The sequence below is a fragment of the Medicago sativa genome, chromosome 1, assembly GCF_051527215.1.
Source record: "Medicago sativa cultivar Bolivia chromosome 1, Bolivia_mono, whole genome shotgun sequence".
Taxonomy (NCBI): Eukaryota; Viridiplantae; Streptophyta; class Magnoliopsida; order Fabales; family Fabaceae; genus Medicago; species Medicago sativa.
In genome coordinates this window covers 53,229,969-53,294,712 of record NC_140749.1, presented here as the reverse complement: position 1 = coordinate 53,294,712, position 64,744 = coordinate 53,229,969, and the positions used below count along the sequence as shown (strand labels likewise).

Sequence of the window (64,744 nt, the reverse complement as noted above, 5' to 3'; positions counted from 1 at the left end):
GTTTTAGTTGTGTTTGTTGTGTTTTTTATCGGATGCTAGCCTGTGATAAAAGTTTACTCCCTATGCAATGATTAGATGTTTGTAAAGTTTTTACACAAAAATTTGTGAAGAGTTACTTTACAATATCCCTAACATATAAATTAAATTCTAATGATCGAAAACAATAACCAAGCCTCCTTTATTAAGTTGAGACAATCATATGTAGTGAAATCTTGTCAGTTGTAATTAGTTAGATTAAAGTTATAGTATTGTCTTAGAGTCACTCACTATTAGGTTTTAGTTGTGTTTGTTGTGTTTTTTATCGGATGCTAGCCTGTGATAAAAGTTTACTCCCTAAGCAATAATTAGATGTTTGTAAAGTTTTCACACAAAAATTTGTGAAGAGTTACTTTACAATATCCCTAACATATAAATTAAATTCTAATGATCGAAAACAATAACCAAGCCTCCCTTATTAAGTTGAGACAGTCATATGTAGTAAAATTTTGTCAGTTGTAATTAGTTAGATTAAAGTTATAGTATTGTCCTATCCTTTTTTGGTTCAATTCATATACTTGTCGGTGTAATTTTTTTACACTGTCAATGAATTATAATTGTTAAATCTTTAAAAATATTTAATTTTCATTACAACCACTTTTAAGTCATACACACAACTCATAATTTTCTTTAGTTTGGCTCAATCTCTAGCACTATTGAACTAGTTTCAACTAATTTACTTTCTTTACTTAGTGTTCTCTATGCTTGTCCAAATCAATGAAGATGATATTCTGCCATTTCTTTGTTAGAATTTTGATTATTTTAATTATTTATTTTAAAGTTAATTACCCTATTTAATTATTATATTTATGATTTTTTTTCTTATGACTTGGTCATTACACGTTTCATTCTCTAATTAGTGCTATTTTTACCGTTATGGTCAACAAGTCCTAATTACTAGGAATAATTTTGCCACGTTAATTACAACCGTTCCAAATTGTTTTCATTTTTCATATATATAAGGTGATCTGAGGTTTCTAGTGGGGAGTAGTGTTTTACTGCTATCTTCTTCTTCTTGCAAACTAGTAGCTATACCTATAAACATTTCATGGTTAACTATAAAATAAATACTAAGTTCCCTTGAGCATCCAACAAGTTGTTCCTGAGACCTTGCTAATTCACGTGCGGTGTTAGCAAGAAGTGACTGTTGTATCCTGGAGAGTACTAGCTATGAGACCTATCGCATCGGATGATCCATCCGGGGTGGCGAAATACTCTTAAGCCCAGTGCATTGCACGCCTCAGTCAAATCCGATAAGTTTTCCTATTATATATTTTTATCTATTATGAGTTAATTTATTTATACTAATATTTATCTTTGATTTATTACTTTATGATAATTCTATGTCCAATTTTTCCAACAATCTTAAGAGTATTTTGCTTGACATAGAATTGTTATTAATTTTATTTTAGATTTGGTATATGAATTATCGGTTGATGAAAATGAAATTTTGAGAATTGAAAGTAAGAATTGTTTGGTTGCTTTTCTTGATCCAATTGATCAGTGCTTGAGAGTATTGGCACCTGCATGTGTTTATGATTTTGAACCACCAGTATTCTTTTAAGTGAAGTCTTATTGCTATTTTCTCTCAATGTCTAACTTTGTTTTATTTTGGTGAATCAGAATATGTTTGTAAAACTGAGTTTTAACATTACGTGGTGAAGTAATTGCTGCACACAGAATTGACGAATAAGTCTCTGCAAATTATATTGAATAAACTTCGTCCAGGTTCTATCTACTCCATTTTTACACCTATTGTTAATTTAAGACTTATTTGCGTTAATTACGAAAATATGAATGCTTAAGATATTATATGTCAAAGAAGTCGGATAAGTCTATGTAATTAATCTCTTTGTAATTACCTTGTATACGTATTATTGTTGATCTATGGAGAAAAAGAAAAATTAAAATTAATTGTTCAGGATCTAGTTTATTTGAAATTAAAATGAGTTGCTGCATATATCTTACTTGGATTTATTGCTTTCTATGTAAAAGTGTGGCATGCTTGAATGTGGTTAGGATTTGTTTCTACTTCTTTATATTATGATATGCGATGCTTTTCTTTTTATATAAGATGATATTTTAATTATATTAATGGAGGGAATTTTGAGGAAAGTATGGTAATTAAATTAAAACTCTATGTTTTAACTTTGTCACTCTATGATTTTACTTTGTTCATATTTTGTTGACCCTCTATGATACAATTTGGCTAACCTTTCTTATATCTTGTTGAACTTTAGTTTTTACATAGCCCAGCCAATTTGTTATATCTTGTTGAACTTTAGTTTTTATTGTTTGTCACAAAATTAATGAACATTGTCGATCCCTTTGAAAAACCTTTTATACATCTTATATAGACCACAATGATATATGAGCTCAAGGCTTAATTAGTAGTGTTTAAAAGCTTACTATGCTGCAAGATGTTAACTTTTATTTATCCAAGTACATTTGAAAGAGAAGATGAGTCTTTTTCTTGAAATAATGATATTTGCAAAGTCATTTAAATGTCAAAATCCTTGGACTGCCGAAAATTGAAACATTGGATAAAATTTATGGTTTGGATTCGGATTCATATCCATTCTTTTAAGTAAAGCACTTTCTATTATAACCTGTAGTTTCTATGATCATTGTTTGGTATGTAAAATGTAAGATTTGTTTGTTTGTAATGACCGAAAAGTAGACTATCTTGGCTTAGTGTGTCATCAAAGGGAATGAATTTGTTTTGGTCATATAAATATTCATATTCTGAGAATCTGCTTTGTTGTGTGTATATTAAAACATGGTTTGAGTGTTTTTATTTGATTATGAAATATTATTTAATCATATTATTGATAGAAAAATTGAGAGAAATTCATAGAGATACATATATGATATGCAACAAGTGTAATAGAATTGATGTCGCTTTAGAAATAAAGTAGACCTGAATATATTTTTGTGGCACTTGATAAATTCAGGAGATATATATTGAGATACACCTTAAAATATTGGTGATATATTATGGATTATCCATTGTATTAAAATAATACAATGATGTTTGATTTATTTCTATGTGTGGATTTATTTTCCCCAATGTGGAGGTGTCGTCACTTGAAAAAAAAAAAAAATTCAAGCAGACTTGAATAAAATTAACACATGGATTTATATGCACCCAATGTGGGGGATGCATTTTCAAGTAGACCTGTATAATAAATCTAAATGTAGATTTTATTTTCTCCTATGTGGGGGTGTTGTTGCTTAGAATTTATTTAAGCAAACCTATGATAATATTATCATAGATGTTGATTTGGTAATATATATGAGATACTGACTGAGAGACGTCTTAGTCAATGTATTATTTGTGATGCATCAGTATACTGAGAAATATATATACATCGAAGGGGGATGGATTATGTCCAATACAAAAATTGAGAGTGATGGTAACCCAACATAGATTGTGAAAATTCGCAAGGCTATGTTCATATGGGTAAAAACAAGTCGCTTGTCAATTTGATGAGACACTATCCAATTTTATTTTGAGAGTTCATCCCTATGGTGTAGGATAGTGTATACTGCAGCGTTGAAGGGTGGGTTTATAAACTCTTAATAAATCTATAGCTCTTATATTTGAGTGGTGTGCTTGACTGTGGTGTACACTTGATAGATTTACCTATATGAGTGTTGGAGGTGGGGCCGCCTTTATGAAAGCTTGGACAGACTTTCTAGAGCCACTCATGAAATCCAGGCATAGGTGCAAGGCCAAAATGCACCACACCGCGTTGAACAACTTTGGACGAGAGATCAATGTGAGTGATGAGGTCACTGATTCACATACGGAATAAGGTTCACAGAGGTCATAATCTCACCGACATTCTAGTGGGTCAAATTTCATTTGCTCTATGTGCTAGTTCATAGTCCAAAAGACACTAGTGCTTATGCATTGGTTTTTCACGCTCTTGGGAACACCTAAACTTTAAAATAAATAATTGTGGGGGATTGTTAGAATTTTGATTATTTTAATTATTTATTTTAAAGTTAATTACCCTATTTAATTATTATATTTATGATTTTTTTCTTATGACTTGGTCATTACACGTTTCATTCTCTAATTAGTGCTATTTTTACCGTTATGGTCAACAAGTCCTAATTACTAGGAGCTAGTGTAATGACCCGTGCCAAGCACGGGGAAATAAAAACTGTTTTTTTTTATCAAATGTATAGATATTATATTATTTTATCTTAAAGTTATAAGTGGTTATAATTTAAATTTGACATGGACAAAAATACCATCTTAATTTTGTTTATTTTGTATACATTTTGAAATATCTAAACACTGCACATAACGATTAAAGTATTTGGAGTTATAGTTATACTAAGGCTTAATTGCACTTTTGGCCCCCTATCTTTTCAAAACTTGCGGTTACAGCCCCCTAACTAATTTAAATACAAAACTGCCCCCTAAGTATTGAATCTTTGGCAGTTTTGGCCCCCCAAGGCCAAAAAAAAATAAAAAAAATGACATGTGGCACCTCATTTAGGGTGCCACGTCAGCGTTGGGGGCCAAAACTGCCAAAGATTCAATACTTAGGGGGTTGTTTTGTATTTAAATTAGTTAAGGGCTGTAACCGCAAGTTTTGGCAAGATAGGGGGCCAAAAGTGCAATTAAGCCATATACTAATTATTTGTAGTTTAAGATGCTGATCATTCTTAATCTTAGCCAACGTTTGATTTTTTTATATAACAGTCAGTGTCACATGCATACACGTAGTCGGTAAATGCAAACGTTAAATTTTTTACGGGTGTGTATAAACATAGCTTGGGCTACAGAAACATCGATTGTTATTTGTTTTTAATTTTTACAAAACCAATGGTCTAATGTAAATATTGTATTTTAGGGTAACAACGATGTAAAAAAGAAAGGTTCCGCGGATTGTTAAACCTGGAAAGTGCATCAATTAAAAGTCAATGGCAGGAGGACCTGCTTATATAGAAATTGCATGTCCTGTAATGACCAGTACGTCTTACAAAGAAATTTAAAAAAACGACTTCCAAAAAATACGCAACTTTAGTTTTCTAAATTATAGCAACAACAATTCTTAAACATAACCAATGATCATACTTTTTGAAAAACTTCACGATACACAACATTTGTGGTCTCCTTGCAAACATTATTATCTTCATCCAAGATGAGCAGTTTCAAACCTTTTCTAGAAGTAACTCGAGAGACAACGACATAGAGTTGTCCATGAGTGAACACGGGCTTAGGAAGATAAACTCCCACTCGAGATAAAGATTGACCCTGACTGTTATTTAATGTCATTGCAAAACAAAGCGTCACTCGGAATAAGATTCATCCTGGGAATGAATACCCTGGTACCTGCCCTTTTTCCGGTAATTACGGTAGCAGTTATCGTGCTCTTCCCTAGATGTGTAATTGTCAGCCTCGTACCATTACACAATCCATTGGCCTGATCGATGTTTCTCATCAGCATAACTGGACATCCCACCCTTAGTTTCAACCGGTGATTTGGAATTCCATATCTCTAAATACCATTAAGAAATTCCGTTGTGAACCACTCGCTTTGGAATCAGAGCTTAAATACTCTTTCTCTTCACCTGGAATCAGTGACATCATATATTCGTTAACATGCTCAACTGAATCAAGCGTTGGTGCGAGTATTCCCCTTTCTTGAAAAAACAGTGGGTCACCAAGGTTATCATTCAAATTGGGATACACAAAGTCTATAAGCGACATCAACGAATTTGTTGTGTCCGATATGAGCAAATCTTCAGGAATTTCTACCTTCATTTTACCATTCTCATCCGAAGCGTCGTTGCCGTCTCCTATTGAGAGTATCCACTTGCCAAAATTAGCAATTTCTTCCTGCTCTGCAGGTACCGAAGATGCACCCAATCTCATATTAACAGTAAGCCTTAACACATTACAATATGCCCATATCTTTGATGAATTGATTGAGGCATCAACAATATCCCGCCTCGTTCCTTTTCAGACAACAGGCAATATCTGCCTGAAATCACCACCTAAAACTCTTGTCATTCCACCAAAAGGTCTAAACTTGTTTAGGGGATCATTCTTGGACATGATATCATGCATTGATCGATCAACTTCCTCAAAACACCATCGGTGCATCATTGGATCCTCATCCCAAATAATCAACTTAGCAGCACGCACCATGTCTTCCCTAGGACTATCCTTTTCCATCGTAAGCGAAGATGCCTCATTAATCCTAATAGGGACTGTCAGCGTCGAGTGTGCATTCTTCCACCTGGTAGGAGAAGTGCCAACGAACAATGTTTTCCCCTTTGATCTAACAGCAGCCGACAATGTTTTCCATATAAAGGTTTTTCGAGGACCACCATAACCATATAAGAAAAATAAACCACCGTCGTCAGAACCAACGGAGTCCATGATCTTGTCGTGCACACATCATTGTTCATCAGTCAGCATCAGTAACATATCAGCGTGTGTCTTTTCCAGTTCATCTTTGTTGTAATTTAGCTCATCAACGATGATCTTGTTTGTGAAAGTTGGCATGTCTGCTGCGTTTAGCCTGGGCATAGATTTGAAGTCAGTAAACGACCGTCCGTTTTCCTGAAGCAACATTTCAATTTCAATCAAACACAGGTTCTTCAAGTCATCGTCACTGATATGTATATCTGCATATTAAATGTAAAGTCACGAAATTAATATTAACACCTTTGCATGCATATGTGTGCACGTTGAAGAGAAAGAAAAAATATTAGCTTTATATGAGAATCCTTCATATTTAAACATATCAGCCTAAAAAATGTGAAAAATGCTGAATGATATCGTAGAGTTAGTAACTCTTAGTTTGTTCTTTACTATATCCCAAAAAAAGTACCTCTTAACTACTTAAACTACTCTAATCAGCCTTTACTATATCCTAAAAAACACAACCCTCGAAAACAACCTTGTCATCAAGGTTGGAAAACTACTCTAATCAGCCTTTACTATATCCTAAAAAACACAACCCTCGAAAACAACCTTGTCATCAAGGTTGGAATGTGCTAAATTTATTAATGTGTAATAGTCTTCAAATGTATCACCCTTATCCCTATATTTTGTTGAACCTTTTTTATTTATTGGTTACGCATCCATTATTGACTTCACATATTTTGATGAATCTTTAAAATATCACTTTATGATTTTTTACAAAATTTTCATGAATATGAATGATTAAAATTCTTTAATAAAATGACTCTTGTTACCTTTTTCAACAAATAGGTATTAAAATATAACATCAAAATTTGAAATTCGAATTAAAAAAATGTAATATTTAAGTAAAAAATATCCATTTTGAATTACGGTGTTTTCAAATTCAATATATTTTTTGGTGAGTTAATGTTAGTAATTAACATTAAGATGTTAAATAATAACAAATTAATGGTATTTGTACGTTAAGACTGAAGATTTTTTTGTGGTCAACTTTGAGACCGAAATTTAAAAATGATTTTTTTAACTTGGTTTAATGATTCAATACTATTTTTAATTTTGACACCAATATTAATAACATGATCTGAAAGAAAAAAACCATCACCTCACTTTTCTCAATTTGATGACAATTTGGTTATTCCCTTAAAAATTTGCAGTCAGATTGTTACATCTTGCAATCATACTCTTTTGAAAATAATCCATTCTCGTGTCGTGGAAATGGTCCACTCTTTTGAAAATAATTCATTCTCATTGAAACTAATAATATACCCTTTTGTAATCATTTTTATGCTAATCCATTCTCGTGTCGTGGAAATGGTCCACTCTTTTGAAAATAATTCATTCTCATTGAAACTAATAATATACCCTTTTGTAATCATTTTTATGCTTTAGTCAATTTTTTTTTTTTTTTGAAAAATAAGATTTCATTCGATCATCAAATGTTTTTATCCAGAATAAAATAAATGAATATACTTAGGTCCTTGATGTTATAACTAATTGTAAAATCTCATCAAAACAAAAAAAAAAGAGAAAATAACGTTGATATCGTTGCAAACGTCGATGTTTGATCTTTATAAGAGTATATAGATCACAAAATTATGAAAAAGAAAAATTAGAACATAAACCATGGAATGTCAATTAGAAAGAATGATTGTTCACAAATACAGATCATTTTTCCTTTGTACAAACATAAGAATAACTATAAAATTTCCATTACATGTATAAATTATTATTTTTTTGTACAAACATAAGACAGAACTATAAAATTTCGATTACATGTAAAAGTCTTATGCATTAAGTATTTAGAAAAATACAAACTGAAATAAGATGAAAAATGGACTATCAAACACAGTAGAAATTCAATTACATGATTTTTATAAATGATTAACACTCCTATGTGAAAACCCCTCTGCTTTTGATTGCGATTCAGCGAATTTGTGGAAATGCGATGTGTTTGATCATGATTCTTGATTTGCTACTCTATCAAAACAAAAATGAAAAATAGGTTGATTCGGAGTGTAATAGGAAAAAAAATGATAAAAGTGTGTCTTGTGAAATTAGACTGATTCGGATGTCTAATATATAGACGTATTTCGCTGGGTAATTTGGTAATGTGTCATTTTATTGAAATATGAAACATTTTTTTTTGAAGGAATGAAACATTTATTTTGGTGAATCATTTTATTAATTTTAGACGTGTTTATTAATCTGGGTACGTGAAACATATTATTTGAAAACATTTTAATCTGGGTACGCGTTTTTAATTTTTAATGCATCCTCCTTATAATATTTTTTTCTTAAATGTTTATTATTAGGTCTGCAGCCGAAAAAAAAGACATATTTTTAAGGTTTTTTTTATCCGTTTGATAAGAACAATGTTCAGGCAACTGTTAAGGTTGTTTATTTTAAAAAGTCTTACTATGATTTTAATTAAGCAAGTTTCTTCACACCATTCAATCACAATAAACTCCAAAAACTTTTTTCAGGAAACAAATAATGCTTTTTAATATGTTACTCGGTCCATGTCATAGAGATTCAAAGTGTTTCAATTAAATTCAAGTGTTCAAATTTTAATTAGTAGAATCTAGTCCAAGTCTTGAAATTTTTATAATATAAAATGTAATTTAATTATATATATTTTTAAGATTTTTTAAAAAAAGTTACGTGTAATTATTTATTAATCCAACCTAATGATACTTGATTGCATCGGATAATTGATTACAATGAAAACCGACCCATCCTGTGAACACCTGTAGGCGTGGATGTTGAAGCATGTTTGCTTAATTTTTTTTAAATAGGTATCATCATCCATAATTAATTTTTTTTATACCCATGACGATCATGAACTTATGTTTGCTTAAATTTAATTTTTTTATTGAATGATTTTTCTTTCAAACGATGAAGGAATCAAATGATTGTATTTCCTATGTTAGTGGTCATTTACTATTGATTGATTTTACTTTCCTCATCAATGGAACTCTCTTCGGTTCATTAAAAAACAATGACATGTTGAAAGTGCTCATCCCACTCTTACTTAAAAAAAGGTTATTTTTTAAGACAAAAAACAGGTATATTTTTATTTTATTTTTCAGGAGAAGGAGATGGTTTGTATGGTATAATATGAGTTAGACTACCCGTTGTACTCTCTTTTGTTATGTATTATTTTCCTTATTAAAACTTAAACATTTAAATATCCAATTGTCATTATTTATCTTTTGATAAAATATCTTTTTTAATTCTGATTTAATGCACATTAGGATTATAGAAATCAATATATACTTTTTAAATGATTTCTATAATAAAAAAAATCTATAATAAAAACAATAAAAATTGAAATTCCTGTAAATAAAAAACTATAATAATCATTTATAAGTATAGTAGAAATTTCCACAACTAATTAGTTGCCTTATTTTTAACTTTCATTTAAAATTTAAGGTGGACCACAATTTTTTTCCGTTAAATTTTAAATTAGCAACCACATAATATTAAATAAGTTATTTGTCCCAAATTTTTTATTTCATACTTTGATTGATTCTCTTGATTCCGAGAACTTGCTTGGTTTGATTTTTTTTTTTTAATGATGGTTCAATGATTTATTGTTTACCAAGAATAGTAGAAACATGAATTGAAGAATGGGAGGAGGGTCAAGATTAAATAGAAATAAAAAAATGAGACATACATATTCATTATTGAGTGATTTAAAATATTCATTGAATTTGTTTTTTGTGATTGCCTTGATTGAAGTATTTTTAATTTTCTACAATTTGTTTACATGAATAGTTGTGCAAAAGAATAATCATCACTTGAAAACTAATAAAATTCATTCATTCTAATCAAAGTGTTTAATCCAATTTCTTCCGAGTTCACACCGTATGTTGATTCTTTCATCAGATTCGTCGTTTGAGATCCACTTCTACAACAATTAAAGATCAGGTGAATAAAGATCAAGATGAATTGAACGTAGGAAAAATAGAGAGAAGTTCGTTTAATTGTTTTTTTTCCAAAAAACACAAAAAAAAAAGATTATAAAATTATGATTGAAACAAAAAAAAAGATCAAGTATAGTGGTAGAATTAACACACAAAAAAAAAGGTAGAATGGTAGAATATCAAATTATGATTGTAACAAAAAAAAGAATATAAAATTATGACTAATAATTGCATTCCATCAATGTTGTTAACATTTTGTAAAACATAAAAAAATAACATTTTTTCATAACACAAATTTTTTTTTTGAATAATTCATAACCAATTCTTATTTCCTTTATAATAACCTTATCAAGAAAATGCAATTGATATACAATGAAGTTGCAAAATCATTTCATTATCCATCATGTGTATAACAATGTATTCTTCTCACTTTTATATGATAGAAAAGATTGTTACATTTTTTTTTTGGTCAATAAGAATGTTACAATTTAAAAGTGACATTAATGATTTTAAATTAGAGAAATGATATTTTGACAACCACTTTTTGACAACTTTTGGACAACTTTTTCTTTCATACTCACATGATGTTGTTATCCTCTCTCTTCCTTTTTCTCTCTCCATTGTTTTTGACCAATAAGAAGTGAGAAAAACAAGGTTGTCAACAAAGTTGTCATCAAATGGATGTCAAAATATCATTACTCTTAAATTAATATATTCTTTTCACTTTGAGAAATGATATTTGAACATCCATTTAGTGACAACTTTCTCTCTCATACTCACATTACTTTTTACTTTATCTCTCTATTGTTATGGTTTCCGTGCCAATACCACTTTTTTCTTTGTAAAATATGGTTGTCAAATAAGTTGTCACCAAATTGGTTGTTCAAATAACACTTCTCTTTCACTTTTCACTTTTTTCTGTAAAAAAAATATATTTTGTTGAACCTTTTTTATTTATTGGTTACGCATCCATTATTGACTTCACATATTTTGATGAATCTTTAATATATCACTTTATGATTTTTTACAAAATTTTCATGAATATGAATGATTAAACTTCTTTAATAAAATGACTCTTGTTACCTTTTTCAACAAATAGGTATTAAAATATAACATCAAAATTTGAAATTCGAATTAAAAAAATGTAATATTTAAGTAAAAAATATCCATTTTGAATTACGGTGTTTTCAAATTCAATATATTTTTTGGTGAGTTAATGTTAGTAATTAACATTAAGATGTTAAATAATAACAAATTAATGGTATTTGTACGTTAAGACTGAAGATTTTTTTGTGGTCAACTTTGAGACCGAAATTTAAAAACGATTTTTTTTTAACTTGGTTTAATGATTCAATACTATTTTTAATTTTGACACCAATATTAATAACATGATCTGAAAAAAAAAACCATCACCTCACTTTTCTCAATTTGATGACAATTTGGTTATTCCCTTAAAAATTTGCAGTCAGATTGTTACATCTTGCGATCATACTCTTTTGAAAATAATCCATTCTCGTGTCGTGGAAATGGTCCACTCTTTTGAAAATAATTCATTCTCATTGAAACTAATAATATACCCTTTTGTAATCATTTTTATGCTAATCCATTCTCGTGTCGTGGAAATGGTCCACTCTTTTGAAAATAATTCATTCTCATTGAAACTAATAATATACCCTTTTGTAATCATTTTTTTTTTTTAGTCAGCTTTGGGACTGGATAGGTAATAAACTTAATTGTTTTATTGATCGTTCTACTGTAGATTCTCTCCTATATTGTAGACCATCTCGATGTTCTTCGCAAGTGTCGGATATTTATATAGCAGCGGTATTACACACCATACATTCTATTTGGTGGGCTCGGAATTCTGTTCGCTTTTCCCATGGTGCGCCTACCTTACACTCAGCTAAGGTACGTATTCATTCATATATAACAATGTCGGGTAACATCTCTACGGGTTACTGCCTTCCTTCGGACTCCAGTTTGCTTGATTCTTTCATGGTTTCTCCCCATTGCCGTAAGGTTAAGGACATTATTCCGGTGGTTTGGAAGCCTCCCACCGCCCCGTGGTTAAAAGTTAATACGGATGGCTCGGTAATTGGTGGTTATGCCGCTTGTGGGGGGCTGTTTCGGGATCACCGGGGAACGTTTCTTGGTGCATATGCTTGTAATATTGGCATGCATTCGGTCTTTTATGCAGAGGTTTTGGCCATTATTTTTGCCATTGAATTCGCTGATCGACATGGCTGGAGGAATATTTGGTTGGAGAGTGACTCCACTAGTGCTATCATGATCTTCTCAAAACCTCATCTGGTGCCCGTATTGTTACGTAACCGATGGCACAATGCTCGAAATCTTGGGGTTCAGGTGATTGCTTCGCATATTTTCCGAGAGGGTAATTGTTGTGCTGATTTTTTGTCAAATTTGGGTCACTCTGTGGTTGGCGCGGTTTGGCTTGACACTCTCCCTCATGCTATTTCGTTTGAGTTCTTTCGGGACAGATGTGGTTTACAGAACTACAGATTTCCTTAGTCTGTTTTTTTGTATGTTTCTGTTTTTGTTGTTTCTGCTGTTTTTTCTTAGGGTTTTGGCCTAGTCCCCCCTCCTTATGTAATTATTTTTCATTTTTTTAATAAAATTTCTCTGAGTTTGGCGGTAGAGGATGGAGGCGTCTCGGGGTGCCAACCTGGTTGGGATGTCGACGATGTCTCCTGATGCCTGTCCTTTCTCCTTGCTTAGCAAAAAAAAAATTTTTTTTTTTTGAAAAATAAGATTTCATTCGATCATCAAATGTTTTTATCCAGAATAAAATAAATGAATATACTTAGGTCCTTGATGTTATAACTAATTGTAAAATCTCATCAAAACAAAAAAAAAGAAGAGAAAATAACGTTGATATCGTTGCAAACGTCGATGTTTGATCTTTATAAGAGTATATAGATCACAAAATTATGAAAAAGAAAAATTAGAACATAAACCATGGAATGTCAATTAGAAAGAATGATTGTTCACAAATACAGATCATTTTTCCTTTGTACAAACATAAGAATAACTATAAAATTTCCATTACATGTATAAATTATTATTTTTTTGTACAAACATAAGACAGAACTATAAAATTTCGATTACATGTAAAAGTCTTATGCATTAAGTATTTAGAAAAATACAAACTGAAATAAGATGAAAAATGGACTATCAAACACAGTAGAAATTCAATTACATGATTTTTATAAATGATTAACACTCCTATGTGAAAACCCCTCTGCTTTTGATTGCGATTCAGCGAATTTGTGGAAATGCGATGTGTTTGATCATGATTCTTGATTTGCTACTCTATCAAAACAAAAATGAAAAATAGGTTGATTCGGAGTGTAATAGGAAAAAAAAAATGATAGAAGTGTGTCTTGTGAAATTAGACTGATTCGGATGTCTAATATATAGACGTATTTCGCTGGGTAATTTGGTAATGTGTCATTTTATTGAAATATGAAACTTTTTTTTTGAAGGAATGAAACATTTATTTTGGTGAATCATTTTATTAATTTTAGACGCGTTTATTAATCTGGGTACGTGAAACATATTATTTGAAAACATTTTAATCTGGGTACGCGTTTTTAATTTTTAATGCATCCTCCTTATAATATTTTTTTTCTTAAATGTTTATTATTAGGTCTGCAGCCGAAAAAAAAGACATATTTTTAAGGTTTTTTTTTATCCGTTTGATAAGAACAATGTTCAGGCAACTGTTAAGGTTGTTTATTTTAAAAAGTCTTAATATGATTTTAATTAAGCAAGTTTCTTCACACCATTCAATCACAATAAACTCCAAAAACTTTTTTCAGGAAACAAATAATTCAAGGATTTTAATTGTACATTGAAAACAATTTAAGAAAGTTTTTGGCTGATTGGAAACACGATTAAACATATTTATTAGTGCAAAGCAAGGAACATAATACTTTTTGTTTTATTAAGCAAGTTTCCCGTGTTTTGCCAATACACCATTCAATCACAATAAATTCCAAAAAAATAAAAATAAAAAAATTCGGTCAAAGAAAAAGGATACACATCAAAAGGAAAATTCGGTCAAAAAAATTCGGCCAAGTAACCATGATATTATTTGACCATAAAAAAAAAAAAATCAACCATCATACATCATCTATGATATTTTTTTTCCAATCAGCCAAAAAAAATATATATTAGAACTGATATATGATATTATTTTAAACAATCTCATTAAAATTCATTTTTTTACTCAATTGATACGTATTTCTATACATATATTGGTATAAAAAAAAACATATCATGTTACATATTTTTATTACTATTTTTTCTAACAAAACTATTATTATTATTGTTATTATTATTACTATTATTATTATTATTATTATTATTATTATCATCATATTACTACAAAATTAAACATAAAAATTAGTCCATGTTTTTTTAAAAGTCATACATTTAAAATTAAAAACAAAATCATATTAAATTAAATATTGTATAAAAAATTAGTGGTTATTACGAAATCTAATTAAATTATTTTAGCAAGTCCACTAAATAGAATCAACTGAAATCATATTTTTAGCAAGTCCACTAAATAGAATCAACTGAAATCATATTTTTGATATTCTTTAATGATACGTTTTCAATTCAAAATTAAATACCTCCAATTCCAATTTTTTCTGTCCTAAAACAAAGTATCCGATTTTTTTTTTTCTATTCTAAAATAAATATTGAACAATTCAACGAAATTCATTAAAAAAAATGGTGAAATCTATTTAACGGTTTTTGCGATTTTAGAGGAAAGGTCTTGAAATATTTTTTTTTAGCTATTAAGCAATTCCGATTTTTTTTTTGGTTTAAGGCTTATTTTTTTTTTTTTTTTAGGGAAGGTTCAACGTTTATTTTAGCAAGACCATTAAATAGAATCAACTGAAATCATATTTTTGATATTCTTTAATGATACGTTTTCAATTCCAATTAAATACCTCCAATTCCAATTTTTTTTATGTCCTAAAATAAATTATCCATTTTTTTTCATTCCTACACTATACTTGGCACGGGGATTATTATGATTTAACAACGGTTATTATGGGTGATTTATATTTTATAAAAATGTGACTTACATTTTTTTTTTTGTGATAAAAATATGGCTTACATTTTATATTTTTATGTTATAATTGAAAATATCATATTATATAAAACAACCTCGTTAAAATTTCATTCCTTAATATCAACTATAGAAATATATGATAATTGAAAATATCATATTATATGAAACAATCTCGTTAAAATTTCATTCCTTAATATCAACTATAAAATATATGATAATAAAACATTACATTACACGATTATACAAATAATATAATATAATAATACAATATAATTGGTCTTCCAAAAAAAAAAAATACAACATAATTCATACACATGGTTCCATATATTAATTAGAAAAATTAATACACAAAGTGACAATAATGCAAATGCTTGAGAATAGAGGAACATTAGAGTGCCACATGTCATTAGTTGAATGAAATTGAAAACAATGAAATATGGTGACACATGTCAAGAATACAATAGAAGAAAAATATTTCCATAAAGGGCCATGAAACAGGTCGTAAATTGATATTATATAGATAATTTTGCCACGTTAATTACAACCGTTCCAAATTGTTTTCATTTTTCATATATATAAGGTGATCTGAGGTTTCTAGTGGGGAGTAGTGTTTTACTGCTATCTTCTTCTTCTTGCAAACTAGTAGCTATACCTATAAACATTTCATGGTTAACTATAAAATAAATACTAAGTTCCCTTGAGCATCCAACAAGTTGTTCCTGAAACCTTGCTAATTCACGTGCGGTGTTAGCAAGAAGTGACTGTTGTATCCTGGAGAGTACTAGCTATGAGACCTATCGCATCGGATGATCCATCCGGGGTGGCGAAATACTCTTAAGCCCAGTGCATTGCACGCCTCAGTCAAATCCGATAAATTTTCCTATTATATATTTTTATCTATTATGAGTTAATTTATTTATACTAATATTTATCTTCGATTTATTACTTTATGATAATTTTATGTCCAATTTTTCCAACATTCTTCAATTGTTATAGGGAATGTTTCATTTTTTTTGTCCAATAATTTTATCTCTAAATCTATCTTCCATCGTAATACTCATTCATCATATTATTCTATTTACGTATAGTATCAACAAGTCTGCATTATGTTTGACTGAGTGGTGAGCAACCTCCACCGTGAGTGTTAGCATAATTGTAGGGATTGTTAGTGTCATTATAAAGATATACTCATTAATAGTGGAGATTGTGTAATTATATGAATAGCTTGATTATAGGAGATAATTGCTACTACTGAGTTGTATATATGACCATATTGTATCCCTGTACAAACACGATATATATAAAACACTTTCTGTAAAACCTAATTTCTGTTTTCTCTGCTAATATGGTATACAGAGCTTAGGTCACCGATCCTTGTTTTTCCTTTTCTCTGCCTGCATATCTGTTATCTGATTTCACCTCTGCTCCTTGTTTCCTCTCTTCCTGTGCGGCTTCTGTTTTTTTTGTACCTTTGCAAACTCTCAATTAATTCTGTTTTCTGTCTCCATCATTTCACCATGGAAAAAACCGAGATTCTGAAACCCATTACAACTACCTTGACCGGATCAAACTACAACCTTTGGGTTCAAGGAATGAAGAGTTTTCTGATAGGCCGCAAGCTTTGGCGTATCGTAACCGGAGATATCGTCAAGCCAATCCGAGAAGACAAAGAAACTGATACCAAATTTGCTGACCGTCTTGAGGATTGGGACAGCAAAAACCACCAGATCATCACGTGGTTGCGCAATACTTCAGTTCCGTCTATTCATATCCAATTTTCTAAGTATGATTCTGCAAAAGAAATTTGGGATTTTTTGGAAAATCGGTACCAGACCACCGGTCTTGCTCACTATTATCAGTTGTGGACTACACTTCTCAGTATTAAGCAAGAATCTGGCCAATCAGTCAATGACTTTCTTGCTCAAGTCCAACCGATTTGGCATCAAATATCTCTGGCCAAAATTAGTGAAGACCATCTTCATCTAATTCAAGTCCTTATGGCTCTTCGTCCAGAATATGAAGCTGTCAGAGCCTCACTATTGCATCGTAATCGACTTCCATCATTGGATACTGCTATTCAGGAAATCATGTTTGAAGAAACACGCCTGAATCTGGATAAAACTCCTCAATTTGATGCTGCTCTTGCAACTACTCGACCCACGCAACAGAGATCCAGCCATCAACCATGTAAGAACTGTAATCAAATTGGTCATGTGTTTGCTAATTGTCCTACTATAGAGTGCAGGTATTGTCATGGTATTGGCCATATTCTTGAGCATTGTCCCACGCGACCTCCAAAACAAAATCGTGGATCTTTCAAACCCAAGCCTGCTTCAAAGTTTGGGTCTTCCTCCATTTCTGCTGCTGCAACTGAGGGTTCCACTACCATTACTATGAGTGATATTGAGGCATTACTCATACAGGTTATCTCTTCCAACACCTCTACTGCGATGTCTGCTACTCACGGTAATTCTCAATGGTTTTTTGACTCTGCATGTTGTAATCATATGACCACCGACATTAAATCACTGCCTTCTGTAACAATTGTTTCTTCTCTACCACCAATACACACAGCCAACGGCAATACAATGAACATCACTCATACTGGTCATGTATCCACGTCCAACCTCACTCTTCCTAACACCTATTACATACCCAACTTGACCCTGAATCTTATTTCTGTTGGCCAATTGTGTGAACAAGGACTAAATGTTTATTTTTCTCCTTCTGGTGTGCAGGTACAGGATCCACAGACGAAGCAGATCATTGGGACGGGTCACAGGGTGGGTCGGTTATTTGAGCTTCAATCTCTTCATCTTCCTACGACACATGTGTCTGCAGCTACTGTGATCTCTCCCATTCATCAGTGGCATCTTCGACTCGGTCATGCTTCAGCAAATAAAATCCAGCCTTTAATTTCTCGTGGTTTGCTAGGGTCTACAAAGTTTGAGTCTTTTGATTGCTTACATTGTAAACTTGCAAAACAACCTGCATTATCGTTTAATCGTAGTGATTCAGTTTCAGACAATCCTTTTGATTTAATTCATTCAGATATTTGGGGCCCTTCTCCTGTTTCATCTTTTAATGGTTTTCGTTATTATGTCTTGTTTGTTGATGATTTTTCTCGTTATACGTGGATATATTTTTTGAAAAATCGATCTGAATTATCACAATTGTACATATCTTTTGCACGTATGATCAAAACTCAATTTTCTCGTGCTATTAAGATTCTTCGCACAGACAATGCGATGGAATATCGTGATTCTTCTTTACTTCAGTTTCTCAGTCAACAAGGCACTGTGGTTCAACGTTCATGTCCTCATACCTTTCAACAAAATGGTAGAGCTGAGCGAAAACATCGTCATATCCTTGATTCTGTTCGTGCTGCTCTTCTCTCAGCCTCGTGTCCAGAAAAATTTTGGGGGGAAGCAACTCTTAATGTTGTTTATACTATTAATCGACTCCCCACCTTAGTCCTTAAAAACTTCTCCCCATTTGAAAAATTGTTTGGTAAGTCTCCTGAATATTCCATTCTTAAACCTTTTGGTTGTGCTTGTTTTGTTCTTTTGCAGCCTCATGAGCACACAAAATTAGAACCGCGTGCTCGTTTGTGTTGCTTTCTTGGTTATGGCACGGAACATAAAGGATATTGATGTTGGGACCCCATTTCCAATAGATTACGCATTTCACGTCATGTTACTTTTTGGGAAAATACCATGTTCTCTTCTCTTTCTAAATTTCACCGTTCTATCACCACTAATTCCAATTTTTTCACTAATCCCTCAATAGAGTTATTTTTGAGTTCTGATGCAGGTAATTCTAATGAGCTCAATACCAGTCCACCCCCACCTGTTCCTACTGAACCTGCTCCGGCTGTTGATATTGTACCTATATCATCTCGTCATTCCACCAGAGTAAGAAATCCCCCTCCTTCTCTTAATGATTATCATTGTTATTCTGCTATTGCAACCATTCATGAGCCCTCTTCTTATCGTGAAGCAAGTACTAACCCCATTTGGCAGCAAGCTATGGCTGAAGAAATTCAAGCTTTAGAGAAGACACATACTTGGGATTTAGTTGATCTCCCTACGGACAAGATTCCTATTGGGTGCAAATGGGTCTATAAAATTAAGACTCGTTCTGATGGAACTGTTGAACGTCACAAAGCTCGTCTAGTGGCCAAAGGGTATACTCAAGAATATGGGATAGATTATGAAGAAACATTTGCTCCAGTAGCTCGAATGACATCTGTTCGTAGTCTCTTGGCTATCGCAGCCGTTCGTAAATGGAAGCTCTTTCAGATGGATGTCAAAAATGCCTTCCTTCATGGTGATTTGACAGAGGAAGTTTATATGCATCCTCCTCCTGGTTATCATTCTCCTCACAAGGTTTGCAAGCTTCGAAAAGCATTATATGGTTTGAAACAAGCTCCTAGGGCCTGGTTTTCCAAGTTTAGTTCTACTCTTACACATTTTGGCTTTCTCTCTAGTCCACATGATTCTGCTTTATTTACTCGACGAACTGATAGTGGTATTGTGATTCTGCTTCTTTATGTGGATGATATGATCATCACTGGAGATGATAGGTCAGGAATTTCTGCATTACAAAGTTATCTCAATCAACATTTTGAAATGAAAGACCTTGGTTCGCTTAGCTATTTTTTGGGGCTTGAAGTTTCTGAAGATCCAAAAGGCTATTATCTCTCCCAGGCCAAGTATGCCTCTGACTTGATTTCTAGAGCCGGTATCACAGATAGTAAGACTGAATCAACTCCATTGGAACTCAACTGCAAGCTCACACCACTTGATGGATCTCCTCTAGAAGATGCCACATTGTATCGACAACTTGTTGGTAGCCTTGTTTACCTCACTGTCACTCGTCCTGATATTGCATATGCTGTTCATATTGTCAGTCAATTTATGTCTGCTCCTAGATCTACTCATTTCTCTGCAGTTCTTCGAATTATCCGTTATGTTAAAGGTACTCTTTTCCATGGCTTACACTTCTCTGTTAATTCATCCTTGGTCTTATCTGGATACTCGGATGCCGATTGGGCAGGCGACCCAACAGATCGTCACTCAACAACAGGGTATTGTTTCTTCTTGGGAAGTTCTCTTCTTTCTTGGCGTAGCAAAAAGCAAACCGTTGTTTCCCGTTCAAGCACAGAATCTGAATATCGTGCTCTTGCTGATGCTACTGCTGAATTACTTTGGTTACGGTGGCTATTAACTGATATGGGAGTTACACATTCTTCTGCAACTAAGCTTCATTGTGACAATAGAAGTGCTATACAGATTTCTCATAATGATGTTTTCCACGAGCGTACAAAGCATATTGAAATCGATTGTCACCTTGTACGCCATCATGTTACTAATGGCACCATAAGCTTAATTTCTATCCCTTCTACGAACCAAACTGCTGATATCTTCACCAAAACACATCATCCATCTCGCTTCAAAGATCTCTTAAGCAAACTCCAGTTGGCATCCACCATCCCAACTAGAGTTTGAGGGAGGGTGTTAGCATAATTGTAGGGATTGTTAGTGTCATTATAAAGATATACTCATTAATAGTGGAGATTGTGTAATTATATGAATAGCTTGATTATAGGAGATAATTGCTACTACTGAGTTGTATATATGACCATATTGTATCCCTGTACAAACACGATATATATAAAACACTTTCTGTAAAACCTAATTTCTGTTTTCTCTGCTAATAGTGAGTTTAGATGTCTCCCATTGTAATTTTCGGAAACTCTAACGGTGTAAGCTTATTATCTTTTATCCCAACAGTGTCCGGAGTCGGACATATGTGATTATATGTCGGTGTCCATATCTATTTAGTGCTTCTTTATTTATTTTTTAGTATAATTCTACTATTAACTTTGTCTATTACTTTTGTGTTGACTTAGGTAAATACACATGTTCGCGTCCAGCAAGATTTAATTCTGTTCCAGAAAGGCATGCTCGTCTTTTGCAAGAACAGCGCATAGGTCTTGCATTCGAGCAGCATAAAAGGAGACTGGATGGCGGAACAAATGAACCTTTGTTCACAAGCGTTACTAAAGATTTTGTTGGTAATAATTTTGAAGCATTACCTAAACAATTAAAGTAAAACTGAAGTCCTGTAAATTTCTGACACTATACTCGTTATATTTCAGTCAATGCATCTGTTTTTCACCTGTGTAGGACTGTGCTTTATGTGATTTGTTGGAATACTGGATTTGATGTTGTATTGGTCTGCCTTTAAACAATTTCCCTTTCTTTATTTATGAATCTAATGAAATGAAGTAGGGCCTACTATTTGGTATATCCTGTCTTTTCTGACATTTAACTATGTGAATCTTAATATGATTATAAAAAAATGAATCTTAATAACCCTTATTATTGGCTTGATGGTGAAGGTAGTGGCAGTCAAGCATCAATCCGAACGTTATCAAAATGGGTGCAGATCCATTCCATTACATTAAAAGATTTTTCAAAGACATTCATGTGTAACATTATTACTTTGAAGGTCTGAATCTTGCACCATATTTGGTTTCTTGTATCATATTAGAAAAGCTTGTTTTCAATTATTGGCATATTTTATTCCCTAATGTTGGCAACTCACATACTTGGGGGGAACATCCATTTCTTCATAACGCGACTCCCGCATCGTTCACATTACACGTGCGAGGGTCTTTGGAATCTTATAAATAGAGGGAGTTGTCAAATTTAACAAACAACTAAGCTTTCAAAATCTTTAAGATCGGATTGTTTAATAACCAACAACAAATATTTTGGTTTATTGATAAGTAATTCAACATTTTTATGCTAATCGAAACATAATTATAATTGTAACATAATTATGATTTGTATTTGTCTAGATTTGAAAGTGAACATGACATTTATTATGATATCCATGTAGCATTGACATTTGATAGAAGGCGTATGTGTTCAAGGTTTCAACACCAACACATGTGATTATATTGAATTATTCCATTTAAAAAAAATTGGTGTTAGACTTCTTTGTTTCTTCTTGTGTCGTGTCCCGTTTCGGGCCAGCCTGAACGGGTAGCGGACTTTTTTGGACCGAGCTGAAATGCCCTGGTTAAATACGGGCTGGAATAATAGAGCCCGGGCCCGGCCATATACGGGCACCGGGGCTAACGCGCCAACCCGCGCATACCTTTTTTTTTTTTTTTTATCCTTTAATGATCCCATTTTCAGAAGAAAAAGAAAAAGAGAGAAAAAGAAATGAATGGTAGAAGAATTAAAACTAAGAATATGAACCAGCACCAAAGAAGAACGAGGTGCTAAATGGTACAAGACTTTTTTTTTTTTTTTGACAAAAAATGGTACAAGACTATATAGCAAAGAAAAATGAGTAATAGTATAATAGTTATTTGAAACATAAAATTTGTACACACTTATATCAAATAAACAAATCTGGTCCTGTGCTTATGTCTTTGCTTCATAGTATTTTTATTTTGTTTTTTATTCTTGAAGTTACCCAACTTTGAACCAAAGACCTAAAGGTTGAAGGCATAAAGTCCTCGACAATAACTATTGGGTCTCATGTGCATCTTTTAAGGAGTTGAAACTTTGTGCATATGCTATAACACACCACACATACATACACACCTATCACATAAAATTAGATACAACTTTATTTCTTTCAAAAAATGAGATTGGCAAATATTCAAGCTTGATCATCAATTACGAAGTCAGATTAAGGGATACAAGGTTCTTGCACTTCACAGTACATTAAAGTCCTTGATTTGAAATATTCTGCAAGCCAAACTTATTTATCTTACCGGTCTGCATTAGATAGAATTTTGTACAAAATTCTTCAGAAATCAAAGATTTTACTTGGGCATCACAAAGATAAAAAAAAAAATTGCATCTTCACAAGTCAAAATCTTAAAAACAAATGAACGTTGCAAAGACTATGATACATAAAGAGAACTAGAATGAACTCCTGTGCGAATCGAACTGAAGGAGTCTCCTCCATAACTCTAGTCAGGATAGTAAGCAACCCCTCTCTTCCGGCCCGCTGCTGTTTAGAAATTGATATTAAAGATTAAAATATGCAAAAAAAAAAAAAAAACTAGAATTCCGAAACTTGAATCAAAAGCATTGCTAAAGGCCTCGTAAACTTTGGTAACATTTGCAGAAAAAACTTGCCTGGGTTTCTTGGTAAGGTAGGTTGTGGGCAGAAGTTAAAGATGATTCAACCCTCCTAGTTTGAGCCCTCACATAGCCGTACCAATAATAAGGAGCAGGCTCACGTGGCAGACGTCTAAAGAGAAGGTCCAGTAGATTGAGTTTGAGCATGAATTCAAGCAAACAATGCTCTTCGTGTATGCTCTCTAGCAAACAAAAATATGAAAAAAATGAAATCACAAATCACTATGGGACGACATCAAGATACTAAAATAAAAATGAACAAGATGGGCTCAGTATCCCAAGTCTAGAAACAATCCCAACCAAAACATAATAGCCTATGTGCATCAACACTCAAGAGCTTGCATGTTAATAAAAACAAAAAAGAAAAACAAAATTGCATCTTCACAAGTCAAAATCTAAATTGTAAGATAGATGTAGTACATGGTTAACTTAAATTAATTCAACCAAGTGCAGAAAATACAGTGTATTAATAATTCAACATGGACAACATTGAACAAACTTCGACAAAGACAACAAAGAAAGACAATCTAGAATACAATTGGTTGATATTAAAAAGCTATGATTCGAGTTACCTATTTGCATTTGAGGTTTGATGACGATTGGGGAGACACTCGGTTGCTGGCATCGTTCCTCCAATTTCCAACAGCACAACTAGTATGAATGAACAAAAAAATTTACAAATTAAAATTGATGATGATGATCAAAATAATAACAACAAAAATTACCAGTTGTTTAATGATGTTAGAGAATCAACTAAAATCTCTCAAATACATAGTCAACTATGAGGAAAGCTCACTGCATCCTCCAAAATAAAAAGAAAATCTGCAAGTTATTATCTGCTCGGCAAGGAAATGGAATTAACAGAGATTAAGTACTAATGTATCACATGGAATGAAGGGACAAGAGCTACATTCTAAGATTGGTGCTATGGTGTCTAACAGTCAACACAAAGTCACCACATTGTATCTAGATCAAAAATCACACACAGGAATTTAAATGATTGCAAACGAATGAAGTTGCAGTTTACAAGAGAAATCACCTTCAAGAGGGATGATTGATTCTCAGCCTTTGAAAACAAAATAAGCATGCACAGAAACACACAATTATTGGAAAATTCAAACCCAGCTTAACAATAAAGGACAGACAATTAGTGTCTAGGGTTTACAAGAGAAATCACCTTCAAGAGGGATGATTGATTCTCAGCCTTTGAAAACAAAATAAGCATGCACAGAAACACACAATTATTGGAAAATTCAAACCCAGCTTAACAATAAAGGACAGACAATTAGTGTCTAGGGTTTACAAGAGAAATCACCTTCAAGAGGGATGATTGATTCTCAGCCTTTGAAAACAAAATAAGCATGCACAGAAACACACAATTATTGGAAAATTCAAACCCAGCTTAACAATAAAGGACAGACAATTAGTGTCTAGGGTTTACAAGAGAAATCACCTTCAAGAGGGATGATTGATTCTCAGCCTTTGAAAACAAAATAAGCATGCACAGAAACACACAATTATTGGAAAATTCAAACCCAGCTTAACAATAAAGGACAGACAATTAGTGTCTAGGGTTTAACTCCATCATAATTGTTGGAAAATACATCAGTAATAGATTTTCCTATGTTATTGTTCCCTTATGATATTATTTTCTAGTCAAGTCTAGAGAATTTCATTGTCATTTTTCCAATGTAACAATTTTCTAGGCTAGTCTAAGAGAACATTAATTGTATTCTCTCTATAAAAACCAGCCTTTGGCCGAGGAATAAATCATCAAAGTATTAACCTATTATCTTTCAATAATAATAACACACTTAATTTCTCAGAATCTCTCACAGCCTAAAAATCCCCAATTTAAAAGTTATGAAACCTTAATCCCCAAACTTGCACAAACTTAAATTCGAGAAGATTCAAATATTTCCACACATCTATCTTGAGCAAAGCAAGAGGTCTCGTGCGTGGGAATTGAAGATTCAACCACAGCACGGTGAAGAATGAGGGGCGGGATGGGAGAAAACGAAGAACAAAACAAACATGCAACACGATATAGGGACGAGGTCGGTGATAGAATAGATGAGTGAAAGTCGGTGATATAATTGAAGTTTGTTAATGGTTTCAAATCTCCTGGAACTTGCTTCAAAATTTCAGTAACGTTGTGTTCAAATTTTAGGGTAAAAAGACAGCTGCAGTAGGTATTTAATTTCTTTAAGGCACCAAACCTAGTGGACCTATACTAGATTACTATGATACTTGCATTGAGGTTTATGCGGATATTATCATCACAGATGATGTGCGATGACACGAATGGCATCGCAAAAGTCAAAAGAAAAATGCTATTTATATTGGCCTTTTCAAACCTGACCTTAGTAAACTTGGGCATTGTTGAGGAATAGGAGAGGTCAGATCAAACTAATAAGGATTTTATTTTTCAAAGAGGAGATATGTAAGCAATTTGACGTTTGAGGAAACACATACTCTTGAAGCTAAAGTGGTAGATATTCTAAAGGATCAATTGGAAAGCTAATAACCAGTTTACTTGACTGTGATTCATTTTGACATTCCTTAAGCAATTTATGCAGAAACCTGGAGTTTCAATTCCAATTGCAAGACAATTCATTATACTCGAAGTCTGTTTTAATTTCTTCAAATTCAGCGTGAACTTAACCTTAACTTATGTGTTCTACATCTGCACCCTCTACCCAAAAAAGTTTTATGCCACCCTCTACCCAAAAAAGTTTTATGCATGAGGACAACTACAAACATATTTTATTTGAATGGATTCAATGACAGATTGAAGAGCCATTATGACATACCTCAACATCGTCAACAACAGCAATATGATGAACAGTTGATTCAATATGATGAACAGTTGATTCATTTTCATTTTCCATATCTTCTTCTGTCACATACCCAGAATAAGAACGATCAGTTGATTCATCTTCACTTTCCATATCTTCTGTCACATCTGACCCAGAATTTTTAGAATCTTCATTTCCCATATCTCCTGTCTCATCTGGCCCATAATTTTCAAAAGAAGCAACTGCATCTGCAAAGTATGGACGAATGCCCATGACTAGTCCAAACATCTTCAAAACCTTCTCATCATTCCAGTATCTGCATGGAAAGAATCGCTTCAGAAATTATTTACCAATTTACACCACAACAATTTATGGTGGAAATATGGAAATGCCAAAACAATAAAATAGAATTTAAAAAATGGTGTTTAAACCTCATCATTATTGCAGGACCACCATTCTCTATCTCATCTAAAATAAGTTTCAAACATGGATCTTTGTTCAAGTGTCTCGTTCTCAGTTTACGCAAATTACGCCGGCCTTCAATTGGCGGATTGGTATAAATTTCAAGCATGGAAGACATTGAAGGGTCCTGTAATAGACATCACATGCATTTTAATCTAACAACAAGCAGATGTGTTACAAACATAACAAAAAAATTTTAAAAATACCTGCAGCAATGCATAACTCAGGCGCCTGGCCATGGTTTGAAAATCAAGATTCTCTGCGATCTGTTGCATAGTTGAAGCATACTTCCGATCACGAGAATTTGGGAGATCATCCTGAAGCTGTTCAGCCAATTTCTCGATATTTGGATCCTATGACATATTGACATTTTTTAAATCTCCATGATGAAATACTAATATTATATATACATTAGTAAGTAATTCAGAGTGTACATCCGACAAATGACATTCCCTAGTGAGTGAAAAATGAAAAGAGGAAGAAGACTTGGGTCAACCATATGATGAGTTCAAAAGTCATCAAATGCTTGCTTCACTTAACTTAAACTATCAATAAATCTCAGTTGTATACAAGCCTTAAAAGATTATTACAAAGATAGCAGCCATAAGCCCAAAAGAACAATACAATATGCAAAATCTTATCCAAGTTGGCAGCAACTACAAAAGGCTTACTCCACTATCATGGTATGGAAAGCTTTGAAGAAAACAGTATACAATCTTAAAATACATTTTTTGCCCCCAGTGAAAACCTCAAATAAACATTCAGAATTTGTCTTCATAAAACCTATTCCTAGAAGTATTGTCCGATCATTGGCTGCAAATCTGATGCATGACCAGGACAAAAACAAAAGCACATACTCATACAGTCCAAGCAAACAGGCTCAACATCATTAACAATTAACACAGCTTGATTATCAATAAATACAGCACACACCACACATATGCAAATAACACAAGAACGGAGAGAAGAGCTTACATTGAGCAGAGGTGAGAAATCAAAATGTCCAGGAGTAACTGTGGAGGATGATTTATTTTTGGAATTTTTATTCTTTTTTCGACGATTCTTCTTTGGAAGTTTTGTTCTCGGCTGATGATCTACTACTACAAAAAAAAGTGTAAATAAAGCACATAAATAAAGGATAGGTGTCTAAAGTAGTGGCCTTTGTAAAAAACACATAAAGAGGATATTTATGTAATCTAATAACCTATCTATACCAACACATCTGATCAAAGGCGTGTCAAGTGTCTGACATTGACACGTGTGATTTGCCTTCTCCGGCGAACTAGTCGTCCCTGTTACATTGCTGCGGTGTTTGGGCAATTGTTCTGGTGAGGGTTTGTTAAGCCTTACCCCATTTTCAGGCTCAATCAGGTAATTGTTATGGTTGTTTAGATCAGACTACGAATTTTGAAACATAGGTAATAACTAAAGCAAAACATCAAACTCATCTAGTATAGATACATACACGGACATAGACATGGACACGACATGCCGACGCCGCTAATAATTTGAGAAAATCACATAATTCACTGTAATTATATGAATCGGTGTCATGTCGGACACCCTAACATGCCTAATCCGAGAATTGTCCGTGCTTCATTGGATCAAACTACGAATGTTGAAGCAATAGTAAAAGATTGATAACAAAAACACAATAACGATATGATCATGATGATCATTGATTATAGAGATACATACCAGCGGCAGGAAGAAAATCGTTTTGCAAATTGGAAGCCATGATCGAAGAAAATTTAGATTGTAAACCCTTCAATTTTAAAGAGCGATATAATAATCAAAAGTTTTGCTCTGTGTGTTTTGGTTTTTAGAGAGAAAGCGAAAAGAAAAACCTGAGGGTTGGAAATTTGGGTTTTGGAAGGGTTTAAAAAGGAGAGTTGAGAATATTTAGGTTCTTGACGGCTTCAATTTGTTCTATCATTAAAAAAGGATCATCTTGTTAACCAGTGCCCCGGAGCACTAGTTAAGAAAACAAAAAAGGAAATATTTATATTGAAAACATTAATTTTTTACACTTTTTAATTTTAACTACACAAGTTCCAAAATCCTTATACTATGGCTCTGTTTGGTAAAAAATAGTTTTTAGCTGATAAGATAGCTGATAGCTTTTAGCTGATAAGCTAGCTGATAGCTTTTAGCTGATAAGCTAGTTGAAGTGTTTGGTAAAATTAGCGGTTCAACTAGCTTATAAACGTAAAATGACATAAAAGGGTATTTTTAATGCATTATAAAATTTGTATCAATTGATATTTAAAATATTTAAAATTTCATAGTTTAAACATATTAATCTAATATGTCTTTCATATGTTATTTTTAAATTCATAAATTGGCTAATGTTTTATTTAAAATTGATTTATTTAGGTAATATGATTTATTTAGGTAAACGTAACATATATTTTTTTTAAGGAAAAATGTAGTTTTTATTTTTGTAAACATGTGCATATATTTTGTAAAAAAAATAAAAGCGTGACCATATATATTTAGTTAAAGTGAAATCTGAGATTAAAAGTGTCATGTTTTTCTTCAACGTAGTTATTTATTACAAATGGTAAATATGGATTTTGTTAAATTGATAAGGGTAAAAATGAGACAAAAAATGAGAAGCTATAAATTTATTTCGATTCAGTTTCCAGTTATTATACATTTAATAAAAAAACTAAAGTTTACAAATTTATTTTAAGAATAAAATAAAAAAAAGAACGAAGGATAAAACAAAAAAAAACATACGTATAAATGGATCGTTTTTGTTTTGTTTCTATAATAAATTAATTATTAAGGGTAAACATGGGTTTTAGTTAAAGTGGTAAGGGTATAAATGGAATAAAACATGATAAGCTAACAGGTATAAGCTCAAACGCTACTTGGAATAGCTTCTGAAAAATAGCTTATAAGCTCGTGAAATAAGCTATAAGCTCATGATGAAAAAGTGTTACCAAACAGAGCTACTTTTGTCAAACGAGCTTATAAGCTAGAAGCTAGAAGCTCATTTATGTGGCTTACCAAACAGACCCTATATTTGGTTTCTTTAACCAGTGCCCCGGGAGCACTGGTTAACATTTTCCTTAAAAAAAGACTCATAATTTATTTTTCTCACACGCCACTACTCTTTTTGTTATTTACTTTTTATTTATTTTTTTGAATAAAACTTTTTGTTATTTACTTATCTATCTCATATTTTGTTTTTTAATTAGATTAGATTATGGGTGGATTATGTTCTTGTTGCCCAAGTAAGTTTAACACAAGCCTGATTTGGTAAAAACTAATAAATTACCGGTGATTTCGCACGGGTCACGTAACAATGCGATATTCATATAAAAGTTGGTGTTTAATGGTAGATTGATTTTGAACAAAAGAGATAATTAAATGACATTTAGAGATTTTGAGATTTAGGGATTTGAGATTCGGGATATTGATTTTTGGTTCAAAGACCAAAATGACCATTTTCTACTTTCACTTAAGTCTCAGTAACACATCATATGTCATGTCATCGTAAAATTTGTGCCACATCATCACTTAGGGTCTGTTTGGTTCGAGAATTAGAGTCCGTTTGGTTCGAGAATTAGGAGGGGAGGTGAGGGGAGGGGAGGGGAGGAATTTTAACGGAGGGGAGGGGAGGGGAGATATTTTAATTAAAAGTGTGTTTGGTTCACAAGGGGAGGGGAGAGATTTTAAAATTATTTTACTGTTTTACCCTTAAACTTAATTAAATAAGGATAATAAAGTAACGAAACAATAACGATGTAATCGATAAAAACGCGATGTAGACGATATAATAATGGATTAGTAATAGGGTTGTTACAATTATGAGTAGTAATAAAAGTTGTTACAAGGAAAAATTGTTAATAATATGGAATAAAAGTTGTTACAAGCTATAACCTAATAATAGTAAAAGTTGTTTCAAGGATAATATCACTACAAAAAAAACCCTTCCACTACAAAAAAAAAAAAAGTTGTTTCAAGGATAATGGCTCAGAAGCCAAGAGAGAATCCACTCTCTAACTCTCAAATGAGAAAACTCAAGTTTTGTATATTTCAAAATTGTGAGAATACATGAAGGAAATGGCCTTATTTATAGCAATCCTAGAGGTCATGGTAGTTGAAATAGTAATGGAAACATAATCTAGTAAATGTCAAACATGGTGGCTTGTTGGCCTTATTGTCAATAGTAGGGTGGTGGAAATGGAAAGCTAGCATGATAGGGTGGTGGCTACAAAGTCCATGCCATACTGTCATGCTCTGTATGTCATGCTCTGTATTATGTATCATCCTCCCCGGGTTGAACAGAACTCGTCCTCGAGTTTAAAAGTTTCTTCTTCATCCTTACGGCAACAACTATAACATTTTCCCAAGGTGGCTTAGGAACTGGACGAAGTAGACATGACTTTGTTTTATCCTTGAATGGTTCCTTTGTGAGTGAAAGTCCAAGTAGCTTGAATACTTCTTCTCAATCATTGAATTCATTGACCGGTAGAGGTGCCAACTTGATTTCAATCACATCTTTCACAAAAAAGCAAGTATTGACATAACCATCGTATAATGCGCGACGATCATATTGACAAGGCCTCCCAAGATTAATGTGGCAAGTATCCATTGGAATAACATCACACCATACATTTTCTTTATAATTGTTGTCGATGGAAAATGAGATAATAGAGTGTTGAGATACTTTTACCTCATCACCCTTGTTGAGCCATTGCAGCTTGTATGGATCTGGGTGATTAATCATTGGGAACTTTAATTCTTCTATATATTTTGATCCAACGTTTTCACCACTTTTGTTATCGATGATGTCATTAGAAGCCATGTCTGTGAAATGGATGTTGAAGATATCATGGCCTAGCAATAGTTCTTCTTTGGCGGTTGTTGTTTGCGAGCTTTTTCTAACCTCCAAAGAGTCATCATATTCACCAGGAAGATATTCTTCGTCATATACTAGTTCTTCATGCTCCTCTTTTTCCAATGCATCATGAATGTCATCGGGACCATATTCATCATATATTGGATCTCCTTTTCCTTTTTCTTCAAGCACTTCACATAAGTCAGAACCAACATATTCTTCATCGTATATTGGTTCTCCCATCGAATCTTCTTCAAACAATTCATGAATGTCTTCCTTTTCTTCTTCAAACATCTTGTTTATTTCTCCATTAACGATGGTGATTACTTTATGATTGACACAGTCTAAGGCTATGTGTCCATACCCTTGACACATGAAACATTTAGGTATCTCGGTATTTCTCTCTATGAATGTATTATGTTGGGTTTTGAATGAGGAAATAGGTTGGTGGGTTTGTGGTTTTTGAGAATCGATATGATTTTTGGTGGTGGAAAGAGGTCGGTTGGAAGATTTTTTAGGCAATTGTTTTTGATTAAAATTGGCTTGATAATAATGAGAAGGTAAATACTTACCGGTTAGTTTTCGACGCATTTTGTCCCACGTCTTGATCTTACTTTTTCCTTCACACTTACGTCTCCTTTTAAGATTTTCCCACCAAATTGAAGCATGTTTCTTCAATTTGACAGCAATGATCTTTACTTTCTTTTCTTCAAATATCTTTTTATACTCAAAGACCCGTTCAACAGTTTGGAGCCAATCAATGAACTCATCTGGATGTAGCTTTCCTTCAAAATTAGGAATATCTACCTTGATGTCGCTGTCTCTGAATGATTGTCTTTCTGGACGACGACTTCTTAATGATGATGATTCGCTACTTGATTCATCAACGTCTGATTGCATGTGTTGGGCTTCCAATTGTGCTTGTTGTGCATTTACAGTTTCTTGTAACTGTTGGATTTGTCTTCTCATTTCTTCCATTTGAATATCTCTAAGTGTTTGGTCGTTTTTTCTTGGACGCATTTTTTTTTTGAAGGACAAAATGAGTATAAGTACTAAAAAAAATAGAATAATTCTTTTCTGATGTGGAAGATCAGATTAAACTGCAACCACATAGCATAATAGGAATTTTCTATGATAATAGCACTAAAAGAAAGGATTTCTTGAAAAATCACAATTTTCAACAGGGGTAAAATTGTAATTTCAGAAAGAACAAGGGCACTTTTGTAATTTCAAAATATACAGGGGTAATTCTGCAATTTTCGAAAGTTGAGGGGCAATTTTGAAATTTCTGAAAAATTTTGGGGCAAAAATGCAATTTCAGAAAGGTTTTGGGGCAAATTTGTAATTTCCGAAAATTTTGGGTGAGTGGGCGATGACGTGGCACATGGTGACACGTGGCGCTGATGTGGCGGCTGATTTGTCGATGACTGAACAGGTCAGGGGTGATGTGTCAGGATGACACGTGGCAGAAAGTTATTAGTTGGAAGCGACACCTAGCAGCTGATGTGGCTGCTGACTGGTCGTCTTCAACCTCTAGACTTCCGGTGGCGGCGGGTGGTGGTCCGGCGAGAACTCCGGCGAGGCGTTTGACGGCTCGTGGAGGCTCCGTTGGTGACAAAAACCGCCAGTCCAAGGCTCCGTTTGACGCAATGGCGGCATTAGTTTTGTGAAAAAATGGCCGCAAAGTAGAGTTTCGAGGGTGGCAGCTCTTAAACTCTAAGAACACCCTTAGAAAACACAAACTTTCCGTTGATTCTTGCACTCAAACTCAACTCCGGATTTGGAACCTTGCTCTGATACCAAAATGGCTCAGAAGCCAAGAGAGAATTCACTCTCTAACTCTCAAATGAGAAAACTCAAGTTTTGTATATTTCAAAATTGTGAGAATACATGAAGGAAATGGCCTTATTTATAGCAATCCTAGAGGTCATGGTAGTTGAAGTAATGGAAACATAATCTAGTAAATGTCAAACATGGTGGCTTGTTGGCCTTATTGTCAATAGTAGGGTGTGTGGAAATGGAAAGCTAGCATGGTAGGGGGGTGGCTACAAAGTCCATGCCATAATGTCATGCTCTGTATGTCATGCTCTGTATTCTGTATCAGATAATATAACATAATAATAATAATAATAAATGTTGTTACAAGGATAATATTGAGATTTTAAATTAATATAAGGATAATTTTGACAGTGCAATAAAATTTGCTCATCTCCCCTCCCCTTCTAAAAATTGAATCAAACACGTCAAATTAAAAATCTCCCCTCCTCTCCCCTCCAAAACTCTCGAACCAAACGGACCCTTAACAGAATTATTTAACGCCATGGACTAAAGTGATAACGGAAGTGCATAGTCAGAGGCTTCTTTGTATCTAATCCTGATTCAGGACCTTTGTGACAGCGAGGTGAAGAGTTAGAGACTAAAGTGGCCATTATAAGAACAATTATGAAATTTTGACGGGCTTCGAATTTTTTATATTGTTAGTATATATATGATCATTATCCATAATTAATTTTTTAAAACAAATAAATTAGTTTCATAGTAATCCGTGGAAATTTGTTACACTTGTAATGACCAAGCACTCACATCCTCTTAACCCTCAAGACAATTTGCATGGAGTTACATTGTTCTCTGGACAATCAATTTAATAAACTAACATTTTGACATCATTTATAGGTTATACCGGTGCAGTTAAAAAATATAGACTGCTTTAATTACCAAAATTTCACTAACCGCACATTAACTAAGCAATATAAATCTTTTCTGCTATGAGAAAACACAAATTTTAGACAAAATGGACTGGATAACACTTGTAATTCATCATATAAAATACGAAACAGGAACTTGCCTTAATGCCAATACATCGGTTCACATCAAGGACGTAATGTTGTTGGAACAGAACTTTGAAAGTGCTTCTAGGCATTTATCAGCCACACCACCAACTATTGAGGTAATGTCACGCTGCCATTGTAAAAAGAATATGCATATGTATGCGTATAATAATGCATTACTTCATAGTGTTGTGATAACCCTTTGTGCTGAAATAGTCACACGAACACAATTATCACGTAAAATTAGATGCAACTCCGTTACTAACATAAAATGAGATAGACGGATATTCAAGTTGATCATCGATTTACCATGTCGTGTCTGCATAAGATATTGTCGTGCAGAAAATTTCAAAAACAGAAGAGTTTACCTAGGTGAAGCAGAGATCCAAAAACATGGACCTCTCATAATGCAAATTTTCCGGTACGCTTCATCTGTGAAATTGAATAAGAGTAATGTTGTGTTTCAATGCTTACCTAGACACAGAGATCCAAACTCTGAAATGGTATGCATTTGTGCAAGAACTACTTCATCCCCTTGTCGGTCAACTTGACGTTCCTAGGCGTCAAATTTATATGTATGTTAAGAACGCTAAAGAATTAGCAAATTGAAGGAAATAAATGGATTACAAGTTTCGAAGAGAAAACACTAAAAATGCTTAAAATTATTTGGTCAGAATCACATTCAATCTATATTCTAAATTTCTACATCATAAAATGTTAGTGCAAACATTGTCAACTACCTTTATCTAATATTATTGTGTCAGAACCATAAGTACTCAGCAAGCAATGAATGATAAACAGTTCCGGCTTCTGCATTTTTAGATATATGATAATAGATTAAGACATAACGAAACAAAATAGACTACCTTATCTTTAATTAGTATGAGATGTCTGTCTTCAACGTCTGCAAATTCCAGGTTAATCTCATGATATCTAGGCTAAAAGAAGAAGGAATCAAATTCAAGGCCAAAACACCACTATTGTTTAGAGTGTAAAACAAGTAATATCAATCATTTATAAGTAGGAGTGTAAATTAAAGAAGGATTGTCCGGAGAACAATGGTATTAATTTTGGTAATTAAATTGATATATTTGCTTACCTAATGCATCCGGCTTCATAAAAAAATTATGCACGAAAGACGAGACAGATATGCAATTGTATAATCTAGTTTTACAATTATGTTTTTATATCAAAAATAAAATAAAAAAATCTTTTATTGTATTATGTTTGCATTGTGACTCCATGTTTCAAATGTCAATTGCATCATTGTGATTTTCCTTCATCTAGAAGTTGAGTAATAAAGGGAAAGAAGATTATGTAAAATTTCAGTTCAAAGTGTTCCAATAACAGGAATACAGAACAGTTTATCATTTCTTATTACTGAATATATATGGTTCTGACTTCTGACATAATTAACAGTTTATCACTGGTTATTACCAAATATATATGGTGTTGACTTCTGACAATGTTCGCACAAATACTTTATATTGTAGAAATGTATAACATAGATTGAATGTGATTCTGTCCAAATAATTTGATTCTCTTCAAAGCTTGGAGTCTGCCAAAAAAAAAATCATATACAGGAATTGAAGGTTCTGCTACTCATGAATTACAATGGATGTGCTTTCTTTTACATGACTTCCATCATGCTCCGTCACGCATGTCTGTTCTCTACTGTGATAATCAAAGTGCATTGCATATCTCTGCCAATCCTGAGTTTCATGAACTTACCAAGCATCTTGACATTGATTGTCATCTTGTTCGTGAAAAGCTACAAGCTGGTGTAATGAGATTGCTACCTGTTTCTTCACAAAACCAAACAGCAGATGTGTTTACAAAAGCAGCTGGACCTCGTCAATTTCATGAATGCATCACCAAGCAAGGGATGGCAGATATCTACAAACCTCCAGCTTGCGAGGGGGTATTAGAGCAATGTACAAATGAGAAAAAGAAGTTTGCAACATAAGTCAGAGATAGCTTAGAGCGCAAGTTACATCTTTTAATTGTGAATGTAAAGTGATTTTTATTTGTATTTCATGTAAAAGGGAATTTAACAATAAATTTGAGACTAAAAATCAATGACAAAGGCAAAAACTCCAAATTCGAGCTTCAAGTTATAACCAATTATTGAGGCAAAATTAATTTTATTCAAGAACATTCAATTCAAAAATGTTAAAATCAAATTTTCACCTTTGAAATCAATTTTGCTCTATCCAGTAGTGAAATCAATTTAGTATTTTTCTTTGATCTTCATATTTTTCCCTTAAACTTGTGTGATTGCGATATGACTTATGTAAATTGAGTAATCTCATTCGTTGATGAGAAAATCAATAGTTAGTATTTCAACCCAACTACGATTTGTTATGTATGTGAGTGCAATTTCAGTCATTGGTTTATTCACTTATTTCACACTCTAATTTGTGTCCATCCATGATAGTTCAGCATGAAGATGCTTATACTATTATATTCTCTGACTTTGCATTATAGGATATATTGTGAGAAAATCAAACATTTACTGATATCTTAGGGTGTCTAATTTGTTTGAATCTATATACAGCTAGCGTCATATCTATGTTCTTGTTGTCATAACCCGAGATTTGATTAACTCAACATATAAGATAAATGACTCTCTTTCAGAGATGAAGCTTAAGCGAAAATATGTCTTCTGACACGTCTCAAGTTTTTGGTCTATGTGGTTCCCAGCCGGGTAAAATATTGAGTCTTCGAAGATTTCTCTGCACAGCCTTATCTAATGCAGGCTGTTAATTGAAATAAGTTTGGTTTGCAGAATCTTTCATATCAAAGGCTTCAATGTATTTCAAAATACAAGAACCTTGTATCGCTCGATATCTGTGTATCTCATTTTATGATGAACGTAATGGAGTTGTATCTAATTTTACGTGATAGGTGTGTATGTGTGACTGATGAGGGGGCTATAGCCATTGCTCAGAGTTGCACGTCTTTTGAATTTCTAAGATATATCATAAAAACTTTGCTTATTAAAGTGATTGTTAAGCTGATTCAAGTCTTCAGAAAAAGGCTTGCTTATTTGATAACATTGTTTTAGCTAACTATCGTTCTTAAAAACTTCCTTCTTGCAGATTACTAATTGTTTCCCTTTTGTTTTTGTCTTTGCTTTTGTTTTTCTGTATGTTTTAGCCTATAACATAAACCGTTTAAAATCAAAGATGAAATTAAAAAATGTCAATTAAAATTAAAACATGAAAATACTATGTTAAAGTAAATTCTAAAGTATAAACATTTACATAAGCCAAATCAAATATTTAATCTTTTTCCATAAATTTAATAAGATAATCAATTTTTGAATTTTTTATTTGGGGTAATAGTCACTTTAGTCCCTGAATATGTAATGATTAGTCATTTTAATCCTTTATTGTATCAAAATTTCAAAATAGTCCCTGATTGTGCATTCTGTTAGTCAAAATAGTTATTAACACTAAAATAACATCTCAATGTTCACAATAACTATTTTCATATAGGGACTAAAATGACAATAAACATGTACTTATAAGGACTAATATGACAATAAGTAAGTATATTGGAGGACTAATCTGACAATATTAATGAAATATTTTAACATTAAAGACTATTTTGACTAACAAAATGCACAATCAGGGACTATTTTGAAGTTTTGATACATTGAAGGACTATTTTGACTACTCATTACAATTTCAGGGACCAAAGTGACTATTACCCCTTTTTTATTTCGATATTGATTTTTTTTCTTAACATCGTAAAAACTCAAACAAATTACTTTTTTATAGAGGAGGTCTAAAAATTATTGTTACTATTAATTTAATAAATTTAATTTCTTTTATTAAAATTAAAAATAACATAAAACTTTTAGGGGTGCCCCTAATATGGACCCTAAAAATAAATGTCCATTGGTGGACCTATGCATATGACCTATAACAACCGGTTACCCTCCATGTTAATAATTTAAATTTAATTTTTTATAAAGTGATGTATGTCTCCTACTCCTTTACAAAATGCCTCTCCCTTCCCCAAATTATCTGTATTTTATATCTCCATTATTGGACCTTCATGCTTCAGCTTTGTCGCATTCGAACCTCACCCAACACCACTTCACTGTTCCTCAAGTATTGGCCTTCATGACAACCATATGCAATAAAATCACTTGAGAAGAACTTAGTGATACAAACCACTAAACTCAATGATCTTGGGTTGCTTAATTTTTTATATTTTCCAAGCTAATCGTTATTTTTTTTCTTCATATAATTGACATTAAAGTTAAATTAACAAAATGTTGTTTGGGTTTTTGTTTGTGTCACATAGCCAAGTGATTACATCCGAAAGAAAATAGGACTGGCATATATTGTAGCCAAAACGAAAATGAAATTGCTCTGACATATATGAAAGGTTAATTTTATTAAAGCAATTTTGAGCAACTGCAAAATAAGAAAATGTTCAAAATTCTAAAAGTTGATAGACAATTCATGTACAAAATGCAATAATGATTATTCAACCTTCATTGTAGATCCAAATCACAAGATTAAACTTGAAAGTGAAAAATGGGTCCAGATCCACTATCTAGATTAGTGTAGAAATCCTTCGACTGTTATATTCTGCTGATTCAAGCAAAACACAAGATTGAACTTGAAAAATAAAAACAAATGTAAATCCAAGATTGAAGAATCAATGTTGCCAAGACTTTTTTTTTTAGCTCACTCTCCTTCTATACCACCGTTTCCAGAAGTGAATTTCATTGCAGATCTAGCATGTTGAGATGATTAGAAGGATAGAGTCATTGTTGTTTTTGTTGTCGGCATGTTGAGATACTACGGGTATTTCTTATTCACAGAACAAACCCCAAAAATTATTTATTGAAGGTGACCCGATGTGGTAGGTCACTTATACAGGTCTACCAATGAACCTTTTTCTTTGGGGTCCATATTAAGGACTCCCCTAATATGGACCCTAGAAATAAAGGTTCATTGGTGGACCTATATATATGACCTATAACAATCGGTTTTAGACTCTCTTTTATTTTTTATTTAAAGAGTATAGATCATTAATTATTAATGATCAACACCACACGATTCACTACAGATGCTTTGTTATTTATATATATAGGACATGCTTGTTGTGTGTTCATTGAGTAGCCGATGTGGGACTATTATGCAAGGGATTGGAATCTACATTTTCTTCTTTTGCAGAAAAGGAAAGAAGATTGACACAAACAGTTGGAAGGACGATGATGTTTGGTTACATTTCTGGAAAAGTCATTTGAACAATAATTTCAAGACTAAGTATGGATTATATATATCCAAGAATTGAAGCAAAACCAGTTGTTGTCCTCAGCTAGAAACCTTTTCCATCTACTGGAATGTCTGCTGCATTCAATTTTTTCTAAATGTGCAATGTTTGATTTTGCAGTTGAAAACCTGACTTTGGATTTAAAGTTAATTCTTAGCAACAATACTGAAATATGAGTCTTATTACAGGATAACTGATAATGGACTACTTCATACAGTGAGGAACTGCAAACACAGTTGACTTGAATATAAGTGGATGCAAGGTACATGATGTCTTGAATGTTAATATTTCAGACCGAGGTGTACAATAAGTTGCTGACAATTACCCAAAACTAGAATCACTAAACTTGACAAGGTATCTGCACTGATTTTCAGAAGATTCTGTGAGATCTAATACATTATGAGGTTGTAAATATCATTACTTGAACGATGAATTGTATGGTTTTTAGTAGCCTTTCACTAGCTGTTTGAACTTGTTTGTTAGGCGTGCTGAAAGGAAAATTGGGGTGAACTATACCTCGTTCGGGTACATTGTAGGATAGAAAATAAGAAGACGTTAGTTAGCGTAGACTACAAACAGTAACATAGATATGGAGTTATGGACACTGCGCGATACTACACATAGACACCAGTAACAATTTAAGAAGATTGAAGTGATAGAATCTAACTAGCTATTGGTCTCAAACATCGACACACGTATTGGACATCGGACACACATTCAATCTAAACGTCGGTGCTACATTAAACGATGTTAGTTGATTAGTTACGAGATAAATAGATTTGTCTGTGTTTTATGGCATTGATAAAACTTGTATTCAAGTAATCTTTTTGACATGAATAGTTATGCAGTTGCAAAGTAAACAAAACAGTTTGCATTAACGAAACTGTTTGGCGATGGAGCGTTTACTCCCGGACCTATAGATTGTATAGTGTTTGGAAAGCACCAAAATCATGGCATACCTAAACCAACACATCAATGTTTCCAAAAATTATAGTGGCAGCCTTCTAAGCACACGGTGGCAGTTCATCATTTGTGCGTCAAGTACTTTAGAGGCGCACATCATCTAACAAAAATACCATCAAAGAGTTAACAGACCAAGCTAAAGTTTGTGTCCTATGTTTTTGTTATGCTTTTCTCCCATTTTTTACGTGGTGCGCATCATTTGATAAATTTTGTGAATTAATTGAATTGGATGAAGTGGTTTTAAACTAAATGTTGGGAAAGCTAGGTGATTTTGTGAGAAAGTGTCCATGCTAGTGACGTTTATTTTATTTGCTACAATGGAGGGACCCTATATCATATTATTATATGCAAAAAGGAAAGGGAAAAGCCCTTGTCTCTGAGTCATGAAATGTGTTTCATTTATTCACTCTTCTAAAGTTTCTCCAAAATCACTAGAGTACACTCACTTTGGTGCTAAGGTGTTAGCTACCGATACGTCCTCATGCCTGCATCACATTCTCTTCCAAAGTTAATGGGTTGAGTCTTTTCTATATGACCCTTGTATGCTGCCATGAGACTTCCATGAGGGAAGCGGATTGAGAGGATGCTTCTTCCTCTAACTGATGAGCAGGTGCTTCTAGTTGGTTTTAGTGTACTCGAACTAATGCAGTGGTTAGAATCAGGAGAGGTACAGGCCTCTTAACGGGTTTACTATGAGAAACGGCCCAACCGATCACAGCTCGTTTTCAATTACAATCCATTAATAAATATCTTTTTACTTAAATATAGTGCAGTATTATAATTTAATAGTTGATATAATAAATAATTTATTATTTTAATTATTGATTAAGTTAATCTCTAAATCCCCTTAGAAAAAAATCCATAAATCCAACATCTTAATCCGATAATCTTCAGTCTTTCGCTAGAGATAGCTCTCCCAGTCGATAAAGCAGTGGATCAATTACATTGTTTTTTTGTTTTGTTTCTAGTTCTATGCAAGATGCAATTGTTTTCTTGATATATAGTTCATATCGAGATTCAAAACAGTCTATTAAGACGGTAAAAGGGACCATTGTTGTCAAATATCCGTCATGGTGGATTTTTTTAGAACCGCCGTGGGCAATTTGTGAAGGATGGTGGTGCCATGCATTTGATGGCAGATATGGCGACTCAAAATAGTGAATTCCTGGCTCTCTGCCATGGTCCTCCGCCCTCAATCGATAACACTGAAAGGAACATTATGGTGAATTATTATACCTCTTTTGTAGTACATTTTTAGGACTTACAATATAGAAGATAAGTGGATGTTACTTGATTAGTTAACAGATAATTATCTTACATAATAAATAGGACATAAGTAAAGAGTGTGTTCTTTTCCATTCCCATTCCCATTCTTTCAATAAAATTGTGTTCTTTTTATCATTTCTTTCTTTGAATTTTCTAATTCTTCTGTGTTCCTAACATACATATATCTCACAAGTTAACCGACGAGGGTCTGAAGCAGTTGGTTCACAAATGTCTATCCCTTCAAAATTAGAATCTATCTATATACAGTGTCTAGGTAGGCACTGAAACTCAACATATTGAAGTTCAAGTTTTCTTGCCTTAAGATTTGATTAATTAATCATATAGCATTACTCTTATTCAGTTTTTCACAGATAAAGTTTATAGGAAAATAGGCCTTCTGACACGTCTAACGTTTTAGGATCTCAGCATTGCTCAGGTAAAATCTTCAGTTTCTAAAGCTTATAGGAAAATATACCCTCATAAATACGTCTAGTTTGCATAATCTTTCAGATTGAGGACTTGCGTATATTTCAAAATTCAAAAACCTTGTATCCCTCAATCTGACTTGGTAAATTGATGATCAACTCGAATATCCATCTGTCACATTTTATGATAGTAACGGAGTTGTATCTAATTTTACACAATAGACGTGGACGTGTGACTGATGAGTGGGTTAAACACATTGCAAAGAGTTGCACCTCTGTTGAATTTCTGAGGTATATCATTATTTGAGAAGTTTATAACACTTTGATATTTGAGTTGCACTCTTTGACTTGGAAAATATTTTATTGGCCTTGTCATGTTACAGATATATGTGCTTCCCATGGTATAGAGTAGAACTTGAATGGTGCTTGTCCAAACCATTTCCGACGGTATACATAGATCGAAAGCAAAAGAAGTTGCAAATAATGTCAACTTCTCTTCATTGATTTATCTCCTCAGTAGTCAGTAGCCCACTTTTTATTTATGTAGCAACACAATCTTCTTAAAGAGAAGAATTGGAAATAAACTAAATGATTCCTTCTGACATCTGCACAAAAACTGATATTTTTCTTATGCAAATGTCTCAACACAGTACAGTATTGTGACTTGTCTTTTCAGACATTCAAACATAATTTAAAAACTTATAGAAGAAAAGACTTTCCTCAAGGGCTTCCTTTTTGCCCACAGCTCTACCACTCAATAACACTGGACACTTCCCTTTTGCAATGTCTAGGTAAAGCATTGAAACTCAACATAGTTAAGTTCAATTCAAGTTGTCTTCTGAAGATCTTTACGTACAACCCTATCTAATGCAGACTGATAACAGAAATATGTTTGGCTTGCAGAACCTTTCAGATCAAGGACTATCCTTCATGGATTGATTGATGTTAGCATTGCACAAGATAATGTTGACAGAAACAAAAATCAGCAAAGACAGCAGCCAACACAACAAGTAATGGGTTTGTCTCATGTAGTATGCTGTACAGAGATTGTTAAGCACCACTTTGCTTATTCGACAACATTGTTTTAGCTAACTATCTTATTAAAAACTATCTCCTCATGCTCTCAAAAACTTCCTTCTTGCTGATTACTAAGGGGTCACACTTTTGATATCCTAGTACTTGCCTCCCTTTTTTGTTTTTCTGTATGTTTTAGCCTATAACAAACCGTTCAAAATCAAAGATGAAATTAAAAAATGTCAATTAAAAATAAAACATGAATATAGTATAGTATGTTAAAAATATATCTATGAAAGATTGATTCATTCTTCAAATAAATGAAGAAATTTGGTATCTAAAAGTAAATTCTAAAGTATAAACATTTACACAACAATAATAGCAAATGAAGATTAATTCAAATTCTAGACCAACATGGCAATTGATTGAGTAATTATTTTCAATAAGCCAAATCAAATATTAATAGGAGAAGAAAGTTACACTCGAGCACAAGCATTGCACAAGATGATGAACAACTAATAATGTTGACAGCAACAAAAGTCAAAAATATAAACCGAAGTTTGGTGCGAGATAGCAGCTTTTTAGCTTATCCTAAATCAACAAAAACCATCTTAACTCCTTTAGTACCAAATTTCCACAACCTACTACCAGAAAGTAATCATGTAACAGCTTATTACAAAAAAAGCAGCAGCCAGCACAACGACTAATTTGTTCTTTAGTTGCAGGCAGGATCAAAGCAAATCTACCTCCTAGCATCTCATTATTAACTTAAACTACATTGTTGCGAATCACTCTAATCATAGTAGATATTTCTTTCAGAATTTCAATGAGAATTGTCTAGGAGCTCATATAGTCATATTCAATTTGAGACCAATGAAACCTTATCCTAGGAAAAGAAGCCAAATATCTTTTTTTTTTTGACAGAAGATACCAAATATCATTATTTATCATATACCATTGATCCAATAAATAACACCAACCTATTAAAAAAGAAAAGAATTATGTGATACTTTTGTCAAACCAATCACTTTTTGTCATTGTGATCAATGGTAAGCGGTAACATGGAAAGACGACTCAATGTTTCTAACAAATTGATTGTTACATTGATAATTTGTAATTATAATGGGAAAGGCATACATACACTGTGAAGCCGACATAGACAGACAAATTACTCTTGCAAGTGTAGTTTAAAATTGTGAATCCTCTGTTTTTGCAAGTAAAACATAACTAGTAATATGACTAATATCATTCAAATCTCTTACCATATAACATAATAATACTTTCCTCTCAAAAAAAAAAGCAGATCACAGCCAGCATTAACTTATTCCTTCAAATTAGTGACTTTAATTCAATCAACAATATTACTGATAGATAACAATATAAGAGATAGCAAAGACGCGGCTACACCAAAACAACTCACACTACATATTCCATGTTACTAGACTTGAGCCAAAAAAGTTCTAAAGCAAAAGATATAATTTTTTTTTGACAATCAAACATGCATTCAATTAATGGAAAGCATATTAGTACAACAGCAGAGGTTACAGGTTCAGGGACATATCCCACCCATGAGTTAGAATCAAACTGTCAAACTATTTTGCTACTCCCACTAGGCTAATGGCAGCACCATTCATAGTTCTCTTCATAAAAGCAACAGTACAATTGGAAAGAGTAGATAAAATGTCTATGCAGTCTAGAATAATATTTTCTATCTCAGCCATCCGAATCAGACCTTGTATACATTTCACGGCAACTTCAATATCAGTTTCAATGAGGAACTGTCCATCTTGATTTTGTTGTGAGGATCCATTGGAGACACCACCGAAGAGCTAATGCTTCGGCCAAAGTAAGGGATAGCTGCCTTCGTTCTAGTTTTGTTGTAGCAAATTCTACGACTCCTCTATGGTCTCTAACTACCATTCCCCAACCCACTGTATCATCCTTGAAGCAGCCTGCATCCACATTCAGTTTCATCACACCTGGCGGAGGGGGTCTCCGGAATTCAATATCAGTTCTCCCTGAAACAGAAGCAATTGCAGAGTGGTTTGCTCGGTTGAATTCTAATGTGAAATCCACAGCTGAAGTAGCTATTTGGATAGGATTAAATTGATGATTCTGGAACACCATTTGGTTCCTACCTTGCCAAATCTTCCACAAAGTAATACCAAAAATTTGAGCTGCTAAGTAGTCTTTTTTTGACAACCAATCAGACATCCAGACTTTCAAGCACATATGAGAAGGAACATGAAGTCCTGAGGTGGAAGTGAACCAGGTTTGTTGGGCACATCTACAGCTCATAAACAGATGTTCTAAAGTCTCGTCTGCTTCAAAACAAAGCGTTCAAATTGTACCAAAATTCATACCTTTCCTCGCCAGTCTGCTCCTTGTTGGAAGGATATCTTTGGCCAATTTCCAGAGGAAGTTCTTTACACTATGAGGCGCCTTAATCTTCCAGAGCGCCTTCCATAAAGATTGGTCATTTGATGATGATGCTTCAGGGCTGACTTGACTGAGTAGTTTCCGTCTCTCTCCCAATGCAAAATTCTTCTGTCAGGCGGAAGTCTCCAAGATAAGGGAATGTTTAGGATCTGTTTTTGCTTCAAAGGCCAAGAAGACATTCCTGACAAGATCCCTTTTCCAGCTTTTGGTATCGGTGTCAATTAACTCACTAACACAAGTTGCTTCCTCAAAATCCACCACAGGGCTGCATACTTTAAATCCAGTTTGGTTAGAAAGCCAATTATCCTTCCAAATTTTCACATTCTGCCCATACCTATTGACCATCTTAATCCTAGAGCGATCACATTTTTAATGTTGAACATGCTTCGCCAAGCATAGCTGGGTTAGTAACCAATTGCTAAAGCAAAAAATATAGTTGCTTTTATGAGAAGTCATGCAACTAGAACTGGGAAGACTCCAAAAATGTGATTTATCATTGCAGTGATACCACTTCTCATGGTAATTATGCATCTGCCGCGGCCAAAGTATGCCTACAATGGTGATACCAGACTCTCATAGTATATATGCACCTCCCTCTCAAGTATGCCTAAAATAGGATAATCAATCTCTGCATTATTTAAGTTACATAAGACAAGTTTGGAACAAATTGTTCTCAGTAGAAGAACACCATCTTTTGAAACGAACAAGGGCTCAACAAGAGGCTGCCTTAGACAATTCCAGATTAACTTCTCACGAGGGATGATCGTCAATACAGTCCATGACTCAGGAACTCCATACTCTTTCATTATCCACACAGCCAAATGAGTTTCTGAGTGATCACAACACACACAAAGACAATCACTCAAAACATACATCACAGGATTGCAAAATCTGTTACCATCGTGTTGAGGAAGCAACACTTCGCCATAAGTCTCTTTCTCAAGATCAACCGAAAGAATCACCCGTTGATTAGAATTAACACCATCTTTATTAATGATCCAATTCAAACTGCCACTCACAAACTTCCCCAACCACATACCAGGATAACAAGTGAAATTTTGAACTGTTGTCCAAGAATTTTCACCAAAGGTATAAATTCTAGTAACTTTTTCACTAAAATCATCTTTATTGAGTACAACAACTAACAACTTGTACTTATCATTCACTTGATCATACCCAAAACCATGATGTGCGATAATCTTATTATCGAACGAAGCAACAATGGGAAATCTAATCGATTTCGAGTTGATAGAAGGATTCCACAATCTGAAATTAGATTGAGAAGAATCATACAAACAAAGCAACCCATTACATGAACCGAAGATATTGTATTTGTGTCTCATCATGGTTATAGCAACGGGTTCAACAGGGGTTGATGGATTTTCCAACAATGGCTTCACAGGGTAAGATGTGATTTCGCGGTCTCCGATTGTGACGGCGGAGGTGAATAATTGTGGATACGCGGTTGAGCTGAGAAGGTGACTCTTTGCGAATTGAGGATTGGAAATTAGGGTTTTCCATGATTTGCAAACGCACTTTAATTGGAGAAGGGATCTTACAGGAAGCCTCAGAAGGATATCGAAGATGACTTCTTCCGGTAAAACAGGTGCTTCGTTCTTGACGGTGGTTTCGGACAGTGGTTTAGATAAAACGGTGTCGTTTTGGGAATGGTGAAGACGAATACAAGAAAGATCGGTGATTGTGCATTCCTCAGCTTTCTTATCATCATCATCAGCCATTTGAACTCGTATCATTCGAACTGCAAACAATGTCAACTGTGAAAGTAAAAGCTATCCTGTTTTCATTTTATTTTTCTACTTAATTTCTTTTAATGCCTTGCTTTCTTTTCTTTTTTTTGGAAGGATTTAATTTATTCTTTTAAGGGTTAATTATGTTTTTGGTCCCTACAAAATTGCAACCTTGTAAGTTTAGTCCTTACTTAATTTTAATAGCATTTTTAATCCCTACAAAAAAAAAAATTTACTTATAATTTTAGTCCCTGCTAAAATAAATTTTGTTTAATTATCCTTAAACTCTTAAATTTTTTAACGATTCTTTTTATACAAGTTTAGAACACTATGAAATGTTCATTTACTAAAATTTATAATTTTTTAACATGAAATAAATTAAATATGAATTTTTTAAAACGACAAAAGTTTAAGATATAAGTAACAAAAATATGGACGTAGAAATCAAATTTTTGCGATATTTTTTCAGAGGACCTTTTAATAACGTTCTTAACACGCTTGTAAAAAATTGTTGAAAAACTTAAGAGTTTAAGCATAAATTAAACAAATTTGAATTGAGTAAGGATTAATATTGAGTGCAGAAATTTTTTGTAGGGATTAAAAATGCTATTAAAATTAAGTAAGGACTAAACTTACAAAGTCGCAATTTTGTAGGGACCAAAAACATAATTAACCCTTCTTTTAATTATGCCTCTTGTTTTTTTTGTTTATTTGAATATATGTGTAGCTTATGTTAGTTTCAAGAGTTGTTTCTTTTATTCTTTTACACTGTGTTTGGTAGAGGTGATTTAGGGAAGAGAGAAATAACAGAGAGAGAAATAACAGAGAGAGAAATAGAGGAGAAATAGATAACTTCTCCTGTTTGGTTTAGGGAAGAGATAGAGCAGAGAGAAAGAATTTCGTGGGACCTACCACCTTTTTCTTTCTCTTCAATGCAGCGAAGAAAGTGAGATGAAGACCATTTTTTCATCTATTTCCATTACTGCCCTTTTCTCTTTCTCCCTTTCTTTACCTTGTACCACCTCTATACTTTGCCTTTCTCTTCATTTTAATGTTTTCTTTTGCATCATTTGTTGACTTTCCTATTAATATTTTTTTTTATGTTATTATGTATCTATTTTCCTGCTATAAGTTTAGTGAATGCTGGAAATTTCATTAGTTTTGAGTTTCAGTTTTAATGTATTTTGGTCTTGTATGATGAAATTTTTCTTTCAATTTCTAAGTTGTGGTTTTAGTTTGCTGAAACCATTTTTCGTGGATATTTATATATTTTTTTTCATTGTGAAAGACTAAAGAAGTGTAAGGGGGATGTATTGGATTAGGATTCTAAGGGATTTTAAAAGACTTTTTAATTATGAAAAAGTATTGTGGTATTCAATTAAGACTATTTGGAATTTAAAAAAAATCTTGTGGTATTCAATCAAGATTCTTTGTCATTTTAAAAAAGTCTTGAGGTATTCAAATTTTAAAAAAGTCTTGAGGTATTCAATCAAGACTTTTCATCACTTAAAAAAAGTCTCATGGTATTCAAAATCATTCAAATTTCAAAGGATTGTTTAATAAATTAGATTTTGATGGATTTTGTGAGATTGTGTAGTGAAATTTTAACAAAAAAAAGTCTTTCATGAAGACATAAGATTTGTTGGGATTGTTTTTCTTTAAAAGTTTTTGCTATCTCTTTCTTATCCCTTCTTCCTTCTCTCTTCTCCCTTCCCTCTCTCCTCTCTTTTTTCCCTCCTCTCTCTCTCCCTTCTCTCTCTCTCTCCCCTCTCTTTCCCCTCTATCTCTCTCTCTCTCTCTCTCTTCTCCCTCTATCTCCTCTCTTTTCTCCCTTCTCTCCCTCCTCTCTTCCCCCTCTCTATCTTTTATAAAAATAAAATAAAAAATAACAGTATGTATTCAAAATATTATGATAGAGAGTGTGTTGTAATCATTTCTTTTCAATGAGTCCTTAAAATTCATAAAATCTTTTGAAATCTTATAAATCCATAAAAATCCTTTAAAATCTTATGATGTAAATCCATTGAAATCCAAATTGAAAATCCTGATTGTCTTTTAAAATCATGAAAGTCATTAAAATCCTACAAAATCTTTTAAAATCTTTGAGACTTTTTTAAACAAAAATTGTCCTTCAAAATCCTAATCCAAGAAAAAACGTTGAAGATTAGTACAGGTTTTATAAGAAATAAAATTGTATATTGAGCATTAAATAAAGGGTATTTTTGTCTATTAAAAAGTAAACACACTTCTCTCTCTTCTATTTCTCTTATCTTTTTATTCTACCAAACGATACATCAAATCTACTCTATTTCTCATCTCTTTCTCTCTTCTCCCTCTCTCTCTTACCTATTTCTCTCTTTACAACTTCTCTTGTAATCCAAACACACCCTAGTTTAGAGAAATGATATTTGAACAATCATTTTTTACAACTTTTGTGATTTTCTCTCTCATATTTACATTATTTTTTTACTTTCTCTCTTTATTGTTTTGGTTTTTGTGTCACTACCTCATTTCCTTTGTAAAATTTTGGTTGTCACAAAAGTTGTCACATATATAAATGTTCAAATAACACAACTCTTTAGTTATGACCCTTCTTTTATTCTTTTAATCAAATTTGTAAATCAAGTTCATGACTGTGAACTATGTTGTGTGCACAATAATTCGAATCGTCTGTCCTTGTGAATTTAGCTCAGTTGGTAAGCACAATGCATAATATATATATATATGGTCTGGCCACCACCAAAAAATAATTCTGAATCATCTTATTAGAAAATAATAACATTTTAAAAGATTTGGTTTGAGAAAAATACTTGTTTAGACACAACACTAAATATTACATGTTAAGTACAACACTGAATATTACATGTTAAGCACACACATGAAATTAAAAAAATTTAAAAAAAAATTAAAGTGATATTAATTGATGTGACTATTTTATTTATCTTTTAATTTTTTATTTATTTATGTATGTGCGCCTAAATTTTGTACCTAAATGCTTGTGCTTATGTAAGACTAACGCGTGCTTTAATATGATAATTGCAGCATAGTTCAGACTAAAGCGTACAATTAGTTGCTGACAATTACCCAAAACTAGAGTCACTAAACTTAACAATGTATCTCCATTTATCTATAGAAGATTCTGTGAGATCTGATACATTCTGAGGTTGAAATATCATTGCTCAAATGATAAATTATATGGTTTTTAGTAAGCCTTTTTCATTATCTGTGTAAACTTGTTTGTGTGAACTAGTTTCTTTTGTTTCTAGTTCTGTGCAAGATGCAATTGTTTTTAGGCTTAATTAATGATTTGGTCCCTTAAGTTATTTGTTGGTTACATTTTGGTCCTATAAGTTATTAACGTTACAATTTGGTCCCTTAACTTACTTTTTGGTTTCGTTTTGGTCCCTTGACTTATTTTTTGGTTTCGTTTTGATCCCTTAACTCTAATAACATAAAGGACCAGAGTGGTTGAGGGATGAAGAGTTAAGGTACCAAAACGAAACCAAAAAATAAGTTAAGGGACCAAATTGCAACGTTAATAACTTATGGGACCAAAATGTAACCAACAAATAACTTAAGGGACCAAATTGTAACGTTAATAACTTATGGGACCAAAATGTAACCAACAAATAACTTAAGGGACTAAATCATTAATTAAGCCTTGTTTTTATGAAATGTATTTCATATCGAGATTCCAAACGGTCCATTAAGATAATAAAAAGAACATTCGGGATGAATTATAACTCTTTCGGGTATATTATTACGACAAAACATTAGAAGATATTAGTTAGTGAAGTTAGCATAGCCTACAAAGCAGTGACATAGATATGGACACCACAATGACACGTAGACACCAGGAACGATTATTTTACAATCGTCTTCAAAAATATTTAAACTAGGTCTCTCGATGTTACAAAACCAGTATCTTACCTCTCAAAGTTTAGATATGAAAACATTGAATTAGAGGAGCAGGCAGAAGGGAAACCATTAGACAAAACTCTTCTCTCATATTCTCATTCTTTCAATAAAATTGTGTTTTTTAGGGTTAAATAAGTTTTTGGTCCTTCTAACGATCTAGTGATGCCGAATGGAAATCTAGATAATCCACATCTAACACACAATCCATGTTGACAAACACATAACATGTCTATTGGATTCCCTATAAATATGCAAAAAGCAAGCATTTAAATCTTGAGAAATCAAATGTTTGATCTTAGGCGTGATGGTCCATCCCATGGAACTTGCAATTTTTCCACTATTGATAATACGAACAACCATCTTCGAATCTGATTGAATTGGACAATCAAATTGGAGATACTTTTACTTTTACTCCTGGTTGTACTAAAGCCTTCATACACTCCCACATTTCCATCATATGATCTGTATTTTAGCAACCCTATTCACTCAAGAGCAAGAAAAGAGGGAGGGACTCCTTTAGATTAGTTAATCGATAGAGCCCGACACGAATACAAGATTAAAAACCACACATCCAAACTCCATTGTCATCTCTAATCAATACTTTTAAATTCTTCTTTCATATTCAAACAAAACCAACTGTTTGGAGGATTTATCCACCCAATGATACCGGTAGTAAGTCACAATAGACAACACAAAATCACACCAACACATAGGAAGGGTCGTAAACAAATTGTCTCCCACAATTCATTCATTTTCACAATTTGTGATGTTTAAATTGTAGTTTGAGATTGAGATCAAAGTCTAGTAATAAATTTAATTTAAATTAAAGATAGTTCAAATTATTTTTATTAAATTTAATTTATTAAAAAAATATCAAACATTGAAGAATGTTCAACAATTTTCGTAATAATGTTAAGTTTCATAAAAAAACTCAAAACTATTTTATCATAAACAACCACAAAGAGATTCAATTCAAATTCAAATTCAAATTCAAATCAAACATAAATAAAATTGATATGAAAAGTGATGCAATATACAATTCCACTATGCTTTCGTTGTAAGTGAGAAGTATCACTTTATATGGGATATGCATTTTGTGGCTTCCCTTGCTACCCGATGTGGGACTCACATCTTGCAAGTATTCACCTCTATCGCTTCCCTTCTCTTGTTTGCTTTTTTTTTTTTTTTCAATTAATTAATCTTGTTACTATTATCATTAGTCCTTCAATTTCTATGAGTTGAATAATGCTAGGAATCAATCACCTTATAGCTGCTCTATCTCTGGTACGTACTAAACAACATGATTATTTGTGTGTTTGGTTGTATGGTGACAAAATTTGAGTTGAGTTCAGTTAGTTTTTAAAATTGATTTGGACATTGAGTTGAATGTAAAGTGACTTCTGGTATATAATTTGATTTAAGCTGGAAGTTGGACATCTAAACATGTCAAAATCAAGTCTTTACCTCTGAAATCAATTTAGTCTTCTTCATTGATCTTTGTACTTTTCCCCTAAACTTTCGTGATTAGGATATAACTTATGTAAATTGAGTAATCTCATTCATTGATAGATATTACTTGATTTACACTCTAAACTGAGCTGCTCTTTATAGAGGAGTCAGATCATTCTGAATTTGCAAGAGATGTTGAAGATATGCTAAATTATGTCTTTAGTTATTTCTTATTTTATTATCATATATCTAGAAATGCATAAGCTAGAACTGCTTATCATTGCTTATTGAGTATTTAATATTTATGGTTCTGACTAATATTTATGGTTCTGACATTACAAGAATATTAGATAAAGAATCCACTTGGGTTGGCCTAGTGGTATTGACTTGGGACCTGGAAGTGTGCTCCTCCTTGATGTTTTAGGTTCGATTCTCTCTAATGTCAATTTAGGTGGGCTAATTTAGCTTCTTCAAAAAAAAAAAGAATATTAGTGAGGCACTCCAAACACATTGTTGATTTGAATCTGTAAGGTACAAGAGTCTTTGGAGTTGTAATTTTATATTGCATTAGTACTATTGAATGTTTATTTTTAAAGGTTTGTTCGTTGATGCATCCCTCCTTCATTGATAGTGAAAAATAAATCAAATAAAAGTTTTCAAACATGAACCACTCACTCCTACTCAGTTTCAACTGAAATCAAGTTCATTTAAAATCAAGTTTGCTAACTCCACACCATATTTAGTTCACTAGTTTTTGTTTGAAGCCAAATGAGAGGAATTTAAATGAAACGTACTGTAATTAATATTCAGTTTGTGGGAGCTCCTTACATTTTTGTCGATCGTTCCCTTTAGTGTTGACAAATTTATATAATTAAATAGAATTTTATAACATATTTCATCAATTACTACAATTTTTCATCACTTTTACCGCTAAAAATTCCACTATTTCATTTTAATAAGTTGTACCAAGCATGCCTAAATCACAAGGAAGGTCTTATCAGTTGACAGTAAAGCTTACCTGAATATACCCATGTTGTATTGCACAATAGAAAACCTAAATAACTATGCATAAAATTGTGCCCGTGGCGTGAAGTATGTTGTTGTGTGCACTGGAATTCTGAATCATCTTCTCAAAAAATAACAACATTTCTTTACAGATGATACTTGTGTCATCTAAACATATTGATTTGATATGGTAATTGCAGAATATTTCAGTCCAAGATGTACAATTAGTTGCCGACAATTACACGAAACTAGAGTCACTAAACTTGACAAGGTATCTCTCTCTATTGGTTTGTAGAAGATTTTGTGAGATCTAAAACATTATGAGGTTGTAGATATCATTACTCAAATCGTAAAAATACGGTTTTTACCCTTTTGCATCAGCTGTCTGAAATTGTTTGATTGACACTAGTGTGTTGCCCGTGCGTCGCACGGGTGGAAAACGGTCGACATTGGACTGCACGTCGTCCATATTCTACATGACACATGATCATAAATTAATATTATGTGAGCTACAGCCGACGATAGGCTACATACTGAACGATGTGCATACCACACGGACACAAAGTGTAGAACACTAAAACTTTAAAATTTTCTACACAATATTCTTGCATCAATTCTCGTATTTCAAACGTGTTATCTAACAATTAATAATTTTTCCCTTGGAACATATTCATTTTTCTGGGTTAAATAAATGTTTGGTCCATAAAAAATATAGTCAATTTTGTTTTTGGTCCTCATAAAAAAAGTAACAAACCAACAATTAATTGCGATGTTCTTCAATTAATCAAGCAATATGGCGGAAAAAAATAATCAGTTTTTATACATTACGAACGAAAAACAACCACTACATATCAACAAAATATCATCAATCACCTTCAACTCTTTGAATGTAATATCAATATCCACCATTTTTTGCAGCAACTCCAACAAAAATCTTAAACCTGAAAATTAAAATAAGAAAACATATTAAGCAAGATTCTTATTTCATTTCCAATAATTAATACTAATATTAATAACAGACATTCAAAACTAAACCTGTCAATGATATCTTCTCGTCTTCATCCTCATCGTTTCCTTGAGACTGCGGTGTCGGAGGAGAGGAGAATAGAGAATATCAATATCCTTGATAGGTTTAGTTTTGAATGTCTGTTCACCGTAATATCAATATTTTTTGCAGTGAATAGAGAATAGAGAAACTCTTTTTTTCTGTTTTGAATAGAGAATAGAGAATGTATTACGAAAATGTGATTGATGATATCTGTCCCCGTGAGCTTAGCTCTGTTGGTAAGGACAATGCATAATATATGCAAGGTCCGGGTTCGAACCCCGGACACCACAAAAAAAATTATACCATATATTTGTTTTTTTTTTGAGGGAAATATATTTGTTTATTTTAAATAATTGAGTGTTTTGCCGAAGGGTCCAATAAATAAAACAGGTTTGCTATATGTCCCGAAACTAACCTTCCCGAATTTGTCCCGAAACACTAGCACCGTTGGATGTAAAAAAAGCTGCCTTCACACAATACATGGGGTAGGTGAGTAAAAAAAGCTTCCTTCACACAATACATGTCGGGCTGTATCGAGACACCGCTTTTCGAGATAAATCGCTTTTTCCTAAATAAAATGGTAACAGTTGTTTTTAAAGTAGAAACGTATTTAGGGTTAAGAGTTAATTAATTTATTTATCTTAATTTATTTTATTTTCCCTTGAAAAAATTAAATAACTCACTTAACAATATCTAGAAGCTCTCCTCTTAAAAAAAAAAAAATAATCCAGAAGCTTTCCCTCAAAAAATATCTAGAGACTTCTACGTTTTACCAACGTCTCTATGACTCTCTGTCTTATTTCTTTCTCTCTTCTCTCCTCTCTCTCTACATATCTCCACCAAACACAGCCGCCTCAACATTGCCATCCGGCAGCCTTCTTAGGCCATACCACCACTAATTTTGAACTCATCTCTTCCTTCTCTACAAAGCCAACCTTTTTATTGTTCAGATCTGTTAAGTTAATTTTTTGTTGCTGCTAGCCGCGTTCATTTATCCTGCCACCGTGGATCCGCCGTGTTCGTTTGAATGGAGGACATTTGTCGACGACCACTACTACCGACAACCCTCTATCAGATCGTGATATTAGACGCCTAGAAGCGACGGTGGTACCTACGACAGCTTCTAAGACCTTAACCACACACAGAAATGAAAACTGCAGACGACACCGGAGCATAGATGAAAAAAGATTCAACACCAAAGCTTAGATCTAAAACAGTGAGGGTTCATCTCTGTCTTTAGCTTCGTTTTTTGTTTTTTACTGATTATGCATGTACTTTCATTGGTCTCTGATTTGTTGATTTTTAAGTTTTGAACCTAAAAGGTTTGTTATTATACTTGTAACATAGGTTTTTTTTTTCTTCTTCTAAAATCCTAACCACCTTGAATCGATTGAACCTAATGTCGGGATTTGCGGGAAAGACTTTTCTCTTAGAGTCTGAGATTGAGTTTTGGAACGTCTTGTTTTGGTAATACACTCCTCTTTTGGCCCATACAGCTTCAAAATGAGATTTTTATAAAATTAAATAAAAAATAAAAAAGGACGGGAAATGGGGTTTTAAAAAATAAATGAATAAATAATAATGGTTAGGGTTTTATAAAAAAGAACATGTTCTAAGTTGCATACAAACCTTTTTGACTTAAAAACTGTGATACTTCTCTTTGTTGCATTAACATATGTATCTAAGTTATACATGATTTAGGTAGAAATCGTTTTATCAATTGAGTTTTTTTGAACTTCAAAATAGAACATGTGAGTAACTTGATATGCTTTTAGATTTGTTTTGATACATGAACTGTCAGTGTTATAAATTTTTCATCAATTTAGTAGTTTTTTTGCAAGTCTTGTTAATACTATGTTTTGCCATTGGCTTTGCGTTCTTCTCTCACAAACTTTATTCCCTATCGTGTTCTTAGATTTTCCCACTTTCCCTTAACTTTGAGTTCATTTTCTTTGTTTGAACTTAATTTTCCTAAGAGTTTAAGAAGGTTGATTTCTTTTGAACAGGTGTTTGGGGTTAGAACCCACGCTGGTTGAGGATGTTTGCATAGTTGGTGCTCCAATGCAGGGAAAAGTACACTCTTCAGTGTTGTTAGTGCTGCAAAGTCACAGGTGACAAATTCAGGAAACCCATTCATGGACTGGGGCATGATAAGAGACAACCATTTCTCCCCATCTAGATGGACCTTCTGTAAGTTCTCTTTCCTCTTATACTCTTCATATTTTCATTTCATGTAATAATAATAATAATAAATTCCTGAAACGAACAGTATGAAATGTTAACTTTATGGACATGGTAAGGGTTAGAAAAGGATGGATATGCAAGTGAATAAGATGGCAAGACTTTAAATACCACCAAATACTACTACATGTAAGAATATATTGTTAATATTTAGGCTTTATTTGGGGAAGGTAAGGGAATTGAAATACAATGAATACTTTTGTTTTTTACGGGGAAGGTTGAACTTGATATGGGGAAGGCTTTATATTCCTGACCTACACGGTAGCTCTTTGTTTTTTCTTCCCACATTTTAAGGCCTTTTCTGCTATAGCTGTATTTTTCTTGCTGCCATATCTGACATACAATCTGGCCCTTTTTTTTCAAACTATGTTTGCTGCCATAGCTAAAAAATGTTACAAATTTTGTCCAAGACTATTTGTAAATCGTCTTTTGTGAAACTTTTGGCATGTTTGCAGGTAACAAATACAAAAGAAGACAAAAAGTAAGATAAGGTTATAAAAGTTCAGGAGAGCACGTGTCTTTGTGGAAGTAGTCCTGGCAGGAAGGAAGAGTAGCCATCAAAATGATGCCATTAAACTTGGAAATGAATTAGGTATATATTAATAATTCAATATTCTTGAAAAAAGTTTTTTTTATCTGTTTTTTGTGGAAGAGGTGGAAATGGTTAAACTTTATCATATGACATATTGAATTTTGAAATTCGTTGCAAACTTCAGTTGGGGGGTGAGTCCCTTTTTTAAAAAAAAATCTTATTGATGCATCGTTTTGCCTTTGGATTTGTGTTTCTGCTCTTATCAAATTTTTTTTTTAAAGCCTTGTTAATACTTTGAGTTTTGCTAGTGCAAAGCCAGAGGTAGCAAATTATCCCTTTACAACATTGCTTCTGAATCTGGTTGTTGTTTCCTTTGACTTTAACTCAAATTCTTTGTTTTACGATTCAAACTTCCCATGAAACCTTGTGTAACAAACACACTCACTTGTTATGATCTTTTTCATAACCACAAAAGTTTTCAAAAGATGGTTATGGAGAATACTTGCAAGTCAATACTTCTTTTGCCATGCCTTTTAATCGACTCTCTTAGTCAAATTGTGAACATGAATTCCATTGCATGCTTCTAGGACTTGTCATATCTTCCTTTCATTTAACAATTGAAATATATAATATTAATAATAATATATGAATAAATTACTGAAGCAAAAATTAATAAAATGGCAACATATGTTATACTTCCTTGTTGAAGCTAATATCTTATGGCAGATGCTACTTTTTTAATCTACACAAATCTGCAGGTGACACCTTGAGAAACTATGAGATGAAGGAGCTGTCAAAGCTACTGATGAGGACTTGTTTACATGCTTGCTTGCTGCTGTCCAAATACACATTATCATTGTAAGTAAATAAATGAAAACAATTGTGTAGAACTTGTTTTAGTGAATCTCTTTTTTATATTAAAGAAAGTGTTAGCCTTCCACTTTTGTGTTCTTTCTCATTTATTCACTTTATTATTCAATTGTAAGCTGTTATGAATTTGAAGAAAGTTTATTATTTTTAGCTTGCAATGGGTTATGGAGAATACTTGCAAGTCAATATTTCTTTTGACATGCCTTATAATAAACTCTCCTAGTAAAAGTGTGAACGTGAATTCCATTGTATGCCTCATGGACTCCGCATATTTTTCTTACAATAGACACATGTTTGGTAACATTGGTAAAATTATAATTTTTGGAGACATCTTATGGATTAGACAGAAAAATGGGTAATGTTTTTTCGGAGTTTTCAAGCAACTACGACATCTTTTCATTAATCAAGTCTTGATTCTCTACTTCTTCTCTACAAATTCCATGCAAGAATCGAACCAAAATGGGTATCCAAATTTTTTTCATTTTATTTCGATATACAGTTCTGCATGCCTTCTTTTGATAACGATGAATACCTTTTTCCGGTATTCCTTTTTCATAACTGCTGCATAGATCTTTTTGTGGCAGCTAAATCCAAGGGCATCATAATGATTAAGACTCTTCAATATCCTTTTCATTTCATCAATTGAATTTGTTTGATTTTTACAACTTTGTTATACGTTATTCCCTTGATTATGTGGAATTTGTGGATATGATGTCAGTGCTGCAGAACTCTTGTTGATTTTTTTTCTCTAAAAAAGTTTGTTAATACATTGTTTGCCTTTGCCTTTGGCTTTGTATTGCTTTTATCACACTTTGTTTCCTTCACTTTGAGTTTATTTTCTCTACTTTAGCTTTTAATTCTCGCAACAGTATAAGAGACGGCTGGTTTCTTTTGATCAGGTGGTTAGGACTCAAGCTTGTTGCATATGTTGGTATAGTTGATGCTTCAAATGAAGAAAAGCACAATTTTGAGCTTTGTTAGTGTTGCAAAGTCAGAGGTACCAAATTTTCCCTTTACAACACTACTTCCAAATTTGGTTGTTGTTTCCTTTGAGCTATGACTCAAAATCCGATTTATTTGTTCAAACTTCTCATGAAACCACACACATATTTAAATTAAATTTAAATTATTTAATTGGACTTATATTTTGAATTTGTTTTTCGTTTAATACAATTGTAACCAACATATGCTCATAAGTTTTCAAATGTTGGTTATGGAGAATACTTGCTAGTGAAACACATGACTGATAAACATGATTAACCATTATAATGGACTTGCAAGCCAATTTTTCTTTTGCCATACCTTATAGAAAACTCTCATAGTAAAAGTGTGAACATGAATTCCATTGTATGCCTTTTGGATTCCTCATATTTTCCTTACATATAATGATTGAATGAATACAAATAATAATAACAATAATAATATAGGAATAAATTACAGAAACAAAAATTAGTAAGACGACACATGTTTGCTTGTTGAAGAATTAATTTTATTAATTTTATTGGAGACACATGTTTAGTAACATTGGTAAAATTATAATTTCTGGAGACGTCTTATGGATGACTGATGCATCTTTCTTAATCTACACAAATCTGCAGATCATATTCTTGTCGACATACCTGCTTGGCTGCTATCCAAACGCTTTGCGGAATTGTTTGATGAAGGATCCACACAAATCTGCAGATGTGATGAGGACTTGTTACATGCTTGTTTGCTGCTGCCCATAATACACATTATCACTGTAAGTAAAAAAATGAAAACAATTGTGTAGAACTTGTAATCTAGTTTTGAGTTGTTTTTCATTCATTCACTTTATTATTCAACTGTAAGCTGTTGCGAACTTGAAGAAAGTTTATTATTTTTAACTTGCAATTGGTTTTTGATTGTTTTGTGCAGAATAGGGTATCATTTTTTCACTTAATAATATATGCAAACACACACGCACACACACATATTTAGCCATATACCTCTGTTTTGTACTAAGAATGTTGTGAATGAAGAGAGACTCTGCATAAGACAATAATGGGTTAAAAGTATAATTATAAATATAATTGTTAGGGATAAAATAGATGTAGCTGTCAATGTAGAAAAGTATAATTCTAATTATTGTGTTCTTTTGACTTGCCTTCATACTGCTTTCTGCTGGCGTGGTTCCTCCTTCAAGAATTCTGGGAGACAAAGAAGAGGCATAAAGTTGCATGATGGAGAATGACATAAAGATGTTCATGTACACTTCTACTTATGCTGTAAAGAAGAATAAAAAAGAATGCATACCAATGAGATAAGCTCTTAGTTGTATCACATATAATATTAGACATGCATCATCAATTGTAGAGTATGAAAAATGGAAATTTATCAAACATCATGAAAATGCATAATACAGCACAATATGAAGTAAAAAGAAGCATATATTTTGGCTTGCAAAATGTGATGGCAAGGCAAGGCTCTTGCCTTTAAATACTACATGAGGGAAGCGAAAGAGCCTTGGAGAGAAAGGAAGGGCTTGGAGCGTGAGAGAGAGAAAGAGCCTTGGAGAGAAAGGCCCTGCGCTGCACTGCAAATTCTGCAGATGCAGATGTTGATAGGTTCATATAGGTTTTATGTTGTGGGACATCCCCTATAAAAAATTTGAGGATACTATAAAATTCAATTTTTATTGTTTTGGATGATCCTTTTGGAGATTTACTGTATTATAATAATACCTTTATATGAAAAGAAATTAAAAAAATGGACACAACAGTCGAAGCTCCATATTTTAATGATATATTGATCCCTCAATGTTTAAAGTGCCTCGAAAATTTAAAAAGGCCACTCGAGTTATGACATTTGCATGAAATAAGACAAGATACAAACTAATAAATTTAATCTAATGTTCAGCCAATTAATGCAACAGGACAAAAGAAATTAATTTTAAACATTTTTTAACAATGAACAGTTTCTGCGGGTAGAAACTGTCAATCGACCATTTAATGCAAGCAGATATAAGCAATTGTAGCCATTGTGAACAGTTCTCTAAAATTTTACTCAATATTGGGTATATTGATTCTACCTTTGATACGTACTTTAAAGGAGTACATATTGTTTCATCATATAGGACACAAGTAGAGATGGATAGTACTATTTTTTAAAGACACTAACAAAGTTTAGAGTTTGAATCTCTTTGCAATGTCTAGGTAGACACTACAACTCAAATACTTATTTCAAAGTTGTTTGGCCCTTGGATGGGATTAATTCACAGCATCACTCTTGTTTACTTTCATAGATGAAGCTTACAGGAAAGTATGCCTTCTGATATGTCTCATGTTTTTTCATATTTGTGATGCCTAGGTAAACTCTTGGATTTATGAAGAATTGTATACACAATTCTATCTAATACAGACTGATAAGATAAATAAGTTTGGCTTATAAAATCTTACAAATCAAGGACTTCAATGTATGTTGAAGTGCAAGGATCTTGTATCCTTTAATCTGACTTTGTAAATCGATGATCAACTTGAATATTTTCTAATCTCATTTTGTGAAAGTAATAAAGTTGTATCTAATTGTATGTGATAGATGTGTAAGTGTGATGTGTTATAGCAAATGCACAGAGTTGCAACTCCTTAAAAGACGCACAAGAGATCCAATAACTATTGTAGAGAATTCTTTCTCTGAATAAGAAACAAACAACTCTTCCTCTCAATAATAAATTATTCTCCCCTAATCAGGGAAAATGAGAAATTGTTACAAAAAGATTAAAATCGTGTAAAATGGAATTTTTCAAGACACAGAAGACACAAAGAAGTCTAACAACATTTTTTTTAAATAAAATAATTCAATGTAATCATATGTGTTGGTGTCATGTCAGTGCCAAAACCACGCCTTTGATCAAATGTGTCTCGAATACATGGATATCATAATATACAAAAAATATTCCTCAAATTTTTTTTCCAACTTTTATTATAAAGTGAATATTTTTTATGAAAAAACTTCAATATAAAACCAATTTCATTCAACAAAGACCAATATATGTTCAATTTAAATCTAAATTGTAAACAATTTATTAAATGAAGTCCAACATTTTACCATTAAACTAGCGCGAATCATAATTATTCATAATCATGATTAGAATAATCATAATTTTATTAATTTACATATAAAAAGTTAAACTCCTTATCAATGGACCAATGGATAAAAAGAGTTGTTGGTCTTACTCAATCCGAGCTCAGAGATTTCGGAACGTTGGATTGTTGAGAATTGTAACTACTACCTCTTATATTTATAAGATTTCAAGGACCCTTGCACATGTAATGTGAACGATGTGGGACTCGCGCTATGAAGATACAGAAGCTTGATGCTTAGAAAATCAGAAACATGGCAACAAGTTCAAACATTAAACAGGTTTATTTAGAACAATGTTTCTGGATCAAAATATTTGTAAGCTAGCAAGGCTTAAATGCAAAAGAAACCAGACATCTTAAAGGTGGTGTAAGATTAACCTTCAATAGTAAAATATAGCAAATACAAACCCGTTAACGAAACTACCTTGTAAGGTGATTGCCTTACTAATAAAAATGTAAGGTCTAACTAAACCGATAATGCGAGATTGTTATGTTGAACAATTTTCGTGGTTACTCAAGTTCGAACCTAAAATCGTGTATCTGATTTTTCAGATGGTATATGTCACTATGTTTATAGGGAAAAAATGAATATTATCAAAAGATAAAATAAAAAATGAGAGATAAATATATATATATATATATATATATATATATATATATATATATATATATATATATATATATATTATTGTAAAAAGGATCGCAAGCCCTAAAACCAAATTAGATACTAAGTCTTAGAATGTGAGAATTGAGGAAGAGGATTTGAAAAAAATCAAGCCTGACATCAAACTTAGGGAAAGCACAATTGCTTTCAAAGGGATGATATCTATCTATGCCACACAAATATATTAATGAGACTCCTAGATAAGAGAATGAAGAAAATGTTTTAAAAACATGACCATCTTTAAAACAATATTCAAATCTTTTATATTAAAATGGTTTTATCCTATATTTGCCGAGCTTGGTAACGCAAGCTTGTGACCTAAGTAGGAGCATTAAGTGTTGGAAGTTCTTTGATGTGCAGAAAAAATTAAAAAAAGAAAACAAAACAAAAAAGTTAGTCCCTATATTTTAAAGACTTGATCTAGTTCCTTCGTCGGTTAGTAATTATTATTTTTTTGAAACAGCATAATGTATTAACAACACTATAAACGCACAGTCTCGTGAGTTTAGTTCAGTTGATCGGGACAATGCATAATGTTTAGTTCAGTTAATCGGGACAATGCATAATATATGTAAGGTCCGGGGTTCAAACCCCGGCCACCGCAGAAAGAAAAAAAAAACACAATATGTAAGGTCCGGGGTTCAAACCCCGGCCACCGCAGAAAGAAAAAAAAAACACAATAAATGCACAAGCCGTACGATTAGGAATTAGTTGGTCTCTTTTGTTAAATAAAATAGAATTAGCTGGTCTCTTTTGTTAAATAAAATAAATATTGTGTAAAACATTTTGATTTAAGGTTTAAATTTGCTCGCCTACCTTTAAAAGATGCAATTCGGTTCTTTGCGTTAGTAATGTTACAATTAATTGGCCACTTTTGTTAAGTGTTGACTTAACGTCGTGTGAAATCATTTTTCCCTTATCCATCATACCATTAGATTTGGGTTGTCAACAACCAAAATTGTTTCCCCAGAATTTCTCAACTTTAGGATTCTAAAACTTCAGATTTTGAAGCATCAATGTCGCCAATGAAGGTGTTTTCCAAGAGTAGTGTAACTGTACGATTTTGTCACTCACAACCATCTAGCACTGTCTAGGCTGCAGAAATGGACCTTGTTCAAAATTTTCTTCTT

At 32.8% G+C, this 64,744-nt stretch overlaps 5 protein-coding genes and 2 long non-coding RNA genes across 9 annotated transcripts; 2 read left to right on the top strand and 5 right to left on the bottom strand.

Annotated features, from left to right (window-relative positions):
- Positions 1-3,734: 3,734 nt before the first annotated feature.
- Positions 3,735-6,442, bottom strand: LOC146955336 (uncharacterized). The gene is made up of 2 exons (XM_085748258.1): positions 6,153-6,442; positions 3,735-3,834 (listed from the first exon to the last, which is right to left on the bottom strand). The coding sequence occupies exons 1-2, from the start codon at positions 6,440-6,442 to the stop codon at positions 3,735-3,737; spliced, it is 390 nt and encodes a 129-aa protein (XP_085604384.1).
- A 16,854-nt stretch (positions 6,443-23,296) lies between these two features.
- On the bottom strand, positions 23,297-28,810 carry LOC146955335 (uncharacterized). 2 transcript variants are annotated; one of them, XM_085721131.1, is made up of 8 exons: positions 28,653-28,810; positions 27,930-28,054; positions 27,161-27,307; positions 26,924-27,081; positions 26,508-26,808; positions 24,267-24,345; positions 23,692-23,876; positions 23,297-23,563 (listed from the first exon to the last, which is right to left on the bottom strand). In XM_085721131.1, the coding sequence occupies exons 1-8, from the start codon at positions 28,690-28,692 to the stop codon at positions 23,420-23,422; spliced, it is 1,179 nt and encodes a 392-aa protein (XP_085577257.1). In that variant the 5' UTR covers positions 28,693-28,810; the 3' UTR covers positions 23,297-23,419. The 2 variants fall into 2 exon arrangements, with proteins under 2 accessions (XP_085577257.1, XP_085577260.1); XM_085721134.1 differs by having other exon boundaries at positions 23,297-23,560.
- A 2,166-nt stretch (positions 28,811-30,976) lies between these two features.
- LOC146955334 (uncharacterized) lies at positions 30,977-33,688 on the bottom strand. The gene has a single exon (XM_085721127.1). The coding sequence runs from the start codon at positions 32,824-32,826 to the stop codon at positions 31,414-31,416; it is 1,413 nt and encodes a 470-aa protein (XP_085577253.1). The 5' UTR covers positions 32,827-33,688; the 3' UTR covers positions 30,977-31,413.
- An 11,415-nt stretch (positions 33,689-45,103) lies between these two features.
- LOC146955332 (F-box/kelch-repeat protein At3g23880-like) lies at positions 45,104-47,843 on the bottom strand. The gene is made up of 2 exons (XM_085721123.1): positions 45,964-47,843; positions 45,104-45,887 (listed from the first exon to the last, which is right to left on the bottom strand). The coding sequence occupies exon 1, from the start codon at positions 47,791-47,793 to the stop codon at positions 46,591-46,593; it is 1,203 nt and encodes a 400-aa protein (XP_085577249.1). The 5' UTR covers positions 47,794-47,843; the 3' UTR covers positions 45,104-45,887; positions 45,964-46,590.
- On the bottom strand, positions 45,368-46,384 carry LOC146955333 (uncharacterized). Its single transcript, XM_085748246.1, has 3 exons — positions 46,274-46,384; positions 45,964-46,147; positions 45,368-45,921 (listed from the first exon to the last, which is right to left on the bottom strand). The coding sequence occupies exons 1-3, from the start codon at positions 46,382-46,384 to the stop codon at positions 45,368-45,370; spliced, it is 849 nt and encodes a 282-aa protein (XP_085604372.1).
- Positions 47,844-52,833: 4,990 nt separating the features above from the next.
- LOC146955331 (uncharacterized) lies at positions 52,834-53,821 on the top strand. Its single transcript, XR_015016587.1, has 2 exons — positions 52,834-52,989; positions 53,497-53,821. It is a non-coding gene; the product is annotated as an uncharacterized LOC146955331 (long non-coding RNA).
- A 2,112-nt stretch (positions 53,822-55,933) lies between these two features.
- On the top strand, positions 55,934-61,519 carry LOC146955330 (uncharacterized). Of its 2 annotated transcripts, none has more exons than XR_015016584.1 (7): positions 55,934-56,423; positions 57,214-57,397; positions 57,904-58,040; positions 58,739-58,838; positions 59,750-59,847; positions 60,449-60,591; positions 61,015-61,519. It is a non-coding gene; the product is annotated as an uncharacterized LOC146955330 (long non-coding RNA). The 2 variants fall into 2 exon arrangements; XR_015016585.1 differs by having other exon boundaries at positions 55,937-56,429.
- The last annotated feature ends 3,225 nt before the right edge of the window (positions 61,520-64,744 follow it).

Coding starts and splice junctions, on each gene's coding strand:
- LOC146955336 (XM_085748258.1), bottom strand. CDS start 6,442: ATGGACTCCGTTGGTTCTGACGACGGTGGTTTATTTTTCTTATATGGT. Junction 3,835..6,152: donor GATCCAATGATGCACCGATG/GTGTTTTGAGGA, acceptor TATGTGAATCAG/TGACCTCATCACTCACATTG.
- LOC146955333 (XM_085748246.1), bottom strand. CDS start 46,384: ATGGTCAATAGGTATGGGCAGAATGTGAAAATTTGGAAGGATAATTGG. Junction 46,148..46,273: donor ATTTTGAGGAAGCAACTTGT/GTTAGTGAGTTA, acceptor TCCGCCTGACAG/AAGAATTTTGCATTGGGAGA. Junction 45,922..45,963: donor GAGCAGACTGGCGAGGAAAG/GTATGAATTTTG, acceptor GTTTTGAAGCAG/ACGAGACTTTAGAACATCTG.
- LOC146955334 (XM_085721127.1), bottom strand. CDS start 32,826: ATGCGTCCAAGAAAAAACGACCAAACACTTAGAGATATTCAAATGGAA.
- LOC146955335 (XM_085721131.1), bottom strand. CDS start 28,692: ATGGCTTCCAATTTGCAAAACGATTTTCTTCCTGCCGCTG. Junction 28,055..28,652: donor CGATTTTCTTCCTGCCGCTG/GTATGTATCTCT, acceptor TTTTTTTTGTAG/TAGTAGATCATCAGCCGAGA. Junction 23,877..24,266: donor CAAACCTCAAATGCAAATAG/GTAACTCGAATC, acceptor TTTGTTTGCTAG/AGAGCATACACGAAGAGCAT.
- LOC146955332 (XM_085721123.1), bottom strand. CDS start 47,793: ATGATACGAGTTCAAATGGCTGATGATGATGATAAGAAAGCTGAGGAA.